This window comes from Cynocephalus volans, chromosome 7 (assembly GCF_027409185.1).
Source record: "Cynocephalus volans isolate mCynVol1 chromosome 7, mCynVol1.pri, whole genome shotgun sequence".
Lineage (NCBI taxonomy): Eukaryota > Metazoa > Chordata > Mammalia > Dermoptera > Cynocephalidae > Cynocephalus > Cynocephalus volans.
In genome coordinates, this window is record NC_084466.1 from 144,747,889 (window position 1) to 144,819,977 (window position 72,089).

The window sequence follows — 72,089 nt, forward strand, 5'->3', positions numbered from 1 at the left end:
TGGTCCCCCCTCCAAAAACTCACTCCTTCCCAGTATATTCCATATTTACAAATGGCACCTCTATTTACAGTTGTTCAGGCCAAAAACCTTGGCCTCAGCCTTTATCTTGCTCTTTCCCTCATTCATATCCAATTTTTCAGCAAATCCTGCCTGTTTTACTTTTGAAATATATACAATCTAACTGCTTATCACCACTTCCTCCACTACTCAAGCCACCATCACTTCTTACTAGAATAACGTGAGCCTCCTATCTCCCTGCTTCCACTCTTGCCTTCCCTGCAGTCTATTTCCCCATAGTAGCAGCCAGAATAATTATTTTTAAAAATGTAAGTTGAATGTTTTTGTTCAAACCCTCAAACAGATTCCAGTGTCACTCAGAGTAAAATCCAAAATCCTTATGCCCTTGCCCCATGGTAATACCCTATGGCAGTTAGGCTTAATGGAGATGATACTTTCATATCCTAGAAGGTGTTATGGAAATTTTGGAGGACTATGGTACTCAGGGGACAGTACTAGATATCCTGCAATATACAGAAGAGTCCCATAAAAGTAAGAATTATCTCTTGCATTATATGACATTTAAATTTCTGGCTGGATATTCACATAGGTGAAAAACTTATATCCTATTAATTCAGTATTTAACATGCAATAACATTTCCAGGAATGCACTACTCTGTAAATTAAAGGGAAGTGATACATTACTTTGTTTGGAATATTACCAAAAGTTGCTCACCACTTTGAAGAACCACATTATTCTTGGCAACACCACTGTTGTTTTAGCATCACCAGTATAACATACCTGAATATGTATTTAAAGCTGTCACCTTAATGCTGACTTCACATATAGATTTAAACATCTATCTCATCACTTCCTTCATTGTAATCGAGTCTTTGTAGCTATGTGTTAAAATACACATTATCATACTAAATCACCTTCAAATCTACCCTTCTATACTCTGCTTTGTGGTCTGGGTCTAGAACTCTGCAAACTACTTTTCTCTTTTGCAAGGTAACTCTTTTTGGTTCTGCCAACAGAGGGTACTAGACGGAGAGTGTGAGGCAGAAGAAGGGAAGGTGGGACTGCCTCTTCCTGTTGGGTGCTGTTCCTGTCATTGTGACCCCAGCAGCAGCACTGCCCTCTGGCTGCAGCAGTTGGCTCCACTCCCTAGCTTTTTTCAGCACTTCCAAAATTAGCCTTAAGGTGCCCCCTTTGAGGTACTGGTTTCCAAGTCCCAGCTCTGTGGGGCCTTCCTCCACACCTCTAATTTCTGAAAACACTAGCCTCTTCTCTTTGCTCCTCTGTCAGTTTATTATCTCTGGACCTCAATGTTTGCCTTTTTGCTTTTTTAGTCTTTCCTCCAAGCCCCATGTAATACATTTCTTATATTAAATTTTCTCTGCTGAAATGACTACTGTGGTTTCTGTTTTCCTGACTGCACCCTGACCAATATAGTAATTGGTGACAGAGTAGTCCCAGGAAATAGATCCTCAAAAATGGGATTCAGAATTGTTTGGTTATGTCCTTAACTTTGAAAGCAGTGCTGAGCTTTTTGCGAATATAAAATGGGAATGTAGTTACCTGTGGCTATGCAGGGCATACTGCATTACCTGCAGTTGATTGTGAAGTGCCTAATGAAACAAGAGGCTTGGAGGACCAAGTGGCTATTGCACTTGACTGCTGTGGTAGTAATAAGGACTATAAGAACTGAGGGGGTGGAATAGCTGCTTCTGACCACACTGGAGAGATTACAGAAAGAAAATAACAAAATCAGGGCTTTAAACTTTCCACTCACATCACAAAGAGCTAGAGAGCATCTGTGGTGGCCCTAAGATAATTTACCACTTTTTATACCTACAGAGTCAAACTTACTGAAAATCAGACCCAAAATGTAGTTGCCTGGGTTGCAAAATGATAACTTAAGTTGAATTCACAAACTTGCCATATCTCTTGTGTCATGCTATGACACTGAGAAGGAGTGGTCCTGAGACTTGAAGTGGAGACCTCAGGGTGGAATTACACAAAGTTGGAAATTTTGATCTCCCAAGTCTCTCTGAGCCTCTCTTGCCAGCAAAAATAGCCTTCCCTCCTGTCTGAGACTAGATTTGCTTACAGATCCTGTATTACCTCACCTAGATGCATATTCTTCTCAAGACTCCCCCTGGCCCTCTCCCCTCGAATGACTCTAGACTCATAACTAGAGTCAGATCTCAGTATGCTCCAAGGAGATGTTAAGTTTAACCCAGGAGGACATAGCTTATATGCTGAAAGAATTTCCAGATTTTTCTAATATGTAGAGTGACAAAAACATGGGAAATATGTCAAAAATGGATTTGAAGAGTGTTACTCCAAGGAAGAAAGAATTCAAAATTAGATCAGGCTAAAGGTATGTGTATGAATTCATTTATTCTGGATTTAACGTGTGTGAGCTAGTGCAGCTAGAAGTAGCTCTAACAGTTTGCTTGGTTGATTGATTAAACTTTGGACTCAACATTCCATAAAATTGACATGTCAGAAAGTCCTTGGAATGGACATGGTGAAATGTGCCCACAGATCAAAGAAGAAATACATGTGAAGCTTATTTATCATTTACAACATGCATACCCATCCCTCATTACATCCTTCACTCTGCTCACTAGGCTGTGAGAAATGCATTAGTGAAGGGAGCACTGGCATCCTGGAAAAGTTCTGTGGTGCTGGGATGACCATGGGATGACCATGGGATGACCATGGGAGAGGCCACCATGCAGATGATGCTCTGATTTCAGTGGAAGTGATGGGATCCTGAAGTGATTCAGGCCAAGTGGCAGTACTTCATCACCAAAAATGTAGTAGAAGAAATTACTGTAATGGCAGCAGAAATTACTTCAACGTAACCAGAATGACTTGATCTGGCAAACTATAGATCATGAGGCACCTGGGAATGAAATAGATGGACAGCTTCTTAAAATATCACTTGATCAACACAACAGTAAAAACGCTAGGTCATGTGGCTAGAAACCTGAATCAAGCCTCAGAAATAGAGGCTTAGCCTCTTACCAAGTTTCTAGACTTTGGGCAGCTTCTGACTGATGGGGAGGCCAGGTCCCCTTGAGGAAAGACCCTAAAATGGTGCTACGAGAATATACTGTAAATCTTCCCCCAAGTCTTCAATGGGCCTGTGGACATTTTCTAAGGTGACTGTACACGGGGGAAAGAACAATACACAAGTCTTTGGGGGAAATTCTAGACACTAGCTGTAAATTTATGCCATCTCCTGAAGACCCATAATGCTCCTGTGTTCCACCAAAGTGGTGGCTTATAGTGTTCATGTACTAAATGATATTTTGGCCCAAGTTCATCTATATGCCCAACCTATGGTTAATTTCCCAGTTTCTGAATGTATAATTAGAATAGACACACTTGGCAACAGGTAGAATCCCTGTAAATGGCTCCCTGACCTGTGGAGTAGAGACTGTTAGGATAGCAGTGGTCAAGTGGAAGCCCTTGGAACTTTTCTTCCTTTCAAAAAGAATAAACCAAAAGCAAAAATGCATCCCCGGGGGTAACTGCAGAGATTCATGCAAAAATCAAAGATGTGAAAGATACAGGACTGGTGATTGCTACTCTATTCCCATTTATTTCATGTCTGGCCTGTATAGAAGACAAATGGATCTTGCTTTTTATTCTCTATTACCATTTTGCAAGGACCACTAGAAAAAATTTGGTTTCAACGGACACTTTATGGTTTTATCTTAGGGCTACGTCAACCTTCCTGTTCTCAGTTTTAATCTTGTCTGCAGAAATTTTGATCATCTTGACACTCTACAGAAGGTCGCAATGATCTGATGGATTATGCTGATTTGACCCAATAAGCATAATGACGGCATTATTCTGAAATGACTTGGTAAGCAGGAAGTAGCAAGTACCTTAGATTTTTTATAAAGGCACAAGTGAGACAGAAGGTTGAAAAAAAGCTCCATGAATATTCAGGTAAATTTCTAGGGATTCAGAGTTTCGGAGCATGTCAAGATAGGCCCTCCAAATGAAAGACAAGTTACTGTATCTTGCATTATCTACTGCCAAAAAGAAGAGACAATGATTTTTGTACCTTTTTAGGTTTTTGAAGATAATACGTACTCTGTATTAGTGTACTACTCCTACCTGTTTTCCCAGTTACATAGATTTAGGATGTAATGCAGGTTGCTTTGCTCATTGGGCCTTATGACTCAACAGATCCAGTGATAAACAAAGTGTTTGTGTCATATAGGGATGCCATATGGAATCTCTGGCAAGCTCCAATAGGAGAATCAACAGGGCTTTGAAGAAAAGTCATGCTCTTTTCTACTGATAATGATTTCTATTTTGAGAAAAAGCTCCTGTATTGCTGGGCCTGACTATGGGATATCGAGTAATTGTGCAACCTGAGCTGCCATCATAAACAGTGTTATCTAACCCAGCGAAGTATAAGGTTGAGTGTGGATAACAGTGATCCATCATCAAGTGGAAATCGCATATAAGAAATTAGGCTCAAGTAGGTTCAGAATGTGCAAGTCGCGTGAGCAAGTGGCTTAGTATCCTACACACTTACTCCTGATGCCTTGCTGTGTATCCTTCAGTCCATACCTACAGTCTCATGAGGGAATTCCTTTTCATCAGCTGACTAAAGGGAAGAAAACTCAGGCCTGGTTTATAGATATTGCTTCATGATATGCTGGCATCAACCAGAAGCGGACTGCTGCAACATTTCAACTCCAATAAAGAGTCCTCTTGAAAAAAAGTAGTGGAGCAAAATCCTCCCAGCTGGCAAAACATCAAGCGGTACATCGGGTTGTCCCACTTTTCCTGGGCCAAGAGATGGTCAGAGATATGAATCTACTGATTCATGAAGAGTATGAAATGAGACTGGAATGTCTTATGCCAGAAAGCAAGAAAATGTTCAAGGAATGGTGAATACAAAAGCCAGCTTGGAAGGGCTTCTGCTGGCCAAAATTTGAGCATCAAATAATAATAACAGGAGGAAGAAGAAGAAACAGTAACAGTAATGAATTATAACCACTTGATTAAAATAGGAAACTGTTATAAGTCCATAGTGATATAATTAAATTGAAGGTGTGATTTAAAAAATTGGGTATTTACATACATGGGAAAAGAATAATCTACCAGTGGAGTCTGGCAGTCACCACCTGAACTGGGAGATCAAAGTGGACAAACTGAAAATAGGTACTACCTGATGGGATGCACACACAAAAACATTATTCTGTGATAGCCCTTCCAAGAATGCATACCTGAATCTAATCATGAGGAAATATCAGGAACAAAAATTAAAGGCCATTCCACAAAACAACAGACCTGTACTCTCCAGAGCCAAGTCATAAAAGACAAGGAAAGATCAAGCAACTGTTTCAGATTGAAGGAGGCTAAAGAGGTAAGACATCTAAGTATATACCATGTGATTTTGAACTGGATCCTTTTACTAGAAAGGACATTATTGAGACAACTGGTGAATTTAAAATGGGGTGTGTGCATTCGATGGTGGTAATTTCAATACTGGTATTAGCTTCAATATGCAGGTTGCTAATTATTGTAGTGGGTTGAATGATGGCCCCTCAAAAGATATGTCCACGTCCTAATCCTTGAAACCTGTGAATGTGACCTCATTTGAAAAATGCATCTTTGCAGTTGTAAATATGTTAAGGATCTTGAGATTCTGGATTATACGGGTGGGCCCTAAGTCCAATGACAAGTGTCCTTATAAGAGACACACAGAGGAGAGGTACACAGAAGAAGAGAAGACACAGAGAGGAGAAGGCCATGTGAAAATGGAGGCAGAAACTGGAGTAATGCAGACACAAGCCAAGGAAAGCCTGGAGCTACCAGAAGCTGGAAGAGGCCCGGAAGGATCCTGCCCCGGAGCCTTTGGAGGGAGAATATCCCTACTGATACCCTGATTTCGGATTTCTGGCCTCCAGATTATACGAGAATAAATTTTTGCTGTTTTGAACCATCAAGTTTGTGGTAAATTTTCATGACAGCCCTAGGAAACTAATGTAATTGTATTGTGGTTATGCTGAAGAACGTTCTTTTTTTTTTTAAATGACTGGTAAGCGGATCTTAACCCTTGACTTGTTGTCAGCACCACGCTCTCCCAAGTGAGCCACAGGCTGGCCCTAGAATGTTCTTGTTTGTAGGAAATACACCTTAAATTACGTAGTAGTGGTGGGCATAATGTTATCAACTTACCCACAAATAGTTCGGGTTTTTTGAACTGTACCTGCACCTTTACTGTAATTTTGAAATTGTTTCACATTTTAAAAATATTAAAATGAAAAATTACTAGAGCAATTGCCAGATCATGGAAGCTAACAAGATGGTAAACTGCCAAAAATACCCAAAGAGATGATGGCATGGATGCTGAAAGAAATGGGAATGACAGAGTACAAATAAAGAGTTATAAATCGAATGTTGGAGTTTGCCCTCCAATATGTGTCTATAATTCTGGATTATGCAAAAGTTTATTCAAGCCACCCTAAGAAACCTAGTCTTAAATCAGATGATGTGAGATTAGCAATCTAGCTTTGTGAAGATCCATCTCTCTCCCAAGACATGCTTTACTAGATGTTACTTTTGGTAGGCAATTCTCCATGGCACGTCAACATACCTTGGACTAGCTTTTCAAGGATGTTCATATAGTATAGTGTCTTCCTCCAGGTCAGAGGGCAGATTAGTTTCCTGACAAGGACAGTAGAGATAGAGACCTCCAGAGACATTCCAGGATAGAAAAATTTCCCCTTTCTTAGGAAGATTTGCTTACATCCAGGATAATAATGATAGTGTCTCTTAGAGCAGGTTTGCTCAAAGTTCCTTTATAAGACTGGGGGACTCCTATGCTAAGTGTTTCTCAGTTATGGCACAAACTTGTGTATGTGGCCTCTACCTGGCCCTGCTCTCTACACTCTCTGCTATGGGACTTGGGAGCATTGGGGAACTGATGTCAGTGTGAAGCTCATGCTTCCTGCTGTGACCTAGGTAACAAAGTTTCTAATTCCACTTGGACTTGTTTACTTTCTGGGCAAATCTGTGGAAGTATGACAAGCAAACCTATCAGCTGCTTAAGAACTGATTGACTGCTTGACATTTACAAGGCAGAAAAACTAAACCCCTTTACCACTGATTAAGTCATATGCAGGACCCAGATTGTTACTTGACAGACACTGCTTAATAGCTCCAAACTACAGGTTGAAGTGCTTACTTTAAAACAGACCTTTCTCAGGAAGACCAGTATCACAGGTAAATGTCAGTGCTGTTAGTAGCAGACCTACTACTCCTATTATCCTATCCCTACCACGGCTCCTTAAATAGTGTCAGCATCAAGCCGAAGGTTCACAGTGTAGATCTCACTTTCACAGTCCACACTTGTCAAGTCACTTTCTGCAACAACTTCAGTTCAAAATGTTCTCATTAATCCCTCAAAAATCTAGACCCAAAACATTCTTATCACCACCAACATGGTTTTATGACAGAATGCAATGAATGAGTCAAATCCATTTGAAAAGAAAATAAGATGATGGCCAGCATAATACTTGTAAACACTATGGTCCAGCCTTGATGCATTTCAGGGTAATGAAATGGAGCATTCTAGATCTTCTCAAGTTGTATGTTAGAATGCCTTAAAGTAATTGCAAAAATCTATAACGTTGGTTTTATAGGGCATGAGAGGGAAAAATAGAAGGAATATAGGAGGGAAAAATGATTCTTCCCTAAATACCATTTTACCATTTTGTATAGGTCTATATCAGTCAGGATTCAATCAGAGGTGCAGGACCATTAGGGTCACACACACACGCACTCACATGCACAGATTTATTACAAAGATTTGACCTTATACGGTAATGAGAGCTGATAAAACAGTCTCTGTACAGCTGTTGTGTTCGTAACTATTGCTGAAGCTTGAAGTCTGCAGGCCAGGCAGTTGGGAAGCAGGATGTCAAGTGGCAGAGAGCTTTGAGGACAAGCTGGAACTCACGAACAATGACTGGAACTCATGTCAATCTCTCTCACTGTCTCCAACCTTAATGATGTAGGTACCCTGCAAGAGGACTTGGCACCCTCTGTCACAGAGACAAACACACATCTGAAGGACGAGTCAGAGAAGCTGAAGGAAGACCCAGGAGAAGATGAGGCAGCTGCAGCTTGGTTGCTGCCCCCGGTGAGGAGGCGAGCCAGCAGGTAAACAACATGCATGGGCTGCAAAGGTTCCCGGAGACCCTTCCCCAACCCTCCACGCACGAAAAACAATATGCCTGATACAGCTGCTTCTCTGCTTCTGCCCTCCAAATCACACCGAAAAATATCTCTTGTGGCACACTCTAACTGGAAACATACAGGGAAGGGAATTATGGGAAACAGTTCAGCTTGACCAAATGGGCACATTACAAAGCCTTCGCGGTCCATCCCCTGTCAACCTGGCACACACACTCGTCTCTTTAAATCACACTTAATTTCCAAATGAAGACAGTAAAAAAGTTAGGCTTCTATATAACATAGTACAACTTTCTCATATACTCGTACAAGTAAAAACACACTAACCATTTTCCTCAAAGAGGCTATAAAATCTCTCTCTTTTTTTTTGTCTTTGGGTAATGTTTGTTCTTCTTTGAGCTAATTCATAATTCATACTTTCCCTCTGATATATTGTAATTTAAGCACTGAGATGATATGTAAATAAGAGAGGGAAGAAAAGTTTTTTGTCAATATATACACAAACATATTCATATCAAATTAAGGACTTATAACTGCTTTAGCTCTCATTTGTACAGCTGGTGATGTGGTCACAGCTGGTATGTACCACGTTCTGTTTCTGATTCCACACCCCTGCCCTCAGCAAGCACCTCAGCTGGTTGTGGTTCCTTTAGTGACCCAAAACCATTATACTGGCAGGGTCTGGGCCATTGGGAGAACAGTCTGAATTGGGTTATTACCATAAAAGCGACACACATACGGATAAAGAGGTCAATCTACCAGGAAGGTACCAAAAGTCAAAATCCGAACACATATATAACACAGCTTCAAAATATATAAAGCAAAAATTGGCATAACTAAAAGAAGAAAAAGTCACAACAGTGGCTCCACAGTAGTGGAAGGCTTAAGTCACATGTCTCAAAAGCTTATAGAAAAAGCAGACAAGTAATGAGTAAGGCTGTAGAAGATAAGAACCATAATAGTAACAAACGTGACTTTCAGAACACTGCCCCCAACAATGACAGAATACATACTGCATGATTCCTTTTACATAAATTCAAAATAAGGTAAAACTGATCTATGCTGCTAGGAGTCAGAATAGTGGTAACCCAAGGCAAGGATTAGTGACAGGAATGGGCATTAAGAGGCTTCTAAAGTAGGGGTTATGCTCTCTTTCTTGATCTGCTACTGATCACCCAGGTGGTTTACTTTGTGAAAATGCATTAAGCTGTACATATATGAATTTGTGTATTTGTTATACTTTTGTTAACGTTTACATTAAGAAAAGAGAATCTTCAGGTTTGTTAGGGTTGAGATTTCACTGCTCTGCATGATATGGGGTAGCTTCCTCTGTAATTGTATATTCAACCATTTTTTTCTCCTCAATCACTCACCTGCTCCAGCCACATTGGCTTTCCTCTTTCCCATAATAAGACATTTGATGTAAGACATAAGACACGCCAAACTCTTTCCCATCAGAAGACATTTGCACTCGCTGTTTTCTCTGCCAGAAAAGCTCTTCTTTTTCCCATTCACATAGCTAATTCTCTTGCTTCATTCATCTGGCAGCTCCTCAGAGACTTCTCTGGCCACATAATTTAAAATAACACTTTCCCATGTCATCTTCTATCACCTTACTGTAGTATATTCTCTTCACAGCATTTTTTACTACATGAAATTTTATTATGTATTTGTTTGTTATTGGTCTTTTCCTCTAGAATATAACCTTCATTTGTGTGTGTTGCTCGATTCATTTCGTTAAAGAATGTTAAGTCTTTAGAATTTCCTTAGGCTTCCTTTGTGGCTTTGTACATAATCAAATTTTATAAATGTTCCATATACTCTTGAAAATGTAATTTCTTTGATGGGTATAAATTCCTCCATGATGTTTACTTTAAGCTTATTATTCATGTTATTCAAATATCCTATATCTTTGCTTATTTTTGGAGCTTGGTCCATCTAATTATATGAGGCGTGAATTAATATCTCCACAATAATTATCTATTTCTCCCTATAGTTTTGTCAGTTATTGCTTTACATATTTTGTGTCTATTCCAGTAAGTATATTTATAAGCATAAACGTTATGTCTTCTTGATCTATTATTATTTTAGCAGTATGCTGTATCTGTCTTTATACCTCACGGTGTTTTGCATCTTTAATTCTATTTGGTCTGATATAATTGTTATCCTGCTTTTTCTTTGATTCATATTTCTCTGGCTTATCTTTTTCTATTCCTTTATTTCAGCCTTTCTTTACCTTTTAGATGTATCTTGTCTAGATAGTATAGTGCTATTTAAAAATTCAATCTATGCATCTCTGCCTTTGGTGAGTTAAACCTATTTACATTTATTATAATAGTAAGACTTACTTTTTAAAAATTTTTCATGCTTCTTTTTATAGTTTTTTTTTTCTTCTTTCCTACATTCTATTGGATTGAGCAAAAATTTTGTACTGAATTTGAAAGTTACACTTTCTATCTTGACTTTATCTGGTGGTTACCCAGAATTAAACACTACATTTCCCAACTTTCTTTCCTAACCATTAGGTATGGTTATGTGAGTAGATTCTGGCCAGTGAAATGTAAGCACAAGTGTGTAACTTTCAGAAAATTTGTTAAAAGGTACAAGGTAATCCCTCATTCCCTTACTTCCTCCTGCTACTGCCCTAAAATTGGTAACTAGAGCTCTAGCACCTACACAGGACTATAGTGATCCTGAGTATGACAGTGCTAGATGGTGGTGCAGAAAGTTCAGAGTGTGGCTTCATGATGACTTCATGGCACCATCATACTAGTCCTAACTACCTACCATGCAAACTCCTACTTGAAAAAAAATGAAACTTCATCAAGTCACTATTATTTAGGATTTTTCCGATATATGCAGTTGAACCTAATAGGGCACCTCTCAGATACAGGAGTAATTGCCTCCTTTATTGTAATTTTCTAGCCTATGGGGGTGGGGGGTGGTGAAGGTGTATCTCCCTTAGCCTGTACTCAGTGTGTGGCACCTGGCCTCCTCTAGGCTTCTTCCACTCCAACTCCCACAAACAGTGGGTTTTCTCAGAAGTAGAGCTTGAGACGAAGACTTAACTGCCAGTAGTTTACTTCATATCACAGGAAGTGAGAAAGTGAGAAGTATGAAAGGGAAAGAGGAAAAGCAAACAAGAGCAACTGAGGTCACCACAGTGGTCACTGGGTACTTGATCCTACTGGGACCTCATGAAAAGTGTTCAGAACACTTCTTAGAATTGTCCACCAGAAAGATGAGACACTGGAGTATTTATCCTTCAGATTTCATCCTGCATCGGCTAAGAGTTGACCCCGTGGGTGCTAACTCCAGTCTGCTTTTGGAAAGAGCAGGTTCTCACACACAGAACTTTCAGTGGCAGAAACTCTGTATACAGAGGGTAGCATGCAATTGGGGTGAGACACTGTCAGGTGAGTCTGAGCTTACACAGAAGTGCCCACTGCAGCTACAGCTGCAATCGGAAGTGGACCAAGGGAATGTAACACAGGACACCAGAGTTTTCAGTTTTTATGTGAGGTTCTGAGATCCATCAGCTTCCCTCTTGTTTCTGTGGCAGCTGTAGAATTGTGTTCAGGAGATGAAGCCTGTAGCCTATGCTAATTCACCACCGTATCTTGAGACAGTCTCTCAATTTTTGAAACTTACTTCTCCCTGAACTTCTTTACAATGTTTTCCTATCTCTGACTGCTGTTTTTAGATGCATTCCTCTTCCATTTCCCAGTCCTTAAATAAAGGAGATCTTCAAGTTTATATCCATTCTGTTTTGTTTTGTTTTGACTATACTATCTCGCTGAACTATCTCATTTATTCTTGTATCTCAAGTACAATCTTTGAGATGATTTTCAAATCTTTATCACCAGCCCAGATCTCCTCTTTCCTGACTTCCAAATCCAAACTTATCACCTCATATTAGACATCTCCAGAGAGATGTAATTATACAAGCAGTCAAATCTAACATGTTAAAAAATCTATCTCATTATCTTTCCCCATCTCCAAATTCGCTATCTCAATTAATGGCATCTTCACCTAACCTCATCCAAGCTAGAAACTCCAGTAACATCTTTAATTCCTCCCTTTTGCTTGTAACTTTTGGCTGATCTCACCTCATCTTCTGAGTCTACTATCTCCTTCCTATCCCTACAGTTATTAGCCCTTATAATCTCTTGTCTGAACTTTTACAAAAGCACCAAAAATTGTTTCCTGCTTCTAATTTCTCCCCTTGCCAAACAAGCTTTGGGTTACACTGGCATATAGTTTAGTCAAGAGGTTTTACAAGGTTTGTTATGAAAGCTTCTGTTCTTTCTCCCAAACTTCCAATTTCCTGCCTCAGAGGCAACCTCTTTCAACACTGAGTGGACTCTTTTATTGTTTATGATTTACTTCGTCTCTTTAAATAATATGCTTATGTTACTTCTTGATATTTCTGTTTTAAGCATTATCTAATGTTTCCCCACTACAGATGAGAATTTAGCTTTCTTTCACACAAACACCCCACCCCAACCACACATCCATGCTTTTGTCTACCCAACATAACAATACCATAATTTTAATTAGATCAGTATTCACTGTTTACATTATTATGGTTATGTAAATGATATTTACAGTAAAGCCATTATGCTACGATTACCCATTCCTGCACAATGTTTTATTTTTCTTGGTACTAATAATGATATAGCTTTTTTTTCTTTGCTTTGTTTTCTTTGTATTTATCACTAATTCAATATCAAACTCTTCCACTGTCTGGAGAAATCTGCTCAAACACATTAGATATTCCATTTATCAGTTTCATCTTCTTTAGGAAATCTCTCCTGGAGCCTTCTGACCTGCTCTACTCTGGACTGGTTGGTTGCTGTCCAAGCTGGTTGTCATCCTGGGATTCTGCGTCAGCACATCCTTCACCTCTCTCTGTGGTGGGCTCTGTTACCTGTTTCCTTTATTTATTTATTTTTTTCAGCTGGGTCTATTCCCTGAGTTTTGATGGAGCACATTTTCTAGAAGTTTCCTGAAAAGGGGTATAAGGTAGGAAAAAATTCAACATCTTGCACATCTGAAATGACTGATTTTATCCTCACACTTTATCTTAGCATAGAATCATAGGTTGGAGATAATTTTACCCCAGAATTTTGATGGCATTGCCTCAATGCCTTCTCACTTTCTGTGTTGTTGTTGAAAAGTATAATGCCAGTGTAATTCTTGATTCTTTGTATGAACTCTTTGATTTTGTTTTCTCTCATTAGAATTGTCGTAGGATCTTTCTTTGAACCCAGTGATTCTAAAATTTTACAACAATGTCTGCTAGAGTGAGTTTATTTCCATTCACTGTTCGGTATTTAATGGACCCTCTCAATCTGGAAAATGTCCTTCATATCTGTAAAATTACATTGAATTATTAGTTTAGTGACTTCCTCCTTCTATTCTCTGCAATTACTCAAGATGTTGGATCCACTGGACAAATCCTGTAGTTTTAAAAATCTTTTTTCTTCCGTTTTTCATCCCTACATAGTTTTTGGACTAGTCTTTGGGGAACTTTTTCAAGTTTACTTTTCATCCTTTTTATGTATTATTTTCATTTCTGTTATATTCTTGATTTCTAAGCATTCCTTTTTTGTTCTATAAATGCTGCTTTTTAGAAATAGCATACCATTCTTGTTTTATGGGTGCAATATTTTCTTTTTTCTCTCTGGGAACATTAATAACAGTGTTTCTTTGGAGATTTCTTCCCATCTCTCCCTATTCATTTAATGCAAGCAACTGTTTCTTCCAAGTTTTTTTTTTTTTTTGTCCTATTTGTTTCTTCTTGTCTCTATCATTAATGTTACAAGCTTCCCACGAATTTTTGATGACCCCAGGCTGACTGATCCTATTTAAGAGAGACACATGAAAAAACTGATTGGAAGCTCTGAGTATATGGAAGGAGCGCGTCAACCCTCTGTCAGTATCTGCAGGTCCTTTTTCTTGGACTACTCAGATTCTCCAGAGAAGAGCTTTCCTATCTCCTATCTGAAAGGATCAACCTGACGCCTGTATTCTGAGAGCGGAGAGGAGGATCAGGGCTGGGGATGTATATTTCAACATTCACAATGATTACTTTCACTTTACCCTCTTCCTCCACTTCCCCCACTCCCAATATGGAACCTCTACTCTTCTCAGGAATAAGTCTCTAATCTTATACCATGACTGATCAGAAAGGGGTAGTAAGCCAATCTCGTGGAGTTCTAATTCTAAGCAAGTTTTCACACAATCCTGCTAATTTTGGTCCTACTTTAACGTCCAGTTCCAGAGGTACCTATTGCCACCAATTCCTGAGACAATGATAGGTTCTGCGAATGTACTAATGCTCTTATATTACTTTGGTTTCAGACTTTATTGTTGCCTTAGGATTCAGCTTTCTTAGGTCAGCTCCATCAGTTAACCCTTTACAGCTGCTTTCCAATTCTCAAAATTCTGTTATCTCTTCTCTCAATTTATTTGTCCTTTTGGGTTTATACTTTGAAATATATCTTTACAGTCACTTTACTGGGGCTTAGGGAGGATGTGTTGCTACCTTCTTGTGTTCAACCACATATTTAATCAGAAGTCTGCCAAACTTTAGAAGCAGGCATCATCTATTTCCTCTTTCTCTTTTCTCAACTCCATCCCACTGGATTTCAGTTTTCTAGGTTTTTCTGCATCTTCACTGATTAAACTTTATTTTAGAAAAGAATTTAACAAAGTCATTCATTGTGAGTTTAATATGTCATCTGTCCCAAAAGTATTTTAATTTTAACAGAGACTACATTTCTTATTTGACTTAAGCTAAAGGAATAAAGAAAGAAAGTTCTACCTGAGGAATTGCAGATACCCATACCTAAGTGTTTTGGAAGTTAGGGAAGCCTTTCTTGTGTTTTCTTAAATCATAGTTTGTTGAGGGAGGTCAAATTGTGCATTAGGCTGATGATGATGTTAGTATTACTACAGGTATTCTAGGATGAGGATAAGAAATAGGAATATTTGCTCAGTTACAAGTCTTGTCCAACTTGTCTGTCTTCGAACCTAGATATCAGGTAGATGAATGATCATCCTAAATATTGATATTAATCTAGAGTGAACCATATATTTTATTGTGTTTATAGTAAGTACACAAAGATAGGCATCGTCAAATGCAACCAACTCTAAGTAAGCCTTGTTTTAAACAGACCTCCTCATGCAATTAGTGGTTGCAAAGCATCATGAAAATACAAAATACCATATAAATGCATGACAATTAGGCCAGGAAAATAATTATGGTTAATAATATGACTAACCACCTTACACTGTGTGATAATAGTAATAGACACATGCTCTTGGTTGAAGCAGACGCAATTAACCAGAATTTGATAAGGAGCACGTATCAATCTTCACCAAACAACAGAGGATGCCTCCAGCATTTTGGGGGCTAGTACACAGATAATTAAAGTCAAATTTACCTGCCATGAAGCAACGAAAATAGGAGAAAAAAGACAACTATAAAGCCTCCTCCTTAAATCTCAATCTGTGGTCCTATCACTTTGTTAAATACTACTATTACTAGCAATAATAACAAATGCCTATGTATCTCTTACTATGCACTGGGCACTGTTAAGCTGTTTTACTTATAGTAATTAATTTCCACAATAACCTTATGAGGCAGGTGCTACTTCCCACTTTTTACACATGAGGAAACTAAGCACAAGGAGGTTAAGTAATTTGCCACAGTGAGTGGTGGACCTGCCATTTAAACTCAGGCTACCCGGCTCCAGAGTCTCACCTATGAACAGCACTCCAGACTCCTGCTACCTTTTCTCTGTTCAGCTAATTCAATTACAAATACAAATTTTCATCACTGGTTGGACAAAGATTATTCCACCCTCATCTTATCAATAACTTAATGCTCTTTTTGGTTAAACACCAATACTAAGATAAAACAAAGCTCTCCAGGATATAAACACTTTCATAATTTGTATCAACCCAACTTAAAATTTACCAGCCTGAATTGTGTTTCTTCAAGGCTTGACAAAATACTGTTGCACGGTATTTTAAGAAGCCTCCATCCACGTGCTTACATTCTAGCTCTTTTTATCTGTCCTAGGCATTTAGGAGACTCCTTCTGATCCTTGCCCTCACTCATGTTTTCCAGTATCACTTCATAACTGAATAGAAAGTGCTATACTAAATCACTGCACCTATCAAACATGTAAGAAATTATTATACTAAGTCATTGCACCTATCAAGCATGTAAGAAATTATTATACTGAATTATTTAACTGAACCATCTTAGTATTTGCCCCTTTGGGACTTCCTGTTTTAATCTTTAATGATAATGATAATAATAATAATAATGATGATGATGATGATGATAATAATAATAATAATAATAATAATAATAATAATAATAATAATAATAATAATAATAATGTATCCTATAGTTAGCAAAGCCAATTCACCTGCACTAGTCGATTTGCTCAAATTCTTAGCATTTAGACCCACTGTCCATGGTTGCTTCAGGAATACTGGCTTTTGTCCAACCAGTCTTCCAAGTCTGCCCTTAAACGACGAGCCTCTGAATACTGAACGCAGATATGGAAGGCTCCGTTTCCCCACAGCTTCTGCTTCCACTGGGAAAACGAAACTGCGGACGGCTGTACCGTAAACACGTGAGCAGGCGGTGTCCGGGGCGCCGTGGGCCGGGCTCTGGCGGGCTCCGGCGGGCTCCGGCCTCTGCGCACCGCCCCCGCGCCCACGCCGTCCGCCCGCCCGCCGCAGGGCAGGCCTGGCCGGGTCGTCCCCGGGCCGCGGCGGCGCCCTCTGCAGGCCGCGGCGGGCAGAGCGGGCGGAAGGAAGCCGAGCGGCCGGGCTGCCACCGTGTCCTAAGCCGAGCCTTCGCCGCCGCCGGAGCTTCGCGGGGCCCCGAGTCCGCGCCGCCCGCCCTCCCCGCCGCCCGCCACGTCCCAGCGCCCGCCGGAGCCGCCTTCCCCGCCCGTCCGCGCACACCTGAAGCGGCCGGGCCGGGCCCCGCCTCGGCGCTCTGCTCGTCCTCCGCGGCCCGCACCGGCCTTCACTCTGGAGCGGCCCCGGCAGCCGCAGCAGGGGCGGCGGCGGCGCATCGAAGAGCTCTCCAGGTCGTCCCGGGAGAGGCTGCTGCAGTCCCGGGACAGGATGTTCTCCAAGTTCACCTCCATCCTGCAGCACGCCGTGGAGGCGGTAAGGCCGCGGGCTGCGGGCGCACGGCAGGCCCGGGATGGCGGCGGCCTACGTTCCCTGCCGGGCCCGGGGACAGCGGCGGCGGCGGGGGCGCCCGGGGCCTCGGGCCTGGCTCCGAGCACGGCCCCTCCTTTCCCCGCTGCCCCGGCCCGGCTTAGATCCCTTCCTTCCTCCGGGAGGGTGCGCGGGGTGCCCGGGCAGGACGGGCCCTCCCGGCCGGGCTCGGGGTCGCCTCATCCCTCGGATGGGGACAGGGGAAGGGTACCTCCCTGACCGTTAACGTTCTCCGGAAAAAGTGCTCAGTGTTAAGCAAGACAAAAGAAGCGACCGGACGCTGCTGGGCTTGGGTGCCGTTCTGTTCTGCTTTTATGGGGGGCCACAGGGGGCTGTGATCTTGCTGGGGGGCGGCTGCCGGGGAGCAGCTGACCTGACCCCGTTTCGTAATCTTGCTGGCCTTTGCCTTCTCAGGCCTGGAGCCCGAACCCAGCTGGACCTTATTGATTGAGCTGAAATAGGAGTTTGGAGGGTCCTCCCGAGTTTGCTTTCGACAGCTTCCAACCTCCCCCAGCACAGAGCCCATCCGCTTCCTTTTCTGTCTAAGGCTTGTGCTGGACGCTCTTCGTGTATCCTGCAATTGTCCCCTCCTTTGAGGATTTTAGACACCAGCATAGAGAGGCAGGAATCAAATATCCTAAATGACTAGTAAACGAGAAGGAACTCGAAAGAAAATGCCTTGCTTCTGTTTTAAGAAGAGGGCTAGTTGCTTTACTTTATTCTGGGATAATTGCCCAAATTGAAAAATGCATTGTGTGAAGAAACAGTTCAGTTGCTAATTTTTAAAATGGTCTTCTCTGCGTTCAGATGATGTGGTAAGGCACGTTAAAACCCACACAACTTTTTAAAAAAGATCAATTGCAATAGGATAATTTTCATGGCCAGGTAGCAAAAATAAAATGGAGTTTTTGATTTCAGTAATAAAAACAAAACTTTAGTACAATTGTTATTTAAGTGGCATGTGGGACATGTAAGAAGATTTAGCTGTAGGACAAGCTCTTGGGAAAACGTATCAAATCAAGAAGGACAGGTTTCATGAATGAAAAACAGTAGAGGGAGATGGCAGTTTTAGACTTTAAGACACACTTTTAGTTTTCCTTCCTTCTACACAATCTACAGCATCTTTATGTTAAAAGAATTTAAAATCCATAAAAAACAGTGATATTTATATTTTGAATTATTCTTTAAAAATACCAAGAATCATTTAATTTCAACATTGGATATAGCTTAATGTTGAAAGAATTGGGAATAGAAATTTATTATATTATTTATATCTGATACCCATCAGTCTGGTATTTACAGAAATGAGCACTTAGAAAAAAAAAGATGGCTTTCTTGCTATCCCAGTAAAGGCTCGTTTTTGTCCCGAGGCCTGTATTTTCTGTCCTCATTATTTATTGTAATTATATATATTAGCACCTATCAAATTATCCACATAAATTGTTTGACTCTGGCTCCGTAATATCCAGATTCTCAGCTTTGCTGAGGTTAGTGAGAAAAAACTAGAGTGAATTATATTCACCTGGTCTTAGGAATTAATACATTGCATTTAGAAACATAATGTTTTCATTTGCTTTTTATGTTGATAGGAGGTAAATCTCATGAAAAACTTTTTTTTTTTTTAATTTTATTTTGTCGATATACATTGTGGCTGATTATTGCTCCCCATCACCAAAACCTCCCTCCCTTCTCCCTCCCCCCCCCAACAATGTCCTTTCTGTTTGCTTGTCTTATCAACTTCAAGTAGTTGTGGTTGTTCATGAAAAATTTTTGATGTGCTAACATTGTTTTTTTTTTTACCCTTCTCTTCTGTAATAATAAATAAGCCATCCTTGTGGTATTTGGGGAGTGTTTTTTTGTAGCCCAAGATTAGTTTCCATTACCCAGTTCTATTAATTTATTTGCTTGATATTTTCTTATCTATGAAATAATCTTACCATACTTCAGCTCATTTCATTAGCTTTTCTCTGTACTCCTTTAAATTTGTATGCCCAATTATCATTTTCTGATGCAGTATTTCAATTAAGATAATTATCAGGATTATATAGAGATGGGAGATAATCCTGTACCTGGATGCTAACATGACCTTTTTTCAGTATTGTCATTATATGAGTCACTTTCTAGGTTTCCTTATTCACTTGGATCAGCCTGCAAATGGTTTTTTAGGGCTGATCAGATGCATATTTATTTAAATGAGGTTTAAATGTAGGATTTTCCTTATTGTTTAATTAATAGTATCTTCTTACTTCCTGTTAGCTACTTAACAGGTAGAAAAATATAATTAAGTTATTTTCAAGATTTGTATTTAAAAATGTGTTATTAAGCTGATAGCATTTTGAGTATGAGAGAAATTCACACCTTGATCAGAAACTAGGACTGTAGTGTAATTAAGCCTCGGAAATGACATTCTTCCCTCAGTATAGAAATGATTAGCTCTTATGAAATGAATCTGTTCTGTTAGCCACTTGCCACTGTCACAAGTCTGAAATCAGGCCTCTCGTAGTTCTGAGGATAGATTGGATAGTTTTAGCACAACTTCTCCAAAGGATTAAAAAAAACACTTCCCATTTAGTACAATTTAGTATTTGTTGAGGGCTTAGTTCTTGTTAGATATGTCCGTAGGGCTGGTTCCTCTTAAATTCCATATAGTTCCAATGCTGAAAGCAGATATATTTCAGAGATGATAAAGGTTGGTGTCTTAGAAGAAAGTTTCATCTATTTAAACTAATTCAATGGAAGTTATGTTTTAGAATTTGAATGCAATGTTTTCTCTTCAAATTTTTTTTTTTTTTTTTTTTTGTCCTTTTTTGTGACCGCGCTCAGCCAGTGAGCGAACCGGCCATCCCTATATAGGATCCGAACCCGCGGTGGGAGCGCTGCTGCGCTCCCAGCGCCGCACTCTCCAGTTGGGTCGGTTAATGATGATGGTTGGGACTAGCAATTCTCCAAATATCTACTCTGCCCTGGGAATTAAAACCTCAAATCAAACATATATATAGTGTTTTGTTAGCAGTATTCTTTTATGACAAGTGATCTCCAACTTCAGTCCTTTACTTATTCAGCAAGTGTTTTATGAGCTGCCATGAAAGCATGACACAGAGCAAGGGAAACAATGTATGTACCTGTGTCTTTGACCACAATGCTCACAGTCTAATTTGAGAGACAAAACAAATACTCAAGTTAAAATTATAATATAATGAATGCACAAGAAAGTGACCAAGACAGAGCCAGACAGAGTAGGGTTCCAGTCTTGCCTCTGTCCCTTACTTCTACACTTGGACGAGTTAGTTAATGCTTGCGCATTTCAATTGTGAATATAAAAATGAGATAATGTACATGAAGTGCTTAGTCTGGCACATAGTAAGTGCCCAGTAAGTGCTAGCCAGTACTATTATTATTTGGATGATTGGTTCAGCCGCTGAGTTGTATAGGAGGAAGGGAGCAAGAATTTAGGATTGGAGTAGTTAGAGAAAGGCTCTCTGGAGGAAATGAGATTTGAGCTGGACTTGGGAGAGGCAGAGAAGATAGGGAAGGGCATTGGAAAGTTGGGGACAGGGAGAAGCATTTTAAAAGATCTAGGAATGGAATGTTCATGATACACAAGAGACAGTAAAAGCAGAGGTGGTGTTTAGAACACTAGTTTTCATCTGAATTAGTGATGTAGATGCATTTGTGTGGTGGCAATTTGGAAAAAGACAGTAGGGTTTCTAGGTAAAAGCAGTGTTTCCTTGGGCAAGTCAGTTAACTGACTTTGGGTCTTAGTAGGTAGGAATTTCAGGAAAATAGGAGTTTATTGTGAGAATGTAAGACCGTACAGTAGGTGTAAACTTTGTAGCAGTGTCCCTGGCTCATAACTACTCATTAAATGGCAGCGACTGCTGTGTCATTCATTTATTCACTCCATAAATGTTATTGAATACTCTGTGCTGTCACTGAGTTGGAAAGCCGAGATTCAGTGATGAAAGACATGACATAGTCCCAGCCTTCACAGAGTTTTCAATCTGGGGGCAGAGATGAATAATTAAACAATGACAAAAGGGCGATGAGGGCTAGGAGACAATGAGCTGGTAGACGGTGCCAAGGCATGTGCAGAAGGGACTCTGTCCTAGGCAGGAAGAGACTGGCAAGGCTTCCCAGAGAAAGTGAAGTCCAAGTTATGCATTCATGTCAAGTTTTAGTTGAGATAGTTATTGCGTGAATTTTTAAAATTTTAATCTCTGTATTGTAAAAAGTTAAATTAGAATATCCTGGTGCTGATTCACATATGTTTCTTTTTTCTTAACCCAGAGCATAAATGTTTTTATGCAATGATAATAACAGGTAATTTGCATGTTAGAATTTAATAATAAAAGAGGCAAATTTACTAGGAAATTTTACATAAATAAGAAAATTTACTCATGTTTGAACAAGGTTGTTACTGCTCTAATTTATTAAAAATTTAGAGTTTAGCTGTCTACTTAAATAGGTTTCTTATTTAAATCTTACTCATGGGAGAAAGGTATTCACAAGGTAACTAACACCATTCTACTTTGAATTTGACTGTATCTTATAGCAAAGGTCCTGACACTAATCCTGTACCTCTCTGGTCTAGTGATTCCCCCTTGGAATAATCTGGAAAAAGGATGTTGTAATTCCCTATATATCCAGGAGGTTCCCTTGGAAAAATTTAACAACACACAACAACATTCACTCTTAAGAAACTAGGTACAGTTCTTTAAACAACAAGTTTCATTTGGGTTTTCTATACTTGTTAATATATTTAACTGTATCATGTTAGTCTATAAAAGCTAGGTCCAAAAATCAAAAGAAATTTTATATATTTCAAAGAGGAGTCTAAAAGCAAGTAGCCAATTAAAGCAGATTTTTTAAATCTAAAAATTTCAGGAAGGTTATTCTGTTTTCCCAAGTTAATGCTTTCATTCTTAATTTTCTTCGTAATAGTTTTTCTCAATTTCCCTTAAGTAATCTCTCTCTGCGTGTTCTCCTTGAAGTATAGCACTCCTAAAGATTTCAACTTCTTTCTTAAAATCGTTTTTCTTTTTTAAAGATTTCACAGCATTTTATTTTAAAATGAGGTGAACACTTATATTCTCTTAATCCAGTACTACTGCAAGTGGTGAGAACAGGCAAGTGTGGAAGAGCCAGCATTGAGATGTCGATGATGAAAAATTCTCAGGTCCATTTTTTTCGTAAATGCACTTCATCTTCTGGACTGAAACACTTAAGATGTTTATGACCAATGTTTATAATTCACACAGTAGTCTGGAATTATTTTGACAGGGTTGTCAATTTTGAGGTTGCTGCTAAGGACACTAAGAAATCAAAATGAAACAAGTGGAAGAACAGGAGTAACATGACCTCTTTTAGGTCATCTGTTTAGATGAAATATAATAAAGTGGAAGGTAACTCTGCCATATCCTAGGTTCCCAGAATAGAAACCTATTTGTTCTTAACCAAGCTGGGTCAACTTTGTACTCTCTGACCAAATTTTATTGATGACACTAGGACTAGAGGAGAGAGCTCTAACTGTGTTTTACTCTTTTTAAGGAAAAGAAAATGTTGTAGCAGATGCATCCAAGTCCTTCTCTGTCCATTTAACACATAGTTGAAATTCTTGTAGGTTTGCTATGAGATGGCTGAAGGGATGTAATTTTGGTCTTAAAACTTCTGAAGTAAATCTCAAAGCTAAAATGTAAAACATTTTTGACTTTGTGGAATTTAAATTGGCAGTGTTTTGTTCATGTGGTTATTTTGCTAAATATATACATTGCCTAATCCAGGCTTAAAAAAGAGAAGATTTACGTCTGTACGTCACTCAGTGTGGAGAACACTTTTAATCTGATTACAAAGTTGACTTTGGTATATGTTTTAGTAGTGGTGATGTGTAACTAGTGACATAGCACCATTTTACTATTTTGCATTCCAAAGTTCTAGGTACAAAGATCCCTGGTCATCCGTAATTTCATTTTACTGATACCTCAGTAATAGAATATTGGTGTGTGTTCATTAAGCATGGTTATTTCTGAAGCCATAAGTGGTTACTAGTTTTAGGGGAGAGAAAAAAGCCCAATAATGTAGTTTAATAATAATGTTAATAAATGTGTTTTTCCTCTTTCTTGATAAATCATTTTTACTTTCCTGGATTTGGCTCATTTTATTTCTCTTTGGTATCTGACATGTAGAATCTGGTTAAAGCTCAATTCTTAGTTTTATGCTGCATTTGCATCATATTAGACAAATATAGAGCTTTTCTTTATGGGAAACTTTTAATGCCGTTTTCTTAATCGTTGTGATCTTTTTGTGTGTTTGTCTGTATAGCTTGCACCTTCTCTTCCTTTACAAGAAGACTTTGTTTATCACTGGAAGGCAATTACCCATTACTACATAGAGACTTCGGGTAAGAAATAATGCTGATATTAATTAAACAGAATATTTGAAATACCAAAATATATTTCAAATAAATTTTCAAAGTCATTTTATATTTAAGATTATAAAAATTTTTACCTTTAGTTCATCTTTTAGATTCATTCATTCTTTTAAAAATATACCTGTTAAGCACTTACTATATGTCAGGCATTGTTCTAGGCACTGGGCACCGGGGGGCAGAACAGTCAATCAAATGGGCAACATCACTGTCTTAATAGAACTTATATATTGACTGGGGGGAGGCAAACAACAAATAGACAAATACATGGTGTTTCAGATGATAAGTGTTAAGGAGAAAATGAGGCAGATTAAGGGGGGTAGAAGTGTGTCTATGGAGATGTGGGGATAGGGATGGGCAATTGGCTGTTTTAGGTTAGAGAAAGTCTCATTGCCCAAAGTGACCCTGAGCTGAAATCTAAAGGAGAGAGAAAGCAAGCCTCATGGATATCTGGGGGAAGAGTGTCCCAGGAAGGTGACTGAGTGTACACACCTTGGGGCTGGAGCATGCAGAGTGCTTGGTGCCCAGGAACTGAAAGGAAGCCAGTATGGCTAGAGCAAAGGGAACGAAGGGAAAAGTAGTAGGAGATGAAATCAGACAGGGGGTGTGATGTGGGGGAGGGGAGCCCATGCAGATTCACACAGGGCCTTGTAAGCATTGTGAGGGCTTCAGCTTTTACTCTAAGATGAGAAGCCTTTGGAGGGTTTTGAGTAGAGCTATAACAATCTCTTTTAAAGCAACACTTTGACATCTGTGAGAAAAACTAGATGAAAGGTTACAGGGGTGAAACTAGTAGAACAGTTAGGGTATTATTGCAGAGGTCTAAGCAAGAGATAATAGTGGCTTAGACCAGGGTGGAGGTGGTAAGAAGTGATTGTATTTTGGATATATTCTGAAGGAAGACTTGTTGATGAATAGTATATTGCATATGAGGAAATGTAAATCAAAGATAAATCCAAAATTTTGTGCTTAAGCAGTTGGAAAACTAGAGGTCCTACTTACTGAGAATGGGAGGACTGCAGGATTAGCAGGTTTGTAAGAGCATTTTGGACATGTTAACTGGTCCATTATGTATAGAATTGGACATGTCAAGTCGACAGTTGGCAACAGGAGTCTGGACTTGAGAGTAGATGTATAAACTAGAGATACAAAATAGAGTCATCAGCATGTGAAGAGGATAGAAAGCCAGGAGACTGAATGAGATTATCTATGGTGTAAAAGTGGATGGGAGAGAGAAAGGTGTTCAGGAGCTGAACTCTCGGACTCGATGTTGGGAAATGAGGACAGTAGCAAAGGAAATTTTGCTTTTACGAAGGAGGTAGAAGACAGCCGAGAGAGAATGGTGTCCTAGAAGCCTAGAAGAGGAGATCATCAGTGTTCTTGATAAGAGCCATTTTAATGGTGGGAAGGAGAGAGGTGGCCTGATTGGAGTAAGTTGAAGAGAAGATGGGTGGAAAACATGTATAAGCAATGTGTATACAATGCTCTCTTGAAGAGTGTTAGTGTAAAGGAAAGCTGAGAGGGAGATGTGGCAGTAAGGGAGGGTTTTTCATTTTTTTTAAAGATATAAGATATTGCAATTTATAATTTGATAGGAACAATCTACTAGAGGAAAAGGTGGATACAAGAGTAAGATGAGGTCATTCCTGAGCAAGTGGGCATCATTTCCTTAAGTACGCAAGAGTGGATGGGATCTAGGGCACAAATGGAGGCTTGGCCTTAAATAAACATGTGGACAGTTCATCTAAATAAGGCAGAAAGCAGAACAAGGATATAGATGCAGGAAGCAGGTAGGTGTGGTGTAGGGAGGCTTTGGAAGTTATCTTCTGGTTGCTTCTATTTTTCTTTGAGAATGGGAAGGATGAAGAGAGAATATAGGGAATATGAATAAATTAGATCAAGGGTTGGCAAACTTTTTCTGTAAAGGGTCAGCTAGTAAATATTTTAGGCTTTGTAAGCCATACAGTCTCTGTTCAACTATTCAGCTCTGCTGTTATAGCACAAAAGCAGCCATCGACAAAACGTAAAAGAGTGAGCGTTCCTTTGTTCCAATGCAATTTCATTTACAAAAACTTATGGCATGGCTGGATTTGGCCCATGGGCCAGAGTTTGGGAACCGCTAAAATAGGAACATACAATACATTGCTGCATAGCACTGTGGGCTTCCGTGAGGAATGTATTGGTGAACACTAGTGCATATGCAGATTGAACACTTGTCATTTAATAAAAAGGAAACTTGAAAAAATGAGAACAGTTGATTTGGCAAGCTGATGGGGTCATAGGTGATTCATCTTTAAAAGAAGAAAAATCCTTTGTATTTGTGTAATAAGTACAAATCAGACAGAAAAAAATAACGTATCTTTAAATGTAAAAGAAAACTTCTAACTGCCTATGGGTGTCTAGCCAGCAGTTCTAATAGAAATATTTTTTGGAAAGAGCTGCCTTTTCAAATGACGATTCTTAGCCCTTCTGATTTTTTTTCCCCCTCTGTGGCTTTAAGGAAATGCATAAATTTAGCTACAGAAACAACTGTGTATATTACAGTCAAGTATGGGACAAATAACAAAGTGTGTGTCAGGTACAGAGAGAGGACAAAGGAGGCAGAAAGAGGAGGAGGGGGTCTCTGACCTGGGCTTTAAAGTATGAATAGAAGTTTGCAAGGTAAATAAGGAGGGTAAAGGCATTTCAGGTAGAAGGAACAGCATATGCAAAGGCACAGAGGCATTTACAGTTTAGGAATGATGAGAGGAGATGGCAGGAACTAGATCTTGTCTTATAAGGAGCTGGGATTTTAATCCTGTGAAGTCAAACTTACAGTTAACTTATTTCTCAATTTGAAGCTTCTGGTCATTTCCCCCCATATGTAAGTATAATCAAACCATCCTTGAACATTCATTCTTTCCTGGAGTGTTTGTGTATATAAAGCCTACAATTATAGGGGAAAAAACATTTTAAAAAAGTAAATTACAAGTAAACTTACAGATTATCTTTGATTTGTAAACAATGAGTGCTAGGCTACTCATTTTAGAAGAATACGAAATGAGACAGAAGTTAACATTTCTTAAGTTCTTACTATGTGCCAAGGCACTGGACTTTACAGATATTATTTTATAGAAATCATACAGTGGCGCTTACTAGTGTCTATTAGTTCCATTTTATAGATGTTGGTGACTGAGGCTTAAATAAATTGCACCAGGTCATCTAGCTAAAAGTGATAGAGGCAAGATTTGAATCTAAGTTGTCTAATTCCAGGGCCCATGCTTTTAACAACAGTCCCATACTATATCAAATTACATACATAAGCCCTTCTGGGAAACAAGAGTGACCCTTTCCATTGGTTTTTCCATAAGGGTTAGTATTATGGTTTATTTTGTGTGTGTATATATAGATGTGCCTATGTACAAAGCAACACATCAATACATAGCATACCAGGATTGTTTTGTACAAACTATAGAAGTATTAAGAAAATGATAGGAGACAAATAAGAACTTGGCATTTTCTAATATATTTTGTATTTAAATATTCTATCAAATTTCACATTATATTAAGAGTAACTTAACCCTTGTCCAATAAGGATAGGTTGGTAAAACCGTGTGATTTTCAAGTCTCACTGTGATGTTAAAAATATCAAGAAATTTTTATTTTAAAAAACGAATAATATTTAATAAAAATTTTCCTGAGAAGCAGCTTAGAAAACAGACTTTGGGAATAGCTGTCTATTAATGAGAGGAGGTGTCAGAAATCTTAATAGAAAGTTTTCCTTTTGGCTTCTCATATTTTTATAGGTGGAAATGGGTTAGGAGCATTAAGTGACTAGCTCCCAATGTTAGAAAGTAATGTAGAAGCAATCAAAAACAGACCCTGTCCTCTTCACTATCCTGTTTATTCAGCTTAATAATCAAGGCCAATCTGTTTCTATATAAAGAGACTTAAAATTTAGATGCTCTGAACTGGCTAAGTGAAAAAAGAATAATTGTACATAGAAAATTTTGATGTTATATGTGTTTTTCCTGATCATGTTCCTATTTCCATAAACGGCTCTTATTTCTAAATTATTATGGATTAATTTTAGCTTCTAGAATAAATTTCAGAATATTGATTCAGTTTTTGAATGAGAATATGGCAAAAAGCATCATCTAGATTCTAGCAAAGATAATCATTACCATGTGTATAGACCTCACTTAAGTATGTAGTTCAGATTTTTCTCAGTGTTAATAGGAATGGGGAAATACAGAGAATACTTTAGGTGCAAATATGCAGTTTAAAATGTTTGAATGTTTATTTGATGAGTGTCTTTTATTGTTTAGACGATAAAGCCCCAGTGACTGATACGAACATTCCATCCCATCTGGAACAGATGTTAGACATACTGGTTCAAGAAGAAGATGAGCGGGAATCTGGAGAGACAGGGCCATGTATGGAATACTTGCTCCATCACAAGATCTTGGAAACACTATACACCTTAGGGAAAGCTGATGTAAGTTCCTAATCCACGTGGTGTTCTCGGGCATGTAATAAATGCATTAGTGTCTTGGAGATGAAGAAGCTGCCAAGTACTGAATTTAATTACAGAGGTACATATTGAACATGGCAGGTTTCAAGTTAAGATAGTGGAAAAAAAAGAAACAGGTGGCTTATGCAGATGTGACATCCATAGACATAGCAAAGCTCCCCACATGCTCATATGCTCTAAACAACAAGTGATACGTACGTTTAGAATTCCATTGTAAACATTTCTGAAAATCACCTCAGTTACATGTGCTCAGAATCAAAGGAAATGAGAAAAAGAACCCTGTGAAAATTGGGTTACAAAAAAGGCATTATTTTTATAGTCCTGGAAGACAATGTTATTGACTATTCTGACATTAACTCAGCTGATGAATGGAGCCAATTCAAACTTTCAGGCCTAATGAATTATGGAAAAGTCTTTGCAAAGCTGATATGATATAAATAATATTTTGTATTGCAAAACTTTCAAATTACTTACAAAGGCGAGTTTTCAAGCCACGTGGTGGTGTGAGCCTTGGGTTCAGTTAGGCGGCCTGGGCCTGGCTTCCAGTCCCGAGTTCGTCACTAACACACTGTGACCTTCAGCAAGTCTCCTTGGTTGATCTTCCTCCTTTTTAAAAACGAGGAGGTCATTGCTGAGGGGCCTCTCTCAACTCTAAAATCCTGTGCTTCTTGTTCTTTGAATTTCTATAATATGCGTGAACAATCAAAACACAAAAACTATTAGACACATTTTAACACCAAATAGAGTTATGAATAGTAATATTAAAGACAGTTTCCTTCTAAGTCTGTTATACTCCAGTTTACTTTTAAGTTAAATTCACTTAATTTATATTTTCTAGGTAACACATCTGCTTCTTAATAACCTGCAATTCATTCTCCTCCTCCCTTCTTTTTCCTGAAAAAGAAGATAGAGGGATTTTATAACACTAAATTGAATAAGTATTAATTGATTTTTGAGCAAAAAGTACCACTAGTAAATTTATTTTGATATAGGTGATTGTAAATAGTATTTATGTTTTGTCTGGTTAGTGAAAATATTCTTTGCCCATAATAGTTATCATGTAAATAATTTTGCAACTAATTTAAAACAGTATTGTTAGAATAAATCACAACAGTTTATACCATAGGATTCCTTTTATTTACAGATATGTGCTGGGGGCTTTATTTACTCTTACATATATATGATGGAAAGTTATTGATTACCTGTCATTCATATAAGTAACAAGATTCTGCCTTTGCTCTGGCAGAGTTAACTTTGATAGTTTCATGTTACACCAGTATTTAGAATATAAATGGGTCGACATTCCCTGAACCAAACCCTAAATCTCAACAACATATTATTACCATCCTCTTTGTTATTACATGAGCCTATGGTTTCATATGCTATATTATGGGCTCACATGTATAATTTTATTTCTAAAATGCCAGTCATTAATGTTTGATTGAAAATTTTATTCTGACAAAGTCATTAACCAGCCAATTGCATTGTCTTTTCAGGGTGGAATACATTCATATATATTATCCTGTTTTTTAAGCTTTCGAGTAAGTGTGTTTGTATTGTCTGTTCTTTTCTTGTTTGCTTTCCCTTTTTCTTATACCTAGTGTCCTCCAGGAATGAAGCAGCAGGTTTTGGTGTTCTATACTAAACTTCTGGGAAGAATCCGGCAGCCGCTACTACCGCACATTAATGTGCACCGGCCGGTGCAGGTATATTGTTCCCTTATTATTTTGGTTTGATTTCTTTTCATATAGAAATAATTTTATATGATTTTTTTCTAAAAGTAAACCTAAAAATAGTATGCAAATTAGTGAATACTTGAGCTTTCCTTATGTATGACATTGTATTAAGTGCTTTTTATTTCTTTATATTTCTCTTTTAAAATTTTATGTTAATTTTCCTTTTACTTTACCTCCATAACATCTAAGGAGAGTTTATTATATACCTCATTAATTTTTTAGGGTATAGAACTTGAGAAATATACTTCTAGTAAATTTATTTTGATAGAGGTGATTGTAGATATTTTTAGTGTTCTGTCTGATTATTATTGCAAGGCATTTGCATTATTTGAAAATTTTAAATATCTCTTAGGTAAATGGATGGCTATTTACATACTTGTAAAAAGTAACCTAAGTTTAAAAACTTTTAAAAATTTTTTTCACAGAAATTAATTCGACTCTGTGGTGAAGTCCTTGCAACACCGACGGAAAATGAAGAGATTCAGTTTCTCTGTATTGTGTGTGCAAAACTGAAACAGAATCCCTACTTGGTTAATTTTTTCCTGGAGGTATGGTACACTACTCATCAACCTTCAAAGTACATTTAAGATCATTATGCAAATTGAATTCGGTGAATAATATTAGAAAAAGTTATATTTTGTGGGTTATCAGATAGCTTGTTTTACTTCCCAGTACTATTTTTTATGTAAGATCACTGTTTTATTCTCACTTGAAATCTCCCAAGAAAAAAGATTTTCTAAGAATGCAATTGAACCAGATATATGGGGCAGTACAGGATTGAACAGATACAAAGCCAAGACATAGAAAGAGTGTAGCTTAAAGGGTGAGTCAGGGATAAAGCAGTCACAGAAGTTTATAAGCTTTCATTTTATCAGCCAAACTTGCTCCAATGTGTAGTGTGGGTAATCTGGCATGGGGTAAGGATGATGTGTAGATTTTGACAAGATGTATAAAAAATTCACAAGTTATTTCCGTAACCTCATATAGCAGATGGATCGCTCTAATATTTTGTAGTGCCTTTTTATAGTCATAATCACCAATGCACAGTTTACTTAAATCAACTGATATTTTTTGGATTTTACTTCCAGTTTTAAAATAGAAAATCATTTTTGTTTACTTCCTGCTTTTATTCACTTTTTCCAGCAACGTCATTTAAAAATGTATTAGAAAAAATAATTATATTGTTTTTGTCTTTTTAGCTGTCAAAAAATTTTTGTTTTGCTTTTTCTTTTAAATTAAGGTATAAATTACATACAGTACAGTTCACTCTTTTTGGTCTACAGTTCTATGAGTTTGATAAACACATACAGCAGCATAACCACCACCACAGTCGAGATACATGACAGTTCCATCAGCTTACATCATGTAAGCCTTTGTAGTCATCTCCTCTTCACCCCTTCCTCTAACAACCACTGACATATCTCAATAGTATTCTCTTTTCCAGAAGTCACATTACTGTAATCAGCCTTTTGAGTCTGGCTTTTTTTACTTAACATGTTTGAAATTTATCCATGATTTTGTTCCTCTACACTGTTAATAGAAAGGACTGATGTACCACAGTTGTTTATCTGGTCACCAGTTGAGGGACTTTTGGGTTATTTCCAGTTTTTGGCAGTTCTGAATAAAGCCACTATAAGCATTTACACACATTTTTTTGCATGAATTTAGGTTTTCATTTCACTTGGATAAAAAGCTAGGGGGGTAGGATTACTGGATCATGTGGTAAGTGTATATTTATTTCGTAAGAAACTGCCAAACAGTTTTCTAAAGTGGCTTTATCAGCAGTGCATGTGAGTTCCTGCTGTTCCATGTCCTCATCAGCACTGAGTGTTGTCAGGTGATTGTGTTTTTTTTTTTTTTTTTTTTCCCAAATATTAGCCATTCTACTATATAGGTTTGTTTTCTTTTTTTTTTTCTTTTTTTTTTTTTCAAAAGATGACCGGTAAGGGGATCTTAACCCTTGACTTGGTGTTGTCAGCACCAAGCTCACCCATTGAGCTAACCGGTCATCCCTATATGGGATCCAAACCTGTGGCCTTGGTGTTATCAGCACCACACTCTCCCGAGTGAGCCACGGGCCGGTCCCATATAGGTTTGTTTTCTATTACACGTTACTGAATGAGTAATTTAGGATCCTATTCTGCACTCTTAATGGAGGTAGGAAGGTAAGCAGCAAAGCTGCAAAATGCATAAATTTAAATTTCTAGGTAGGACTTTCTAGCTAAGAAGTATGAATGCCTGTTTTTCATGACGTCCATCATATTTTATACCATCCTTTGCAAGTTTGCCTCAAAATGGCTAGAATAGTCTTATGATTTCAGATTTTTAAAGATTTATTAAAGAGGGTGGTATTATAGTTCTTTTAGTTTTTGTTATTTTTTAAAGAAATATCTCAGTTTGGCTAAGTATGAGATTTTTCTTCTCAAAGTTCATTTTTGCTAACGTTTTCTTAGTTACCTTAGTGTACTTTAGATGCATAGATTTTTTCCCAAACTTAAGCTTGAAGGATTTCTTTCCCCAAATCTCTGAAACTTGTTTCAGAAGTACAGAACCGTAGATCAGAAGAAGAGGAAATTTGCAGGCATGTGTACGTTAATGGCAAGACGCACTTTACATACCTGTCTTCAGGGAAACATTTACACCTCACTACATAGAACACCCTTCAGAATTAGTGACATGTCTGCTTTATGCAGCATTTTTATAGCACACATTTCTCCAAAGCCTGAGATGGTAGGTTATCTCCATTTTCTGAACTGATAGGACAGTTGATATGCTTTTAATGTCAGTTATAAGTCTCCCTGATGAGAGTTATTTATGTGCATTTTATTTTCTCCTGCTGGTCAATAAGCTCCTGGAGGACAAGGACTCTGTCTTGTTAATCCTTGGGTCCCCACAGCTTCACTAGTATCTAGCATAAGGCATCATAACTGCTTAATTAACACTTATGAATAAAAGAATCTATAGGGAAATGCAGTTTTATTTCTTGTAGGTATAGATAGGAACAGAAATAGTTTGCAGTTCTCAAGCATGTATCACCTGAAATCTAATAGTATGTTCATTTATATCAGCCAGTGTATGTATCTGCAGTGAGTTAAGTACACATGGTAGATGAGTTAGAAATAGGCTTTTCCCTCAAGGAGTTTATGGTCTGGCAAAAAGGGCAAGATGAATGTTCAGATACCGTGACGTAAAATAGACTCAGGTGAGAATCCTAAGAAAGATAGAGTAAATGCCACAAGTGTTCATAGGATGAAGAGATTATGTCTGCTGTAGGTCATCAAGAAAGATTTCATGGAAGAGGTCATCTTTGAAATGAGCCCTGATAGATGTTTAAATAAGAACGAGTGAACGAAAGTATAAAAGTTTGGTATAATTAGGATATGTGATAAGAACCTGAACAAATAGACCAAGGGTTGTCAAAGGCTTTGAATGGCAGGATGAGGAGTTTGTGCCTACTCACAGACACTGGGAGCCATTGACAGTTTTTGAGCAGAGATGTTAGTTATTATGTGATGGTCTGTTCCTTAAGAAGTTAAATTGGTGGCAGCATTTTGTACATTGGATTCCTTTAAGAGGAGAGAGGACAGCAGGGAAACTGACTTGGAAGCTGGTGGAGTAATCCAGACAAGAAGTAACAAGGACTGTAAGTTGAAAGCAGGGGGTTGGAATGAAGTGGGTGTATTTGGGAGACTAGAGGTAGATTCTGTACAGTCTTGTAGTTGCTCAAGTGCAGGAAGCAGAGAAAAATGATTTGAATGCTTGAATTCCTGAACCTATAAGGCTGCTGCTAGTGGAAAGAAGGGAACCCATAGGGAGCTTATTTTGAGGGGAAGGTGATAATTTTGGTTCTGGATTCTTGAGTCATCATGATATCCTGATGGAGATAATTAGCAGGTATTTGGTATTGCACATCTGTGATTTGGGAGAGAAGTCTGGGTTTAAGACATTTGGGAGTTATGTGCATAAATGTTCATGGTACCAATGAGATTCCTAATGCAGAAGGTGAACAGTCCTCGTAGGACTCAGTGTTAAGAATTAAGGCAGCAGTTCCTCATCTCCTAGGGAGCTTTTGTAAAATGCAGATTCCTGGGCTCCACCTCCATAAATTGTCATTCAGCAGGTGTGCATGAGACCCAGGAATCTGCACTTTTTTCAAATCCCACAGAAGACCAAGATGCCAGCAGTCTTGATCCACACTTTGAGAAACACTAGTTTAGGGAGTGAGGGTTATGTTAAGATTGTTCTTCTTCTCACCCTTCTTATTTGAGACACCTCTCTGTGCGATATTGCTAGTATTTTAGATGGAATAAAATGTTTTACTTTCATAAAGGCTATGATATGCAATTGATTTTGTAGGAAATTAGCAAATTGTTTGCAGTATTCACTGAGTCCTGTAGAGTTGTTTTCTTTTAATATGTGTGCTGTGAGCTCAATTTCTCAAAAAGATTCATCTAAACTATACTTTTAATGGAAATAAAAGTGATTTATAATTACTATGATATAACTTTGAAAGCAGAAACTTGAATTCATTTAGTTTTTAATGTGCTTCTATGATGAGCATAGCACTGTGATAGGCCCTGTGGAGAAACTGGTTTATGATGAATTTTAACTTGTGTGTGTAATTTGATTTTTACTCTTATGCTCAAATGGAAAGCAAGATACTTTTGCCTGGAAACTAGTAACTTGCATAAGTTAAGATTTTCTTTGCATTTGGGTGTATGCATAGATATGGGGGCACCAGTATTTCAGCTAAATCTTCTTATCCTTAAAGACAGTAATAAAAATATCCTGAGAGTAGTTTCTTGTGTTCTTTCTATAGAGCAGAAGTATGAGGAAGAAACTTAGAAAAAGTTTTTATATATTTAAGAGAATTTGGGGACTTTTGTGGAAACCTTAAGTCTAATGCTGGTAACTTTTGAACTTTAAAATATATTTATTTGTATGTTTGCATTTTTCCACTGTTATCTTAGAAGAATAAATATTGAGGCTATGTGTTTACAGTAGCCCAGTGATGAGAAAAAATTTAGCTGCAATTGATACTTCCTGAAACTTTTTTTTCCTGCTGATATTTGTTGTTTTTAGTAATAGCCAAATAGTTATCACTAATGTTGTCCATTGCTTATGGTCTAAAACAGTTTGTAGTTAGTACAAAGATTGTCATCGACTCCTATGCAATTGTAAAATTACTCTGAAACAGTTTGTTGAAATTTGATTATTTTCATTTGACATAACACATTGCTACTTTTGTTAAGCATGTGGAATGTTATAGAAAAAATTATTAAAATATGATTTCCAGCTTAAAAGGTTCTTGATGTGACTCTCTTGAAACATGTATTCATTTTCAGAATAAGTTGAAATCATTGGCTTCCAAAGGAGCACCAGGTGTAATTTCAGAAGACACATTAAAAGGTCAAGATTCCTTGTCCACAGATACGGGACAGTCCTGTCAGCCAGAGGAGCTGTCTGCTGCTGCTGGGATGGAGCAAACAGAGCTAGAAGATGAGCCTCCTCATCAGATAGACGGCCTGTCTTCAAGCTTGGGTCACCTCAGTGTCACTTCACTGTCAGAGGCCTCAGTTGTTCGTCCAAACCAAGATTACAATTTAGTGAATTCTTTGTTAAATCTTACTAGAAGTCCTGTGAGTCATCCTTTTTACTTTTTTCCCCTATCGTGATCACAATAATATGCATTTAAAATAGAAAAATAAAAGAAATCTATTCTTTTACCATAAAACATTAAATCCTTTTATGTTGAATTTTTCCACACTTAATGTATATCTAATTCAAGAATTGAAGGGGTATGTTTTCCCCCCTCAGGATGGCCGGATAGCTGTGAAAGCATGTGAGGGCCTGATGCTGTTAGTGAGTCTGCCAGAGCCTGCGGCCGCGAAGTGCCTCACTCAGAGCACCTGCCTGTGCGAGCTGCTCACAGACAGACTCGCCTCCCTGTACAAGGCCCTACCTCCGTCGGTGGATCCGTTAGACATTGAAACAGTGGAAGCAGTTAACTGGGGGTAAGCACCAGGATTTGTATTTTCCCATAAAGGTGACTACATTTTAAAAGGCTTTAGTTTTGAAAAATGTCACACTACTAGTGGGAGCATTTTCTTGAGTCTTGTATTAAATTTGTTATCAGCAGTGACAAATTAGTGTGTTAACCATCCAGATGTTATACAGTGAAGCTACTTTTATTTGTTCATTTCTCTGATCAATTTTTAAGGGCTTACCTAAGACCAATAACTTTACCTGAGTTATTTTTATTAATTCCTCTAAAAGAAGGAATTCCTTTTTTTATAAATCATTTCCATAGCCTCTAGGGCAGTCTCCTGAGTCTTATGTCCTGCTCATATAGAATCTCTCCTCCTGCCTCATTCTTTCACACCCTCTAACACCTAGTAGGGCTCCCTTACTTGATTCTCACAGGAAAATATGATTATTGCAGAACATATATAAGTTATTAAAAAGAATAAAGTAGCATTAAAAAAAGTACCCATAATCCCACCACCTATAAGCAGCCTAATATTTTGACATAATAACATCTGTAGGGCAGACTCACTTGCTGAGATTAGGACTGTATTGCATTTTAAGGCAGGAAGAGAAGCACAGTCACTATTTCTTTTTGTAGACCCTCCTTTACCTTCCTTTTCTTACATCCCAGCAGCTGAGAACATCACCTTTTCATTGCTGTTACTTGGTCAGATTTATGACGAGTATGAGGAGCCAAATGGTTTTTCTCCTGCAGCTCCATTCTGCAGGAATTCTGCTTTAGTCTATCTCTTCTCACTTAATGAGTAAAAATTATTTACTACTTTTATCTAAAGGGTTTCTCTTATCTTTGGCTTCTTTTAAAAAAACTATCTTTTGATTGTCGTCTAGTATTGTCTGTGGGAATATATCATACTCTGTGAGTTCATTCATGTGCCTTCATTTTTCCATATGTACTGAATAGGGTTCTTGCTTTTGGATAACTTTGGACTTAACATTTCTTCCATGTCCTACAGCTTGGATTCATATAGTCATAAAGAAGATGCTTCAGCATTCCCAGGGAAACGAGCCTTAATTTCATTTCTTTCCTGGTTTGATTATTGCGATCAACTCATTAAGGAAGCACAAAAGGTTTGAATTTTTTTGTTGGTTACTGATAATATTTAAAATGTACATGTCTACTAAGTGAAATTCAAATCCCTAGTTTATATCCCCCAATATATCTTAATTATCTTAGGATAGCATAGTTAGTAAAACAGATAAGACAAAGAAGTGTGTGTGTGTGTATCATAATTCTGGCATAAATCAAACTTCAAGTTCTGTCCTTTCATACTTCTTTAAGTATTATGGTACAGTGCTTCACAAGGTCACATTAACTTCCCTCCAGTCCTCTTCTTTGGAGAGATGTTAATACTATAACATTAGTGGGATAATTTTTTGTCCTGTTCCTCTTGTTCTTGGAAACTTAGGGGAAAAAATGTAAATGAACCAATGGCTAACATCTAATCTAGGTTTACATGCCATCAGTAAGATGTTCAATAGAGAAGTTTTGTCTTTCCACAATAATTCAGATGGGGAGTGCAAACTGATTTATTGATGTTGCAAATTAATCTCTCTTTTCCATTAAAAAAAAGATAATGTTGCTCATACTATATTCTAGACTGCTGCTGTTGCTCTTGCCAAAGCTGTGCATGAAAGATTTTTCGTTGGTGTTATGGAACCTCAGCTAATGCAAACGTGAGTAGCCTCTTTCCTCACAAAAGAGAAGAAAAGAACGTCACGGTGTTCGTGTCATTTTCGCCCACTAATTACCTGTTTATCGTGCTCAGTTCTGAGATGGGCATTCTGACGTCAACTGCTCTGCTTCACCGCATTGTTCGTCAAGTAACCTCTGACGTTTTGCTTCAAGAAATGGTGTTTTTTATCCTTGGAGAACAGAGAGAACCAGAGACTCTGGCAGAAATAAGCAGACACCCTTTAAGATACAGGTTAATCGAACATTGCGATCACATCTCTGACGAGGTAAGCTATGTAATGATGTGGAATTGGACTTAGATTCCTCCATATACTGATTTTAATATACTTGTGATGTTTTAAATACAGCCTCTTTTTTATGTGGCTTTAAAAATTGAAAGCATGACTTACAAGATGGCAAGAAGAACAACTTATCTTAAGGCATTTTTCAGTTAGCTTTTATTAATTTTGGTTTCAGATAAGCATAATGACATTAAGAATGTTTGAGCATCTTTTACAAAAACCCAATGAGCACATTCTTTACAACTTGGTCCTAAGAAATCTTGAAGAAAGAAATTATACAGAATATAAACCTTTGTGCCCAGAAGATAAAGATGTGGTAGAGAATGGATTGATAGCAGGAGCAGTGTAAGTTTCCACCCAACCCCCTGAGTTCAGCATTTCATATAGAGTCGGAACTTTCTCTCTCCTCCTGTTTCTCTCCCTTATTCTTAAAAAAGTGCCTCTAACAGTTTAAAAGTTTTTTAAAGTAAAATTTAGATGTCCTTATACTACCATCCTTTTAAATTACAAGTGATTTATGTATTCATTATACTTAAAAACAAAATTATATTCTTGTTTTTGGTAGTATAAAATGTTGCCTATATAATATAAATACATTATTCCTTAATCCTTTATATTAGTGAAATTATGTAATATTTTCTAAGAACATAGCAGAGAATCTTTTAACTTAGAAAATTTCATAATAAAGTGTTGTTTTCTATACATCATTAAATTAAACTTAGGGATCTGGAAGAAGATCCATTATTTACTGACATTTCACCAGATAACACTTTGTCAAACCAAGAGTGGCTTAGTTCTTCACCTCCTGCTACTCCAGACCACCCTAAAAATGATGGGAAAACTGAAGTCCATAAAATTGTAAATAGGTGAGTTGTTATATAAATTTGACTTATATCTCTTTTACTTGTTTTTATAATAGGTAGTAGTTCTGCTCTTAGATTGTTGCAGAAATATTGCTATGAACTCATTCTTCTTTAAAGATTACCTTGGCTTTTTTGTCTTGCTATGTAACAAGTAACAGCCTTGGGGCAACAACTGATACCAAGAGAAAAGTCTAGTTAATGTAAAAATAAAAACAAATAACAGTGGCTAAATAAACCCTCAAATTACCCCACTTTTTTTTAATATAAATGATTTAATTTTAAAAAATTTCCAATTGTAACAACATTGAGAATTGCTACTTTGACAAATTGTACTTATTAAGCATGTATGCTTTTCCTTTTTGCATTTTTTTAAAAGTGCCCTTTCTATGGCAATTTTCTTCTCCCCCCCCGCCCCCCCCCCCTGCAATACTGTCACTGATATGCCTGGTTCTGGTAACTTCAGAAAAAATGGCTTGTGGCTCAAGATTCAAAATTAGGGTACATAAAAATCTCAACTTCAATTACTTAAAAGCCAATTTTCTGCAATTAACAAATATCATGGCAATCTGTCATTGTGCCTCAATCTAAAAAGGAAAAAAAAACTCTTTCTTAGGCTTCTATTTTAAGTGGAATTAATAGTTTTTTAATAAAACCATTAAAATAATGAAAGAGTATTTAATCAGTGAATCACAAGACTGATTCAAGATAAGAACTTAATAACATGTAATTTTTATTTTTCAAATTTTCATTTGTATTAGTACTTGGCTAAAACTTAAGATATTACTGGATTCTTTAATACATATAAATATATTATTGAATTGTGAGAAGCTTTATGCTATTGATTATGGTCTTTTTCATTTAAGTTTTCTCTGTCTGGTACCGGATGAAGCAAAGTCATCCTACCATGTTGAGGGCACTGGATATGACACCTACCTCCGAGATGCTCATAGGCAGGTAAGTGCAGCAAGTTTTAGAAATCTAAAAGAATGCACACACACACACACCTTGTCACATTGCTCATAGCTGTTAGACCAAAGAAATGACTCCACTCTCATTAAAAATGGGACCTTACTCTGCTCTTAGTTTGCATTTCACTGACTCTGTGTCTCTACATGTCTCAAGATTTCTTTATGCTCTCTCTTTCTTTTGTTTCACTTTAAACTATATCTCACCTGGATCCATTCCCCTACCTGATCCGAAACGTGATATCTTAATAATGCTACCCACCACCCACCCTGGCTCCCAATCCAGAGGCTGTTCTCCTGCCCCCTTCTCCCCCACATGCTTATGCAGATGGTAAGTGTTGTCCCTGCTGCCCAGCTCCTCCTTCATCCCCTGCATTCTACCTTTTTACCTCATTGAAACAGATTTCTCCAAGGTCTGCTTAGTTATTGCATTACATGGTCTTTTTTCTTTCCTCTCTATTGCGTTTTACATTGTGAAATGTAAAAAAAAAAAAAAAAAAAAAAAAAAAAAAAATATTACAAAAAAATTCCTCCTTTAAAAAAATTTTGTATTGAGATAAAATTCAATCTTTTAACTATTTTAAAGTCTACAATTTAGTGGGTTTTAGTATATTCACAATGTTGTGTAACCGTCATCATGATCTAATTCCAGAACATTTTCATCACCCCAGAAAGAAGCGCTGTGTGAATTAATCAGTCACTTCCTATTCCCTTCTTCTCCTCCCCAAGTCCCAGTCCTTGGCAACCACTAATCTACTTCCTGTCTTTATGGCTTTGTCTGTTGTGGACATCTTATATAAATGGAATCTTACTACTGTGACAGTTCATTCAGGTTGTAGCAAACATCAGTACTTCATTTCTTTTTATGGCTGAATAATATTCCGTTATATATGGGCCGACCCCGTGGCTCACTCGGGAGAGTGCGGCGCTGGGAGCGCAGCGGCACCCCTGCTATGGGTTTGGATCCTGTATAGGGATGGCTGGTGCACTCACTGGCTGAGTGCGGTACGGGCAACACCAAGCCAAGGATTGCGATCCCCTTACTGGTCACAAAAAAGAAAAAAAAAAATTCCATTATATGGATTTTTTTAAATTCACTTATCAGTTGATGGACATTAGGGTTGTTTCCACTCTTTCTTTTTTGTTGTTGTTGTTGTTTTTGGCCGGTACAGGGACTGAACTCTGGACTTTGGTGTTATCAGCACCATGCTGTAACCAACTCAGCTAACTAGCCAGCTGTTTCCACTTTTTTGGCTATTTTGAATAATTCTGCTGTGAACATTCCTTTAAAACTTTTCGTGTGAACATAGATTTTCAATTTTCTTGGGTATATGCCTACAAGTAAAACTACTAGGTTACATGGTAATTCTATAGTTAACTTTGAGGAGCTGCCAAAAAGAAATGCTGTGTGAATTAAGCAGTGTTTTTTACAGTGGCTGTACCATTTTACATTCAGTAGTATATGAGGGTTCCAATTTCTCTATATTCTAACACTTATTATCCATTTTTTAAATAGCCACCTTAGTAGGTATGAAGTGGTATCTCATGGTGCTTCTCATGTACGTTGCCCTAATGACTAATGATGTTGAGCACATCGTCATGTGCTTACCAGACACTTGTATATGTCTCTTGGAGAATATTCAAATTCTTTGCCCATTTTTCATTTGGGTTATTTGTCTCTTTATTGTTGAGTTGTGAGAGTTCTTTATATGACTTGGATATTAAACTCTTATCAGATAAATGATTTGAAAATCTTCTCCCATTCTAGGGGTTATCTCTTCATTTTCTTGACGGTGTCCTTTGATGCACAAAGATTTTAATTTTGATGAAGTGCAACTTACCTATTTTTTCTTTGTGCTCTTTGTGTCATACCTAAGAAATTATCACTTAATCCAAGTTCACACAGATTTTCACCTGTTTCTTTCTTACGGTTTTATAGTTTTAGCTCATACATTTAGGTCTTTGATTTATTTTGAATTAATTATGTGGTGTGAGGTGGGGTCCCGATTGAGTTTTTCACATGTCGATATCCAGTTGTCCCAGCACCATTTATTCAAAAGGCTATTTCCCATTTATTGACTATAAATGTAAGGCTTATTTCAGAACTCTTAATTCTATTCCACTGATCTATGTATCTGTCCTTATCCCAGTACCACAGTGTCTTGATTACAGCAGCGTTGTAGTATGTTTTGAAATTGAGAAGTATGCGTCCTCTAACTTTGTTCTTCTTCCAGATTGTTTTGGCTGTTTGGAGTCCCTTGCAATTTCATATGAATTTTAGGATTACTTTTCCCATTTCTGCAAAAAAAGGCAGTTGGAATTTTCATAAGGATTGCATCAGAGCTGTAGATCAATTTGGGGAATACTGCCATCTTAACAATATCACATCTTCCGATTCATGACCACAGGGTGTCTTACCATTTACTCACGTTCTCTTTAATATTATTCAACATTATTTCATAGTTTTCAGTGTACAGGTTAAATTTATTCCTAAGCATTTTATTCTTTTTGATGCTGTTGTAAATGAAATTGTTTTGTGAATTTCTTTTTCTGGTTGTTCATTGCTAATACAGCTGATTTTTGTGTACTGAACTTGTATCCTCAACTTTGCTGAACTTGTTTAACACCTCCTATTTAAAACTTTATCCTTTTTAAAGCTTCTGCAGTGTCATTCCTTTCTTCTGCTGCTGCTTTTATGTCTCAGGTGTCTTTTTCATCCTCTCCATCATATGATGATGTCACCAGAAAAACAACTATCATTGGCCCTCTTTTCTGTCTTCATTCCTTTGGCAGTCTTCTGGCTTAGCATTCATCTCTATTGTGATTTCCATATCTGACCTCTGTATCTGCAGTGTCTCCCAAGTTCTCACCCCAGCTTTTTAGATGTTCTCCCAGGACCTCAGACTACATCTGTCCAAAGTAGAACGTATCATTGGATCTTCCAAAACTGCATCTGCTTCTTAGTTTTCTGCTGTGATCAGTGGCACATCAATCCTCCCGGTCACCCAAGGTGTGCGTTTCAGAGTTGTCTCAGATTCATCCATCTTCCACTCTCCTTAGCTTCTTGTCCATCACCAAGTCTTATCAGTTTTGCCATTAGCATATAGCTCCACATGTTCCCTTCTCCATTATTACCTTCAGAACCCTAGTTCCAGTCTTTATTACTTTTTGTCTAGGATTACAATAGTCTTATAACTTGTCTCATCAGCTTGTTCCTTCTGTTTAGAATCCATTAACAAATGGATTACTCCTTGAAGTACAGATCTGAGCACAATCACCCCTTCCTCTCCTTTATTAACTTATAAAGTCTAAATACTTAGATATCCAATCTTAGCATTCAAGATTCTTTTGGGTCACTTCCCCAGCCTGCTTTTCCATCTTTATTTCTTCCTACAACTTTCACACTGTGTTCAAACATGACATTTACGTGCTTTTGCTGCTGCCATTCTGCTTGCCTAGAAGATTTTCCTCGGGTTCATTTTTCACCCGTCATCTGATATCCACGTGTCTACCAGATTAAATGCCACCTTCTGGTTTATTCTCTTTCCCCTCTTCCTTCACTACCCTCCCCCACTAGTAAACGTAATTGCTCTTCTCCATGCCTGTGGCATTTTCTCTACATCTTTTGTGGCCCTTATTTTATTTCTTATATTGGGGTTATAAGGTAATCAGTCTCTTGAGGGTGGGATTCATGCTTGATTTACCACTGAATCTCACAAAATATGTACCTTAGGGCTCTATTCATTTTACAATATCAGTAACTAGTATTTGTTGAATAAATAACTAGAATAAAATATTTCAAAATTTGAACGTGAACTTCAAAATTTGAAAATTACACATTTTGAAATTTCTCAAATCAGAATAATACACATTTAATTTTTATTAAATCCTTTGAAGTGTGCTATTATATATAATTAATCTGCATATGCGTATAGTTAATTTATAATCTTTAAGCCTGAATTCAGGTCCACATTAATACATGAATAACTAGAGCAATACGGTAGCAAGTAACATTCATATAACAATTGAGTAAAGGCAATAAAAAGAAAAAAATGCCTTAAGTACTACCGATTGCATTTCTAAACTGCTTTTATTCTTTCTGAACAGTTTTTCTCATTTCCATTTTGTGATTACAAATGAAATTATGTCATTGTTTCAGAAATATTAGAAAACAGACAAAAAGGATAAAAAAAATTGAAAACTTTCTAGGTCAGAATTTCAGAGGTATTAATGTAAAAATGATTCATTAAAAATTGGGATGTGGCATTATACTTAAAGTTGTCTGTCGAGCCAAATAGTTTAAAACACAATATATTGAAGAAGTTGCCTTTTAAAAATTGTTTTAAATATGTTTTTCTTTTAAAAGTTGAAGTTAATGCTTCATGGTGAGATTATGCTGTTTTAATTTCCAAACTAGAGAGGTCAAAGTAATTTTGCTTTATTGAATAAGTAGAATCTGAAGAGAGAAAGAAGAGAAAGAATATAGAAGGAAACAGTGCTCTAAATTTCTTTTGTTAAATTCAAGTAAATTACAAATAAGGGAAGACTTTTAAATTTATTTTTATTATATGAGATATTCTTCTGCTTATAAAAGTTCATATTGTTTATTCCAGTAATAATTATCTGTAGTGAAGGTCTAGTATTTTATTATTTCCAATCTGTCACAGACCGACCTTATAAAATACATTAAAAAGGAGTTACTAGAAACATGAAAAGAAAAAAAGATTCAGCAGACGTAAAATCACTCAAATTGCTATGAAAGTCTTTAAATGCTTAGCTTTTCTTCTTTGTACTCATCTCATTGCGGATGCAGCAAATAGTTTGAGGACCGGCACTTGTCCACAGACCATCCTTTGAGTAGCACTGTTTTATCCTATTACAGAAACATGCCTAGTGGAAATACATTACAGGAATGTCAAGCTTGCTTTCTCAGATAACATGCATCTGTTCTATTACATGTAACATTTTAGAATAAATTTGAAAACTGGTTAGGTCTTACATTGCTTTTTAAGTGTTCTTTAAATCTTGATGAAAATAACTAAAGGGTTAAATTCCTTTAAGGGAACAGCATAAGCACAGTTGTTAAAGGGGGTATTTTATATCGGTCACTGGCGATTATAATCGTACCTGTGCCCCTAGCCAGGGAGTTATGTGAGTCTTCTCTCCTCTTCTCCCATTCAAATTGTTTTTTATATTAAATGGTTTTTTATGCCTGCTTGCAGAAATCATTTCTATTTCATCTCTATTTGTTTCTTGTTCTTTAATGATCCAAATGCTTTTTCCCCCTAGTTCCGGGACTACTGTGCTATCTGCTTAAGATGGGAGTGGCCTGGGTCTCCAAAAGCATTGGAAAAGTGTAATTTAGAAGCAGCTTTCTTTGAAGGTCATTTTTTGAAAGTTTTATTTGACAGAATGGGACGAATTCTTGATCAGGTAATATGTTTTAAAATACTAATTTTCATATTTTGTTACCATTCACCATGGGACCATGCCAAATCTTAGTTTAGATCTCTACTAACGTACTTTTATTGTTTTCTTAGCTTTTGCACCAGATAACTTTTTCATAGAGCTTGATTGCCAGCAACTGGTGGGTTTCTGATATATTCAGTATGTTCAAAACATTTATTTGACCTGATAGCTGTTATAGAATTGTATATTTTACTTCTCATCAAAGGCTATTGTCTTAATACCCTTAACACCTTTTGGAGGTGATTAGAGTATGTTCCTTTTAAGACTAACTTAGAAAGCCTTTTAGTTGGTACAGTTAATACAGATACAGATAGAGTAAAACTTGTTAAGCTCAATGCAGAAGACCCTAAATGTCATTTCAAGTTGAATCTTGGACACTCTGGTCTCATTAAAATTACAGAACAGTATTAGATGAACCTGCTTTTTCAGGCAAAGAATTTGTGAATGATACTCATGTTCATAAGGAGCGGGTGAAATAAAAAAGGTGAATTTATTTCTTCAAAGGCGAATAAAAATTACCTGCAGCTGATATGTTGCATCAGCTGTTAGGAGAAATGAATTTGGGATGATAGAATCCTTCCCTCCTCCTAACTGACAAATAAGCAAAGTGGTGCTAGAGCTTTGAAATGCTCTACACGTTGGATATACACTTGAAATAAATCAGCTGGCACAATACTTGCCTCAGTGTAGAAACTGAGCTAACCAATGTGCAATTAATTTTAAATTGTATATTAAAGTACTTGTTCTTTTTCAGCATTTTAGTTAAATATTTATGTGAGCATAGGGAGTTATAAAAGAAATTTACTCCTTAAGCAGACTGTCTTCAATAACCAGAAAGTCAAATAAAGAAATTATAATTCAAGAAATATTTCACTAGGTTAGACTTCAGTCAGTACTATGTCTGACAGTGATCAATAAAGAGACTAGGTTTTTTTCTTTTAACCTCTTAATAGCATGTACTATATTACTAGTGTTTAGTTGTTTGTTTTAAACCTGGCAACCAAAGTATGTAAATCTGGCTATTAATAGGTATTATGTTCTATATATCATGGCTGTGTAAACCTCTTGGGGAGCTGGGATTCATCACTAGTTTTTTTGCACTAGTTTGCTAGGTTTAGTTTGAATCTGATTAAGCTAATAAGCAAGAGATATTAACAATAAGTATCAAGTCAATAATCTTTAGAAATTTTGACCAAAAGCACCAAAAAGGAACCTAGTTTTTAAAAAGTAGTTTCTGAATTGAATTGAAAGATCCACTCTGAATCTTCATTATTTTAGTTTGTAGAATGCTGATACAAAAGGATACGTTGATGACAGAATAGCCTGCAATTCTTAAAATTCTTTTTATTTCACCAGGTAGAGCTGATTCATACACTGTCTCAATCATTCTTCCTGTAATCCTATATCCTAGGCAAGAGAGATTTCTAGTAGTATTTTATAAATGAGGAATCCTTAGTTTTAGTTATATGACTTACAGCTAGTAAGCTATGGAGCCCAGCATGAAACCTTTGTCTTTAAAACCTTTGGTTTTCCAAGCCTCATTGGTAAGAACATTAGATCGTCTGATCTCAGAGATAATGCTTGAATCCTAGAGTGCTAAGCAAGTTTGGTTTAATTTCATTTTCTTTCTTTCCTAAATGTTTTTGTTGAGGATGTTTGTTTGCATTTTCTTAGTATGAATCCCTAGTAGGGTCAAGGTAACCAGGCTGGGATTAAACATGTAATATGGATAGTTAATAAAATAATTTCTTTATGCATAGTTGAGAAGTTATGATATCACATATTCATGACACTATAGTGTTGTCACAATGTTAATTTTTAAAACACACTTAGTATTGTTTGTATCCGTGGTGATTTCAAAAAGATAGTAAAATGCTAAAATACAAGCAGAATATGAAGAACACTAGGGAAAATCTAAGTAGGCTAAGTCTTGTCCCTGCCCTGAGAGTGAAGAGTTGAAGTTGGGCAGAACTTAGCCACTTGTCACATTTTCTGATTCTTAAAGTGAAGTTGAAATTACTTGTCCTAACCTCCTACTTAGATTTGCTTATAAGAATTAAATGAAATAAGCAATTTAAAATACTTTAAAAAATATAAATTGTTTTTTTAGAGAATATCAAGTTGAAATTTTAAAAATTGGATTTAAGTCTTATTTTGACCATCCTCATATTTGGCGTTTAGGGTTGAGACTGCTTGTGACATCAGCATGCTTCTAAGTCAAAGTTTATTGTCTCATTCAGACCTTATAATTAGTGTGGGCTCTGTCCAAAATGGGCCAAGTCCATTTGGCATGTCAGAGAAATCTGGTTAGCTTTCCTTTCAGGTGAATGCTGTATAAAGTGCAAAATAAAAGGATGCCAAATAATAGATATAGACACCTACTATTAACCCCAAAAAGGACTACTTGTTTTAAAGTTATTACCAATATGAAGTAGAGACCATTTTAGAGTACAGTGAAATAATTTTATCTTGCTGAAATTTATTTTTATTTTCACAACATTAAGAAATATTCTGTCAGCCTTAAATTTCTTTAAGAATCTATAACCTAGATTTATGTTAAAATAAAGCTACAAACCAAAGTAACATCATACAGAGAAAATACAAAATCTAAGTTGCAATATATCCTTGTTTAAAACCAAATTGTGTTGGCTTATTTATTTAAGCACCTGCAAATGGCAGAATTTAGTAACCTAAAAATCTTAACTATCTGAAATGAAGAGTCATGTATAATTCTGGACTTATATTTTAAATTATTTAGTCCACATTCATTACCAAATACATTCTTTTTAAATTGAATTTTGTGAATGGTTCCTTTGTACCTAAAATACAATTTAATGCAAATTAATTGTTTGTTAAGATGTGTGTCTTTAGGAAGGCTTTTCTGTTGCAAATATAATCAAGTTGTATGTATGATCCTAAACTATCCTTTATTTGGATATCCTTTATTAATATATATCTCCTTTCATTTATCTTGCTTAAGGCTAGATTTAAAAAAGAGTAACTCAGGGATAGCTTTTCTTCTTCTGAAAAAAATATGTTTATGAATTCAGTGGTAATAAAGAAAGACTAAAATTGGACTTAGAGCATAGGACTTGAGTTCTGTTCATATAACAAAACGTGTTCATCATAGTGTCCTTGACATCTTCTGGCATGTATCCAGGCATTCTCTCTAAATGCCACGGATTCTGTTCTTGATCCTTGATTGGTATTCACGAGTCCTGGGTGCTAAGCATGTCTGGTTTAATTTCATTTTCAAGGGTTTAAAAGCTACTCAGGGTCTTGATGCGAATGAAACACTCAGATTCCACGGCTGTTGTTAAAGTTGGTCTTGAATCACTTTCCCCTGCTCCGTGCAGCCTGTCCAGTCACCCAGGTGCTCACTGTCACCTCCCTGTAGGCGGTTTTGTTTCAGCCGGTCAGTTTCCTTTGGCTGCTTAGAAGAAGAAAAGTGGAAGGAGTGAGAGGTTTCTGTTTAGAGTTCTAAGCAAATAAAGCAGGGCTTTTTGTATAGTGTACCTTTTGCTTGGGAGTTGGCATACTCTGTAAAGCATGTCCAGGACACTTTCTATGAGAAATAAACAACAATTCAAATAAAATGGTGATAATACATACAAAAACTGTGTGAGGAACTGTTCACAGATGTGCAATTGATTGGGAAGAATCAGTGCTCATGCAGTACATGAGACGATCCCCGCCTGTAATCACCATTTTGAATCTTCCCATTCCTTTCAAGGCACAGGGCAGTCATTTCTACTACCATGTGCTTTCATTTTATTGACAAGATTCGGTGATTTGACTATTTTATTGTAGACATGCTTTTGGTAATTGGCAGTAGTTGAGTAATCTGAGGTGAGGAATATCATTTCTAAAATTATACTGCTACATTTAAAAAGATGTGATACCTTTCCTTCTATTTCTTTGGTCTTGTGTTCACTGTGTCCTCTGTCATTTGTAATTAATATTATATGATGCATTAGTGTTTTTTTTGATGACCTCTTGAACTATTAATTAAACAGCCTGCCTAAAACAGTCTGACTCTGTCACATATTTGTCTTTTCTATATGTTTACATGCATGCTTTTGATTTTTTCCTAAAGTTTTAGGATGGTGATGTATGTACTTTAAGACAGCGAGAGCTAAATTATAGATATTTTCATTGCAGGAAAGCATGTGCAGGGAGGAGTAAGATGGGGGATTTTCCTTTCTTAGAAAAACAGATTGAAGTGGTAAATTAAGTGTACAGATATATACATTATAAATAATATCAAATGTCTTTCTGTTTTCTTACCTCTCCATAGCCATATGATGTAAATTTACAAGTAACCTCGGTGTTATCTAGACTTTCTCTCTTCCCTCATCCACACATACATGAGTACCTTTTGGATCCTTATGTGAACCTTGCTTCAGGCTGTAGATCTCTCTTCTCAGTAATCGTCAGGGTGAGTTAGTAGTTCTTTTATATTCTCTAGGATTGATAAGCCAGTTCAATTACATCTTAATATCATTGTATAATTAATTTCACATAATAAAAAATATTACATATCTACTGTTCAAAAGTAATTATTATACATTCTGAATTACTTTCCAGAATGTGGGGGAAAAGGTAATTTCATTCTTTTAAATAATATATATAACTTTTATATTTTAAAGAATAGGTATGAGTCCTTTGTCAAAAATGTTCATGTGTGTAGTGAAAACTGACATTCTTTATGTAGTAACAGGAAATGATTTTTTTTTTTTTTTAAATCCTAAGAATCTCTATGTAGTTGATTTCGGGAACTGAGCTCCTTTTCTCTGTGATGCAGGTTGTTGGGGACCTTATGGTTCGAATCCAGCGTATTCAAGACTTTACTCCCAAACTTCTATTAGTGAGAAAGCGATTACTTGGTTTAGAACCTGAAGGCCCTATGTAAGTCAGTGTTTTATATATTTTTTATCCAAAAGTTTCACCAAACTTAATGATCTGCTGATGTCTTGAATTTATTGTCTGCTTTTCCCTTACTAGTATTGACCACATCACGTTGCTAGAGGGTGTGATTGTGTTAGAAGAGTTCTGTAAGGAGCTGGCAGCAATTGCATTTGTGAAATACCACGCTTCTTCCACCCCATAAGTAATGTCTGCCAGGTAATGAGAGGAACAGAACTGTTGTGTACATTTCATCAAAAAAGACTCCGTTCTACCCAACCAAGAGAGGATAAAAAGCCTTTTTTAATGAAGTATTGTTGTAACTGGACACAGAACCATTAAGAACACTCTCAGTGTCTCCGTGGACACAGTCAAATGTTGTATAATGTTGTTTTCATCGGTTTTATCGTAATGGTTCTATATATAAAATTGCACGTTGATGAATTACGATACAATCAAAGGAACTTCAGGAAATAAGCATTTCTAATGACTGTGAAAAGCTGCAAAATTTCTGATGTCATGACTTTGATGATATTTCTGTTATTTTAATATCCATTAAGGTAGCAAGGCATTTTGACATTCTCTGGGACTCAAATGCTTATATTCTTTTGGATTAATAAGTAGTTTAAAAAAATCACTAATTTTATAACTTTTTAAGGTCAGAATTCTTATCAAACAAAATATGAAAAAAAAATGTAAATGAAAAAAAAATACAGTTCCGGAACCATCAAATGAATTGAGTTAAATATAGGAGATAAAAATATGTAGAGTACCATTAACTTTCTTCAGCTTTTCTAATAATAAAAATTTAATATGATAAATTCTTGATTAATATAATATATATATTTTTAAAGAAATGTTCTTTTACATTTTTGCATATAGCCATGTTAGTGATTCATTTTCATGAATGGGTCCCAGTTTATTTAAACTGTATCATTTTTGCAGCAACGTTGAATTTATGCTTGTCATTGGTAGTGTTTGCTAAAGTTGTATTTTTTTTGAGCTAACATGTACTGGGTTGAAAAATCCTTTTTTTCCCCTGTCCTCCGAAAATTGCTTTATAAAGTTGCTTTATAATTTGATTTTCTTATTGAAACTCATGGTGGTGTCTAGGTGGGGAACTGACTGATAACTTTTAAGCAGCAATCAAAATACCAATGGCCTCCTTAATGTTTACATTTTTTTTTTTTTCATTTTGTTCAGTCTTTTGTTTTAAATGATTCTGAAGAGATTAAAGAAAGCAGTCTTTTAAATGTTCTGTTTACATGTTAAAGGACTTAGGAAATTGAGTGTATGTGAATGGGTTTGTATGTAGGAATGTGTAGTTTAGCAAGCTGTGCTGTGCATAGCATGCTTGGACTTCATTTACAAAATGGTGTTTGCTAGTCTGCTTTCTATTCTTTTACGTGATGCTTGTCACTCAAATATTGCTTTTAAGCTATCACTTTGTTTGTTTGTTTGTTTTAGTTGAAATGTTAAGCATCAGCACTTTCCTCTTTTCATTTACTGATATTTGGGAGAACAGACTATCAAACGTTCCAACTTGAAAGAATCTGTCACTATCCCTTCTAAGAAGTTGTTTTATGTAGCATGTTTGCATATATACATTGTATGGTGTGTGCACAGAAGCATGTTTTACACTATCTGCTCATTTTGTTGTATTCATTTCTCTGATATATATTTTATAGTTTTTGTTGTTTATTACAATATCAAAAGTTTATAAATATCCTCAGCTCTGGAATGCTTACCACTGTTCAAACAACAAAAAGACTAAATTTCTAATTTAATGCAAATCTTTGTTAGCTTATTCTAAGAATTTTTAAGTAAAACAGTGAAAAAAGTAGAAGATAGTTACTTCATGCATGATTTTCTTTGAACGATGGGAAAGCATTATTTAGTTTGCTATATTTGTTGATCAGTTCATGCAAGGAACACTGCAACGTCCATTTTTAGGTGAAGTTGCAGTCTATTTTGATGTAGGTATACTTAAAATAAGGCATTAGGAGATATTAGATATTTCTTAATGTTTTCATAGTGCTCAGTAGGTGTAATGATGTTACCTCTCAAACCAAATACTCTTTTATCCTTGATTTCACAATGGGACCTTATTGCTAATCAATGAGAGCAAGCTCAGAAAAGCTTTACCTCTATATTTATGTGTGTATGCTGCTTCTGAAAATATAATTTTCTTAAGTTATTATAATGACTTTGATCTGTAATCAGCTAAGGCTTAGAGCTTAATTTGTTTCCCTTCTAAGTTCCTTTTCTTTTTTTCATATTTAGTTCAGACCTAGAGCCAGCACAAGTTCTCACCATGAGTTGGATTTGTCAGTGAAACATTGTACTATATCACTAGTTTTTTTCTTACTGTCTCTCAGAAGCTGAATTACTCAGTACTTGCAAAAACAGTGGCTAAAATGCACTGTATTGGGTGGAAAGTAACACCTTAGCAATTGATTGCCATAGCACGTTCCAAACTGAATTTTAAACTTGCTTCACATTTGTATAAATAGGTATGCACATTTTTTTAAACCTTCTAACAGTATAATCTTTGGATTTATTTTTAGTAATGAGCTACATTCTTTACTTGATAGAACTCAGATTTGTCTTAGCCAATTATCATGTAATATTGACATTATAATTATGTAATGTTCTCATAATGTATTTGTGCAATATGGAAGCTATGAGTGGATTTGTAGCTTTTTGGTTTAATTGTACATTATTGTGTGTGTACATGTATATATATATATATGTGTATATATATATAAGGACCAAAATCCTTAGCTTGCTTACACTGTTGCTAGTGTAAAGATTGTTACACTTAATTTTACAGGGCACAAATTATGGAATTACTTCATAAATTCATGGTAACGTATTTCCACAAATTATTGCATTAATATAAAATTACCATTTAATTATGAAGTTCATAGGTATTGACAGAAGAAGTTACAGTGAAGTGCTAAAACCACAAATTATATGGTAATTATATTTTGGGTTGTATAATAAATTGAAATATGCATGTCATTGTGACTGACACTTGATGTGTTAAAACATGATAGATAATCATATTTCTGGGCCCTGTAAAATTTTGCTACTGTAATACTCCGTTTTGCCTCCTGCCTTGTTTACATTAAACAGAGGATATTTGGTAAATTTTTCTATTGAACATTGTGTAGGTTACTGACAGTGTTATCAAGGTCTGGGATTCTTGAGCCATCCATGGAGAAACTTTTCAGATGCTGATTGTGTACCTACTCGCTCTTCAAAGGAAGTTGTGATCAAGTTCAACTCTTTGTGCTAACAATGCATGCAGGACTAAGAGGGATAATCTAAAAAATAAATAATGTAATTTAAAGAAAATGTCTTTTTATGTTTTTATAGAATTCTTATTGGAAACATTTTATTCACTGATTCGTCTAAAACGATGATTCTTAACTTTTTCCACCTATAACACGTGGGACATGGCACACTGCAATCAGTGGATCACTATAGTGTTGATTCTAGGGAGAAAACAAGAAGAAAAATATTTATCAATATTTGTGAAGGAGGAATGTATGTCTTCAAAAATCTCTGAAATGTCTTCAAAAACCTCCACTTCTATCCTTAATAATCACTGCCCTAAAGGAGAGAATGTTTATGCAAGTCTTAGAAAAATCATTTATCCTTAGCATTATTTCTTAATATTTTTCTAACATATAAAAACTTTCCTTTTTAGCGGACATTTAAAACAATTAGACCCTAGACCCTAAGTTATTCCATTAACTTGAGTATTTGCTAAAGTCCATTAATAGGAAACTGAAGAAAACATGTAATACATGGCACAACCAGAAAGAGAAAAATCGAGTTATTAATCCCAGCTACCCAAAGATTCTTTTCAGCCAATGTTATTCAAAATAGTTTTAGAAGGAAATAGAGAGGATAACAGATTGAAAGGCTTGAAGAGGCAAGGTTTAGGCACTGAAGAGCTGAAATTACCCTCTTTGCCTTGAAGTACTTCAAAAGAAAACCATTTTAGGAATGCATAACTGGATCCTCAGTACAAAACTTGGTTCAAATTCTGTGAAGTATTTTGCATGTATTATCTGGAAAACTAGTAATCCCAAGAGAATTTAAAGAATTAACATAAAATTGTTGAAGTTTTGCTGGATGAACTCTCAAGTAAAACCTATAGCACCTCCCCCTACCAATGCACACACACACACACACACACAAATAAGCAAAAACACTACATGCCGGTTGGTTTGATGCCAAAAGATCCACAGAAGAAATGAAATATGTTTTAGGCCAATAAGGAAAGTTGTAGCCTATAGGCTACCTTGTAGAAGACTGGTTTTTAATTTTATTGGATATAGACCCCACTCTCCACCTCAGGAGAGCCATCTAAGCCTGTTTCATGCACACTCACTACTCTTACGGTTTGTTGTATGCATTAGAGATTGTGTTACAATATCATTTCTAAAAATGTATCAGAAACATGACACTTATTCCACCAAAAAACAAGGTAAGAATTTTGCTTATTCGACAAATATTTATTGAGAAGTTTCTATGAACCAGCTATTAGGATGCTAGGGGAAAAGAAGCAATTTCAGCCCTCAAGAAAGCAGTCTTAGTTCAATGTGTTTACAGAATTAAATTAGACATTTGTGAACACTGTCAGAGAAACAGTACCCAAGTGGTGTGGGCACCAGGGAAAGTAGTGTTACAGCTCATCTAAAAGGGAAAACCTGAAACTCAAATCTTGACTGGATTATATTCTTACCTTTTAGTATATTATTATATATTATATATATTATTCTTACTCTTGGATTATATTCTTTTGAGATATGCCAGATATTCTGGCATAACATAAAAATGTCAACTCAGTGAAAAATAGAAACTTGCAATATTCTATTTGCCATGCTTAAGGGTTTCTTTTCACTTCATTCTGAGATTGGTATAAAGCACCAGCCCAAACAATTGTGCTTTTGGGCCCATGTTGTCTCAGTTTATGAATACCAATTAACTTCTGATTTAAGTGATCTCTTTCTAGAACTGTTATTTACAGAGAAGGCAAATAGCCAATTGAAATATTAAAACCAAAAGATTTAGTTGGCCTTTAAAAAATGACCCAAAGATTAGGGTAAAATTTGGTTTAGCTAAAATATTTGTAGGGGAGATCCAATCAAGGTGGCGGAATAGATGGTCCCCAGCGTCACTCCCACAAATCAACCAAATTTACAACTATAAAAATGTAACATCAGCCAAGCTGGGGCCGCTGGAGCTCAGGGGAAGAGGAGGAGAGACCTGCGGAGCTCATGAAGGCGGGAGAAACCACGATGAGAGAAAGAAAGAGCTGCTCTGAGCATTTCGGGCCTTGGCTGCTTTAAGGCTGGAGCTGCTGAGTGCATGGAGCAGGAGTCGCAGAAGCCACAGCTGAGCCCTTCAGATGGAGTTACTTGGAGGCGGCAGGAGAGAAGAAGGCCTTGGTGGCCCCCAGGACAGCAAGACCACTAACAGGGTTCCCATGGAGCCACGCAGGAGCGAGGAGCCAGAACAGCTGAAAAAAGGGAAGCCCTTCAGAGGCCGGTGAGTCATCACAAGGGACCGGCACAGGGCCCATCCCATGGGAAGTGTCTGCAGCACAGGCGGGGGCGGGGAGCGGGGAGGGGGAGACTGGCCCACCAGGGGAACACTGGGACACAGCAAGGACGGCTGATCTGCCCCTCAGTCAGCACAGGACCACTCAGAGGAGACTGGTCAGGAATGCAGAACTGTATGAGTTGCAGTTTGATGAAAAAACCAGGCCCAGATCAGAGATTCTACAGAACACAGATCCACCAGGTCTCTGGAGAGCCAGAAGTACCTATAAGGTCAACCATTAAACCCTGAGCTGCACAAAAAGCCTTCCCTAGGGAAACAGCAGCAAAGTAGCAATTTAAACAACCACACAGCTCAAGTACTGGTTCCCACAGGAAGTTCCCCCATGTTAGAAGCAAAGGACAAAAAATTAGTTCTGGCCCAGGCACACCACCAGCATCTCGGGGCCTGCCTGGGAACTGGAGGCTTGGATCTGGGGACTGGACCCCACTCCCACTTCCAGGCAAACTGCACCAGTACCTTGGGGCCAGCCTGGGGACCTGAAGCATGGGGAAGGGGACTGGACCCCTCTCCTACAACCAGGCACACCACACCAGCACCTTGGGGCCTGCCCAGGGACCCAAGGCAAGGAGAAGGGGACCAGACCTCTCTCCCACAACCAGGCACACCACGCCAGCACCTTGGGGCTCACCCAGGGACGTGGGGTATGGAGTTGGGGACTGGACCACCCTCCCACAACCAGGCACAATATGCCAGCACTTCGGAACCCACCCAGGGACCCAGGGCATGGAGAAGGGGACTGGATCTCTCTCCCACAACCAGGCATACTGAGCCAGCGCCTCAGGGCCTGCCTGGGGAACCAAGGCCTGGAGAAGGGGAGTTGGATCTCTCTCCCACAACCAGGCACACCATGCCAGCACCTTGGGGCCTGCCCAGGGACCCGGGGCATGAAGAAGGGGACCAGACCTCCCTCCCACAACCAGGGACAACATGCCAGCACCTCGGAGCCCACCCGGGGACCCGGGGTATGGAGAAGGGGACTGGACCTCTCCCCCACAACCAGGCACACCAAGCCAGCACCTTGGGTCCCACCCAGTGACACGCGGTATGGAGCCAGGAACCAGACCCTCCTCCCACAACAAGGCACACCATGCCAGTACCTCAGGGCCCACCCAGGGACCCGAGGCAAAGAGAAGGGGACTGGACCTCTGTCCCACAACCAGGGACATGGTGCCAGCACCTCAGGGCCCGCCCAGCCCAGAGGCATGCAGAAGGGGACTGGACCCTCCTCCCACACCAGGCACAAAACGCCAGCACCTCGGGGCCCATCTGGGTACCAGAGGCATGGATAAGGGGACCGGACCCTCCTCCCACAACCAGGCACACTGTGCCAGTACCTCGAGGCCTGCCCAGGAACCCAGAACATGGAGAAGGGGACTGGACCCCTCTCCCACAACCAGGCACATGGCGCCAGTGCCTTGGGGCCTGCCCAGGGACCAGAGGCATGGAGAAGGGGACCAAACACTCCCCACAACCAGACATACCACCAGTGTCAAGGAGCATGCCAAAAACAGCACCTCCATGTGGGTGGCCCACCATAGCTACCACAATAAGCATGGCTACCACAATAAGCATGGCTGCCGCAAAAGCGGCTAGACACCACAGCCACCACGCAGATGGGCCGCCAACCACTGGAGTGCATTCACACAAGAAGAGTCACCAGCAGAGACAAAGAAAAGAAGAGGATGTCTCTTTCCACAAAACCCATTTCAGAGTGACAGAGAAGCATCTGCTCTATGATAATATTGGGGGACCTGATCACATCTCTCAGCATTGGACAGATCATCTAGGCAACAAGTTAACAGAGTAACTGTTATTCTTTCAGAAGGAGAGAAGAAATCTAGGGCAATTAGAGAGGGAGGCAATGGGGGAAGGGAAGAGTTTGGACAAGGGGCATAAAGAATAGTTACGATTTGTAACAATACATATGCTAGTAATATTGATTTAATCAACATATCTCAAGGTTCAACCCAAAAAATATGTATAATCGATTTTGATTCAATAAATAAAATAAATTCAATAAAATAAAATATTTGTAGAATCAAACCTTTCTCCTTACTTTTAACTCAGTGCTCCCATGACAACATTCTTTATTGTTACCTCGGTCGAGGCACCAAGTAGCCCGCTGAGGTTGACGGAGGCAGGAGAGGTGAATTCAGAAGCCACACGCTGGATATATATGGAGAGATGGAATGTGTAAACCTGCACTGGGCTCTCATCCCGCAGTTCCCATCCCTTCCTGAAATTTAAGCCTGGGGTCAGGCTCAAACCTGCCAGTGAGCAAGATGAGACTTGACTTCTGTTTTCTTCATACCCAGTCTTCTGAGGTGACTTCAAGGAATTACCTGATCTCCCAAGCATAAGTCTAAGGAGTTAAAGAAAATTTAGTGTGCTTTATAATTTTAAATTATGACCTTACTCTTCCCTCTAGTTAGACTAGTCAGTATATTGAGGAACCAACAGGGATTCTCCTTTTAAAAAGGAAAAGAAAAAGGCATTAAGGTAATAATTCTCTTGACTAAGTAACCAAGTCCTGATGTGAAAGTAGAACCCATTAGCACAGTGCCAGAAATCTGAACACTACTGTGTGTCACTTTGCTTTTATGTCAGGAGGTGAGGGTGGGGACAAGAAAGACATCCTTTGATTTTTGTAGCTGTTGGCTCATAATGCTACCCTTGTGAGTGATGCACATTTATTTGTGTGATGTTGTCACTTAATTCTTAACGAAATGTTTAATTCTCATGATGTGCTAAAGGCTTCAGGGTTGATAATCAGTTTAGAGGATCCAGAGGAGCCAAGAGCACAACCTGGTCTAACGAGCCACTCTCTTTTCAAGGCCGAGAACTACAACCAGAATTGCAAGCTTGAAGAGCTAGATGTGGCTCAGAAAAAGAGAACTGGTGACACATCCAGCCTGTGAGGTTAGGAAAGGCAAGCAAAAGCATTTCCAAGGCGGTGTTGCCGCAGGCCTGTAATTTATGAGTAAGGAATCATAAAATCTATTTTACTGTAATGCAGAAAGATGAGATGACACACAAATTCACTATAGTCTGGGTAAAGCTATATTTCAAAGCCCTGAAGATGAGATTCATTTATGTAATAACCCAAGAAATGTATGTATCATTCTATTCACAAGTGCAATAGCACATAGGGCTTTAATTGATTAGATTTCCCTAGAGAAACAGGTACTAAAGATTTCTAGAGGGAAACAAATGAGCCATCCCTTAAACATTATTCTTCCATGTTTAAAGTACGCTTTTCTACTTAAATCTCTTTATCGTGTTGCTCTCACCAACAATGTAGCAAGTCACAGAGGATTTTATGGTTCTATAATTTTTGTTGGGTGCTTCAATTATTTGAGTGTTCTGTTATTTCCATTCTGTTTTAGAAATTATTAGGAAATAGATCATCTTTTTCTTAATCTGCATTGGTATTGGTCTCCAAAAGTGCAAGTTGAGAAGAAAACCTGCTTTTAGGATATAAATATTACTCCAAGAGTCCATGTACTTGGATTCCTTGATAATAACAGGTTCCATTTTTCATAAAATGATCCAGGATGATACAGCTTCAAGTAAACCTTTCCCTGACAATACTGTTGGCAAGAGCTCATTGGAATTTGGGTTCAAAACCACATCTTAAAAATAATAAAAGCCATAAATGCAAACATGCATAGCAATTGCTCGGTGTTTCTCATTGGAATTTGACATTGAAATAAAAATAATTTTGCACAGTTTGTAATGGTTGCAGTCTTTTCATGCATAGCATATAATTGATATTCATTGAGTTCTGAGTATTTCAAAGAAAAAGCTGATACAGATCTTGCAAAGTAGTATTGCTCATTATCATTTTAATTTAAATAGAAAGAAAAAGACTAGGGAAGTATAATTAATTTGACATAGATAATTCCGGGCTGAGCATTTTGATATCAACACCATTTTAAGGCCGTTATTAAAAGTTCTTTGTCCTCATCATACAGCTTGTCATTGCTATACTTTCTGACACAAGACCATTGTATTTTGGCCCTTCCTCCAGTGATCTGTGTAATCAATCATTCAACTAATACCATTAACTTCTTCGAACCAAAATCCTTGCTGTCAGCCTTATTTGGTTAAGATGTTGGATAGGTGCAAATGCTGAGTTTTTCTACTGATTCCTGGGTTATTTTTAGAAAGACCTTGCAGGTTTCTCAAACCCTGCACTATATTCTTTATCTGCAAACTCTTCAGAAATCCCATCACCATGGAAGCTGATCCCTTCCTCTTAACAATGATTTTTTTTAAGGCATTTTAGAGGAACGGTTAAGCTGCCTCAGTACCTCTATTCATCAAACCACTGACAACAAGAGACTACTCCACTTATTCAAAGGCATGCTCTGCTCCCCTGCTATGACTTTCCTAAATGATCCTGCTTGGAGTGGAAAAAACTTTCTAGCCTGTTCCATAAAGCATTTTAATTGAATGCTGTTTTCAGAAGTGTTGAGGTCTGAGGTTCAGAATGGATTGCACTGTCACAAGGATACTGTCACATCACGCATGATGTTCAACAAATATTTACGAAATCCTGTAGGGCTTTGACAAGGGGCGGGGGTGGGGGGGATGCTAATAAAGCCCCTATCTTTGAGAGGTTTGTTATTTAAAGTAGAGGGGATATGGCAAGTTCTGTGTGGGTTTTTGAGCTGTTGTCGTTCAGTCCCCAATCCACTCCTCTGTGTTCTGCTTCGTGTTGCTGGGCTAGGATTCTCCACACTGGATTTCTCCTTTTCTAGCTGGTTTTCTACTAGGTTTTGTCAGTAAGAGGTTCCCAAAGGAAAAGGTGAAACAGGAGGGAAGAAGGAACGTCTTCCTTTGAGTTTGCTGGTGGTTTCTGTCAGTACTGCCTCAGCAATGGGTTCTCAGCCGCTGGTTTTTGGACCCTATTCCTTACGCGCCCTCAGATCCAGCCTCATCAGGGCAGCAGCAGCAGCATGGCGGCATCCCGTCTCCAGGGCCTGGTTCCAGCTTTCCAGGGCTCTTCCTCCAAACTTCCAAGTCTGCAGCCCCAGCCTCTTCCCTTTGTTCTCTCAGTTCTAGTGGTGGTAACTGCTTCCTGCAGTGAATGACCCTTTTTCCTCATTCTGCCCTTCAACATTGGTGTAACCCCATATTAAATTCATGGGTGTAGTCCCATATTAAACTCCCTCTGCTGAGATCTCTATTACGTAGTTTCTGTTTTCCTGACCGGACCCCTTTCAATAGCAGCATCTTCCACTGTGACCCCAGCCTAAGGAGCATAGCCACCACGAAGCTTTTCAAAGTTGCTAGTGCTCTCCTCATTAATACATATTTTTAATACCTCATCTGCATTCCCAAGCCTGTGGATTATTTTTCGACATTAGCCGAGGAAGCTCCGGCATCTCAGCTTATTGAATGTAGGCCATAAATAAGTATACATTTCATTAAATCAACCAAGAAAACTGTTAGAGCCACTTCCAGCTGGATGACCTAACACATTAAATCCAGACTCTCTGATAAGTACACCCAAGTCTATGCATCTGGCCTGATCTAATGTCATATTTTTTCTCCCTTTGACTTCATTCCCACAATAATCATCAGATTTCTACCTATATAAATTAGCAAAATTTTGTTATTCTTTTGGAGTGTAAGCTAATTCTTCCCAGGTCAGTCTTTACTTAGTCCCCCTGGAGCATGCTGAGACCTGACTCTAGTAATAGGTCTAGAAGCAGAAAGCTTCCACTGGCAGAGAGCCCTTGGGTTCAAGATTTTCAGCTTCATTTGAGTCTACCCAGATGGGGCCATTCAAATTCCTAGGGTCCCATTCTCCCAATCAATGCATTTTCACATAAGAGTCATGAAAAGTCTACTAGTTCAATTTACATTGTAATTCTGTAACCCACACTATTACATTTTGATTATGTATTTGTATGAGATTAGCCTTGTGGCTAAAGAAATGAGATTATTTTAGGGTTGCCATAGAACCCTCCAGTTCTTTGTCTTGGACTTGAATTTAGGCATTTAATCTCTGAGCTAGTAATTTACTTTCTGTAAACTCTCCAGTTGGATGAAGGCACCTCACTCCAATGCTTCATAGTCATAATTACTGCTATAATTAGGGTCACCAAGGAACATGAGAGTTTATGCCTATTGTCCTTTTCACTCTCAATTTGCATGAAAAATGATATGGTTCCACAAGGCACTTATTTCAGTAGGCATTTCATCTCAGTTAATCACTGGCAATAATTTAATCACTATGCCTACATACAATAGAGCGCTAGTAAAGCATTTCCCACTAACAAAGAACTCAGACCAGCATTTAAGGCCAAGGACATAATCAAATTAATCCCCAAAGCCCATCTCTGAGGGTTTATTTCCTGGTACCAAACACTGTATCAGTCGCAGTTCAGTTAGGAAAACAGAAGCCACACAAGGTATTTCAACAGAGAGAATTTATACAGGGGATTGGATGGTGGAGGACTGAATGAATAAAAGAGGAACATTAGTGTTACCCAGAGCTAAAACAGCAGGAAGTGGCACCATTTCTAAAGTTAGGGGCTTCAAAGGAAAGAAGTTGAGATTATTAGAACCTAGAAGGTCAGGGAGTGGGCCCTGTGGAGCTGAAGCTCAGGCTGCTGAGGAGAGGTTACTGTCAGGCCTTGTGTGTGTGGCAGCTCTTGGATTTCCTTAATTTTGATGATTTTGACAGTTTTGAGGAGTATTGTTCAAGTATTTTGTAGGATGCCCCTCTATTGGGATTTGTCTGATGTTTTCCTTATGATTAGACTGGGATTATAGGTTTGGGGGATGAAGGCACAGAGATAAAGTACCATTTTTATCACATCATATCAAGAGTACATACTATCCAAAGCTGGAGGCACCACATTACCTGACTTCAAATTATACCACAAAGCTATAGTAACCAAAACTGCATGGTACTGGCATAGACCAATGGAACAGAATAGAGAACCCAGGAATAAATTCATGTACCTGCAGCCAGCTGATCTTTGACAAAAGTTGCCGATTATACATATTGGGGAAAAGACAGTCTCTTCAATAGAGTGCTGGGCAAACTGGGTATCCACATGCAAAAGAATGAGAGAGACTCCTGCCTCTCACCATACACAAATATCAACTCAAAATGGATTAAGGACTTAAAATGTAAAACCTGAAACTATGAAACTACTAGAAGAAAACAGAGGAAGTGATTCACAACATGGAGCTGGGCAAGAATTTTTTTAAAATAAGAATTCAAGAGCACAAGCAATTAAAGCAAAAATAGACAAGTGGGATTACATCACACCAAAAAGCTTTTACATACCAAAGGAAACTGCTAACAGAGTGAAGAGACAACCTGCAGAATGGGAAAAAAATATTTGCAAACTATATATCTGACAAAGAGTTAAGATTAAAAATGTATAAGGAACTTAACAGCAAAAAAACAACCCAACTGAGAAATGGGCAAAGGATCTTAATAGACATATCTCAAAAGAATACATGCAAAGGGCCAACAGATATATGGAAAAAATACTCATCACTAATCATTAGAGAACTGCAAATGAAAACCACAATGAGACACCACCTTACTCCATTAGAATGGCTATTATCAAAAAGACAAAAGAAAACAAGTGTTGGTGGGGATGTGGAGAAAGGGACACTTGCACACTGTTGGTGGGAGTGTAAACTAGTACATCCATTAGGGAAAACAGTATGGAGGTTCCTCAAAAATTCAAAATAGAACTACTATTTGATCAAGCAATCCCACTACAGGGTGTATACCCCCCAAAATGAAATCAATATATTGAAGTGATTTCTGCACTCCCATGTTTATTGTAGCACTATTTACAATAGCCAAGATACGGAATCAACCTGTGTGTCCAACAATGGGTGAATGGATTTTTTAAATGTGGTATATGTCCCCCAAATTTATTTGTTTATTTATTTATATCAATATGGACTCATTGATATTTATTTTGTACTTTGAGTTATAATCCAGTACTATTTCATTGATTTTGTTGCTCAAAATTGTTCCAGCTTTGGCCATTGCGAGCTCTTTCATTTGGCTCCTGTGTCTCTTTGACATACCTCCATATCAATGTTGGAGTTTTTGGTTTGTTTGTTTTTGAGCACTTCCTTACTTCCTGGGACTACAAGATACTCTAGGCTCATCTCATGTATTTCTTGCCCCAGTCCTAAAATCAGCCATTTCTTTAAGAAGTGTCAGGGCCATGTTAAAAGCTGAGTTCCGCAGCAATGAATTGACTTGGCACACTGCTTTGGGTCCAAATAGCCTGGGAGAGACTGCTGCACTGCTGTATGTATAAATCCCTTGCAACCTAAGCATTCTTAAGATGAGCTATGGGACATTAGTATGCTAACAGAACTATCCAGAATGATAGGACAGGAAGAGCAGTGGAACTTGTTCAGAGACAGGAGTGTCTTTGTCAGCAGAAAAAAAACTTGATAGTCACCAATATTATAAGCTTGAACATGACCTCACAAAAGATTTCTATTTTATACTTTTTAAGTTATTTCCAAAGGAATCATATACTGACAGGCTCAAAACATATTATTCAAAATACAGCTTTACACCTGTGTCCCATTACTTATAGTGTGCTACGAATGATTATTTTTTTACAATTCCTGTAATTAGTTTGTAACTACAGCAATTATATTGCATTATCTTTTTTCTGTCAAAAACATTAACTTGCTAGTGACAAGCATTTACAGTGAGCCACAATTTTTATAACCTATTTTGGCATTTCTTAATTTTAAAATTACAGGAGGTGATCCAGGCCTCTCGAGGACACAGAGGCCCTTGTGTATAGATTTTTCCTTTCTTCTGACAGAACTGGTTTGCTTAAATCTGTACAGATGAGAACACAATTACTGTAAAATAGGAAAACCCATGTCAGTTTTGTGCACTTATGTTTGCTCAGTGAAGGGCAACGTTTCTGTATCTTAAGCTGTATCTTGAAAGCTTTCCTGTCTCAGAAGCTCGCTTGCATTAAACACGAGAGATGGGTAAGTGCTGTCGCCACAGGGGATTGCAGGCAGCTCTGCAACCAGGATGAGCTCGGGAGCTGGTGCTAGGAAAGCAGGGGCCGGCTGAGGTGGGGCCGCCCTGTGCCAGCTCTGGTGCAGATTTTGACTGCAGATGGATCTCATGGATGTCTCTCTTTAAACGATTGATGCTTTCTCCTTGACATACTGTGAGGCATATGTGATGTGCTGTGAGTGCACGCCTTGGGTCTGCGAGGGGAGAAAAGACCTCTCCTCCTAACGGGAAAGAGAAGAAATGAGAAGCAAGGATGTAGGAGAAGTAAGAATGGAACATGGAAATGTCTAGCAGGAAGAGAGGAGCTCAAGGAGAAAAAACCTGAGGAGGATGCAGAGAAGGGACCCCAGTCCCCCCTCCTTCCAGCTGACCCACGCTTTTGCCTCTGTCACTCCTGCTCCCTGCACTGGGCCCTGCCTCCTCTTCCTCTCTCTCCATTCTGCCTCCTCCCAACAATCCGCCCCACCTCTGGCCCTTTCATGGTGAGAACAGAAAGTCCCCAAGAGCTCTGTGGACTCAGCAGGTAGGTCCATTTATCTCTGGTCCCACGCTGACATTTGGCACCGGACCTAGTAATTAAGGGTTTGACTTGTTCCTGGGACTTGCTTTTGTGACCGGCTCCTCCACCCCATCACCAACATTGTCCAGGCTCCATCGCTGACCAGCTATGAGGCTTTGGGCACCTAACGCCACCTCCCTGAGCCTCACTTTCCTTATTGGTAAAATGGAGTTGGTACCATCTACCTCAGAGGGTTGCAGTAAGGTGCCTTGGGTTGAATGTCCCCCCAAACTTAGTCCCCACTGTGACAATGTAAAAGAGGTGGGAAATCCTTTGAGGTCATTGAAAGGTGAGGCCTTGAGGAGGTGATTAGATTGTAGGACCTTGTCCTAGTGAATGGATCAATCATGGAGGTCAGGGGCATGGTCCTGAGGGCTTTAAAAGGAGAGTGTATGAGGAAATTGGCCTCTTGCTCTCTCTGCTCTGCCATTTTTGCAGTGTGATACTCTGCCGTCACTGGAGTCACCCCCATAGAAAGCTTTCACCAGATGTGTTCCCTGGACTTTGCACTACCTAGCCTCTGAAACTTACAGTAAGTTTCATTTTCTTTATCAAATACACAGTTCTGTGTATTTTGTTATAAGCAACAGAAACGGACTGATACAGAAGGATTCAGTGAGGGAATAATGCCTGGTACCGGATGATTAGTAGGCCCTCTACCGCTTCTCAAAATCCTTTCAGATTTCTAGGCCTCTGAGTCATAATTGATAGGAATGGGCTCTGGCAGATGCTTTCTGAAGAAGCTTCCCAAGTGGTTCTGAAGGACTAGCAAGTGTTCTTTACAGAGTTTAGTATCTCCCTCCATGCTAGCTCCAGGGCCGGGTCTCAGTGCGGCCCATTGTCCCTGTCCACCCTGCTGAGACTTCTCCTCAGCCGCCCTCTCTCCACAGTGTGCCCCACCTACCTCAGACTTCTGCCCCCACACAAGGGAAAGCTAAACTGAATGTTTTAAATGTCTTGTTAAGTATTTATACTCTCCCTCCTTACCATACTATAATTTGTTCACGTGATTTTTTTTTTTTTTTTTTTCTATAAAGTTCCTGGAATAATTGTAGCTCAGCTCAGCATTCCCAGTGCTAAGTAACTCTGCAGTGTTCATGTGCAAATGTTACTCCCAACAACTAAGAACAAGTCTGGAAACTTTGTCCCAGGTTTAGGGTTCCAAGTCGGTTGCTGACATGTCAGACAGGGGCAAACATACAACTAACTCAGGGGAGCTTTCAAAGGGCAGGCCCCCACCCAGCCAGTCACTGACTGAAACGATGCAGACGCCATTGCAGGCTCTGCCAAGCAGGGCTCCCAGCAGCCTTTGCGCCTGTTACTATAGAAACAGTGGGAAGCTAGGGTGAACCCAGGCCTCTAAACAGTTACCAAGTGTTGTCACTAGAGGGCGATGTTTCCAGTCTCTTTCCCCACAAGGAACACGAGTTTCCAAATTCATTCCATTAGTAGGGCAACTGGGAACCATGAAGCTCTTTATAAAATCCTGTGAAATATAGACATATTAAGCCTTAGACAACGACGAAGTAACTGAATATAGAGTTTTTCATTCAATCAGTTATACTAGATCAGTGGCTCTCAATTCTGGCTGAAGATTAGATTCACCTAAAAAGATTTAAAAACTGTAGCTGTCAGGGCCCTACAAAAAGGCCAATTAGAATCTCTGCAAGACGAAGCAGGGGCATTTCATATATTTAAAGCTCACTAGTAATTCAAATGTTAAGTTTACAAGATTCTAGTTGAGACACTGGTACCAAGGGAAAATTTATGGGAGAACATTCTAATTTTTGACAATTCTATAATGTTCTCTCCTGCAAATTGGGAAATCACTACCTTTTTTTTTTTTTTTTGGCAGCTGGCCAGGACAGCTTGGACAAACCCTGGACCTTGGTGTCATTAGCACCACACTCTAACTAGCTGAGCTAATCAGCCAGCCTGATATTTGATTTTAGAGGTTGAACTGCTCAGCCTAGTTCTGGAAGGGATCAGTGGCTGAGAATTTTTGCATGAAGTCATCCTGCCTCTGGAAGCCCAGTTTCAAATAATAACACCCTTGGAGAGTTAATAAGTTATTAACATCTGAGTGCGAATTAGCTTATTAGATATCAAAATAGCTAGGATTCTGAGATAATCGAGGGCAGAGGAGCTAAATTTTTAGGGAAGGGGGAAGAAAATTTACAATGGCTTCCTATCCATATAGACTTTTCTAGAAAAGTCATAATATATTAAAAACTGAAACAAAACTTTCCACAATTCTTCTGTCACTATTGGCATTTTTATATATTTCCTTTCCAATATTTTGTGCATATATATTTTTAAAATCTGTGAGGTCTTCATAATTTTGTCTTATCTTCTTTACCTTGACATTATAATATGAACATTTTCTTATGCTTTAAAAAATTATTTAGAAGCATTATAAATGGCTACCTTAAAGCACTTCAAAGCACAACTACCATGGAACACAAGAGTGCCTGTTTCGTGCCCGCACCTTACTGCAGGACTTGTTTTTAACGCTTCTAGTAAAAGACAGCTGCCTATTCTTGTTAGGTTGACACATCCTCTTTCCAAGAGGCCTGGGAGCCACAGGCTGGAATCTCTTGAACCCAATAACAAACTCTAGAAAAGGAACTCATTGGCCACGCTTGGCTTGGGTGTCCTCACCTAGTCCAACCAATTGTGGCTGGAGATAAGGACAGTGGGGCAAGGTCACTCGTAGAAGTTGCCACTTCTATAAGCTTGTGCATGGATAGTGGGGTCAGAATAGATAGGTCTAGAAAAGAGGATCCTGGGCAGGTGGATCATAGGTGTCCTCTACAACCTATCCTTCCTTAACTCTCTTTGCTTTTGCATTTGAGACACTACATTAGCAGCTGTGTGGGAATCAAAGGACTATCCTCAAAGAAGCTTAAAATCCAAATGAGGAAACATAACATACATGAAATGAGAAGTTAAATAATAGTCATTGTCATTACTTTTTTACTGAGCAGATATGATGGGCCAGGTTCTATAAATTTATTATTTCACTTACTTTTCAAAATTTTTCTGTAAGGTACCAATATTCCAAATTTATAGATAAGAAAAACGAGGCTGAGAGAGGTGAAACAATCATTGTGAAAAGTGCTCAGAATTTGAACTCAGGCAGCCAAAGCTCTCACTAAGTTTCCACAATGCTGGGCAGTCTCCCATGATTGCGTAGTGACCTGATTTTAATGGAGAAACAGACTACTGAAAGACCCTCATAAAATCGGTCATTATCTTAAAGCATCTCAAAGAAGATCCAGCAAAGCCTTTAATCCCTATTTTGCCCCCTTCTCCTAGGACTTGGCTTAGGTTAGCCCCAAAGTCAAGTTAGAGGAGGGAACTGATCTTTTCTATAAAACGCAGAGTTGTACCTCAGCCAGACAAAAGTACAAGTGAATAAGTCCACATGGAATGCTGAAATAGACACACACACCAGGGCACTCATGTTTTCCTGGAAAGGTAATGATACAGGAAAAATTGTCTTTGAAATCGAGCTTTTTATAGTGGTTCCTAAATACCTGTCTGTATATTCCCTACATCAAAAAACAGATTTCTGGGCCCCACACACGATTTACTGAATCTCCGGGAAGGGGCATTTCTCCCTTCCCCTGGTAACAAGGAGTGATTGCTCAACTGCCTCATGTGGACATGGTTAACTGCAGAGCTCTGTTTTTTGTTGTTTTTAAAAAAGTTTTATGAAGATGTCATTCACATACCACACAATTCACCCATTTAAAGTGTACAGTTCAATGGCTTTCTGTATATTCACAGAGCTGAGCTTCCATCTCCACAGTCAATTTTAGAACATTTTCATTACCCCACAAAACTGGCTCCACTGAGCCATCACCCCCAATCCTCCCACCGTAACTCCCAGCCTTAGGCAACCACAAATCTACTCCCTGTCTCTATAGATTTGTCTGTTCTGGGCATTTCATATAGATGGAATCCTACAGTGTGTGGTTGCACAGTAAAGTGTGTAAATTTGGGGCAAGAGCTGATTTGCTGCAGGCAGCAGCAGAAGAGCTGCGAGTTCCCCCATTGTCTGCCCCACTAACACAGGCGTCTCTCCTTTAATTACATGTTGAATACATGTCTAAAGAATATTGGCTTGAAGGAGGCCGCATGGTCAGGCTTCTTGGGACCATGCGTATCCATCCTTGAATTACACTAAACAATTGCCAAGGATCCTTTGAGCACTGAACCTCCGAGGATAAGCTTCTGTCCAATTTTGTCAGGTCTAGCTGGGCAGTTGAGTTATCTGAGGGGCTTGTTAGAAATACAAATTCCTGGGCCCCTTCCCAGGGATTCAGTATATGTTGCATGGGGTGCAAGTATCTGGTTTTTAAGGAAGTACTCCAGGCGATTATGATGCAGGTAGGGCATCAGACAGGCACTTGAGAACCTACATAAAAGGTTCTGTGTTGGAGACAAGACAAAAGCTTTCTTTGCTCCCACATTTCCCTGTCAATCTTCTTCCTTGTAGTAGCAGCAACAGGATTTTACCTCATTAGGAGGCCATCTCAACTATTATATGGAAATTCCACTCTTACAGAGACCAGGGGAAACTTTCCAGTACTGTATAAAAATACCAGAAACCCCTGGAAACAATTGCAAGCTGCTGACCTGCTTGACCTTACTTATTTGCTGGAGGATGGCTTGAAGACTTCAAACAATCCCTGTGTCTGAACCAGTGAGGGGGGTTGGCAAGGTAAACATGCTTGAAAGTTCTCCCCAGCCTCCCAGCTCTCCTTCCTGGGCCTGAAATTTATCTTTTCCAAGTGAGCGGAAATGCTTTCCTTAGCCGAGTGCGCTGTATTATGACTTTGATTTACAGAAGCTTCTCAACAAATAAATACCATTTGATTGCTAGGTCACAGCCTCTTGGAGAGCTTTCCAAAAGCCTTCAAGGATAAGGAACATCAACTGGAACAATATTTAAAAAAGAATCGCAGTTGTTTATCTCATTACAGGGGGCTGAGAGGCTGACTGTGTCTGGGCTCCCTACCCTCACTCTGTGAGGGAGACAGGGCTTTATTGGCTGCTTTTCTCAGGTAAAGAGAAGAGACTCAGGGAAACTAAGAGATTTGCCCAAGATTACCCCACAGGCCAGTGGTAGATTGGTCCTGGGCCTTCGTCCCAGATTTCCAAGCCCCTACGCTTGCCATGTTGTCTGACTGCCATAAATATTTTGGAGAAGCCTGCTGAAATGCAAGAAACTTCAGAGATTTTTGCCCCAGTCATTTAGCCACAGAGGCTGGGTTTATGGAGCCACTAATTCATTCTGACAGTGCCTCGTTGCCTGCAGAGCCTTGGCAGGAAGAATGAGAAAAATCAACACATTTCAAGGATGGCTAGCTCAGTAGTTCTCCCAGGTTGCCCATTCCAGGGCATCTCAGAGCTCTGCTAGACTCTCTCTCTCTTGGACAAGCCAAACACGACCTGGTTTATTTGTAAGCCCAGGTGGTCAATCCATTTTCAACACGGTTGAGACCTAGCCATTAAATTGTACTTGTGAGAGTGCGTGTATGTGTGCTTTGTTTGTAATGGCTTTGGTTTAATGAGGCTGTTTCAGGTTCTTTCTGCCTGGCCTGAGTGTGGAGCAGTGAGCTAGGGCTTGCTGACCTGAATCAGTACTGTGTGCTGCTATGTGCCCGTGTCTGCTCGCCCATGACCAAAGAGATGCTTGTGGCTTTTCCTGAGTAGCCTCAGCTGGGCTGCCACTGCTCATCACCTCCAGGGAGCGAGAGAAGCTTCAGCAGCAACCTCAGGCAGGCACCTCTGAAGAATGAAGCAGAGCCGTCCTCAGCATTTCTGTGCCTCTCACAGGACAGGAGGAGCTCAGTGGCTGGGTAGCCTACTATGTGCCATGCTCTTTGCCTGCAGTATTTCCTCCTTTCTCATAACAACTCATGCAGTACATACACCGTGCTCATCCTACAGATGAGGAAACAGGCTCAGAGAGAGGAGACAGACACTAGACAAATCCCTACTAGCGCAGAGAGGACTGCAAAGGACGTGCCAGAAGGTGCTGTAGTCGTATCTGAAAGGAAGATTTAGTCTGGGGCATCAGAAAACACCTCCTGAGCGAGTCATATGGAAGCTGGGTCCAGCTGGACGACTAAGGACTAGTGAAGGTGCGAGGTAGGAAGAAGGTAGGAAAGAGCAGTCCAGGAGGAGGTGAAAGGAGAGGTGAAAGGCTTGTGACAGGGGTGGAGCACTGGGGCACTTAAAGAAGGGCAGTGTGATAGTCAGTGGACAAAGGGAGGGGGATAGTCCAGGTACTAGAAGGAGGGCAGGAGCCAGACTGGGGAGGTCTTGGAGGCTAAGGATTTGGGACCATTTTTTAATATTACAGCATTGAATAGTTTTTGTAGATAAAACCTGGAATAGCAGGACCTTATATCACATTCTTCCCATGGGGAAATCTTC

At 38.4% G+C, this 72,089-nt stretch overlaps 1 protein-coding gene and 1 pseudogene across 3 annotated transcripts; both read left to right on the forward strand.

The window, feature by feature from the left end:
* The first annotated feature begins 6,376 nt into the window (after window positions 1-6,376).
* On the forward strand, window positions 6,377-16,600 carry LOC134382792 (transcription initiation factor TFIID subunit 9B-like; annotated as a pseudogene).
* Window positions 16,601-17,067: 467 nt separating this feature from the next.
* Window positions 17,068-53,723, forward strand: FHIP2A (FHF complex subunit HOOK interacting protein 2A). Of its 3 annotated transcripts, XM_063103212.1 has the most exons (18): window positions 17,068-17,443; window positions 23,816-23,894; window positions 28,229-28,398; window positions 30,036-30,140; window positions 30,596-30,718; window positions 35,516-35,809; window positions 35,988-36,184; window positions 37,172-37,286; window positions 37,816-37,892; window positions 37,985-38,177; window positions 38,368-38,537; window positions 38,915-39,058; window positions 39,919-40,009; window positions 45,310-45,453; window positions 49,787-49,927; window positions 50,294-50,397; window positions 50,494-50,613; window positions 53,571-53,723. In XM_063103212.1, exons 1-17 carry the CDS (start codon window positions 17,399-17,401, stop codon window positions 50,597-50,599), a joined length of 2,298 nt encoding a protein of 765 aa, XP_062959282.1. In that variant the 5' UTR covers window positions 17,068-17,398; the 3' UTR covers window positions 50,600-50,613; window positions 53,571-53,723. The 3 variants fall into 3 exon arrangements, with proteins under 3 accessions (XP_062959282.1, XP_062959281.1, XP_062959283.1); XM_063103211.1 differs by lacking the exon at window positions 53,571-53,723 and having other exon boundaries at window positions 50,494-51,139; XM_063103213.1 differs by lacking the exons at window positions 49,787-49,927; window positions 53,571-53,723 and having other exon boundaries at window positions 50,494-51,139.
* The last annotated feature ends 18,366 nt before the right edge of the window (window positions 53,724-72,089 follow it).

What these genes read in the sequence shown, in the direction of transcription:
- FHIP2A (XM_063103212.1), top strand. Translation starts at nt 17,399, where the DNA reads ATGTTCTCCAAGTTCACCTCCATCCTGCAGCACGCCGTGGAGGCG. An exon ending in GGATTGATAGCAGGAGCAGT is followed by an intron (nt 38,538 to 38,914) that starts GTAAGTTTCCAC and finishes AATTAAACTTAG; the next exon opens with GGATCTGGAAGAAGATCCAT. An exon ending in TGGGACGAATTCTTGATCAG is followed by an intron (nt 45,454 to 49,786) that starts GTAATATGTTTT and finishes ACCTCTCCATAG; the next exon opens with CCATATGATGTAAATTTACA.